General features: G+C 35.7%; 2 protein-coding genes and 1 pseudogene across 2 annotated transcripts; 1 reads left to right on the top strand and 2 right to left on the bottom strand.

Annotated features, from left to right (window-relative positions):
* Positions 1 to 44,961: 44,961 nt before the first annotated feature.
* Positions 44,962 to 47,800, bottom strand: LOC111878554 (tRNA-specific adenosine deaminase TAD2-like; annotated as a pseudogene).
* Positions 47,801 to 67,359: 19,559 nt separating this feature from the next.
* On the top strand, positions 67,360 to 68,146 carry LOC111878384 (uncharacterized). The gene has a single exon (XM_023874885.3). The coding sequence runs from the start codon at positions 67,360 to 67,362 to the stop codon at positions 68,056 to 68,058; it is 699 nt and encodes a 232-aa protein (XP_023730653.2). The 3' UTR covers positions 68,059 to 68,146.
* Positions 68,147 to 68,254: 108 nt separating this feature from the next.
* Positions 68,255 to 70,118, bottom strand: LOC111877034 (methylthioribose kinase). The gene is made up of 6 exons (XM_023873586.2): positions 69,832 to 70,118; positions 69,370 to 69,679; positions 69,094 to 69,268; positions 68,791 to 68,992; positions 68,502 to 68,716; positions 68,255 to 68,437 (listed from the first exon to the last, which is right to left on the bottom strand). The coding sequence occupies exons 1-6, from the start codon at positions 70,021 to 70,023 to the stop codon at positions 68,281 to 68,283; spliced, it is 1,251 nt and encodes a 416-aa protein (XP_023729354.1). The 5' UTR covers positions 70,024 to 70,118; the 3' UTR covers positions 68,255 to 68,280.
* Positions 70,119 to 72,089: the final 1,971 nt, after the last annotated feature.

Below are 72,089 nucleotides of genomic sequence, written 5' to 3'. Positions count from 1 at the left end.
AAAACCCTAATTCGATCTTGAGTGTTTTTAGTGATCTTGTGTGCATTTGTGAAGGCTTGAAGAAGGAGAAGAAGAAAGGAGCAAGGAGAAGGATTGTAGAGCAGAGATTCAAGGGAAAGCAAGAGCTCTTTGAGGTATTCTTCAGATTCCCTTCCCTTTTATGCTTTAAAACCCCTTTTTAGATCTAGTTGATGCTTTTCTCAAGCCTTATGTTGATATGGAAGCCCTATTATGCCGAGATATCTTTAGATCTGTTTATTTAGGAGTTGTAGAGCCCAGATCTATTGCCTTTATGGAGCTATTTTGCGTATTAACCCTAGATCTACCCCTTTTAATCATCTTTTAGCCTTTATTCCCTTGTTCATGTGTTTGTACACGTAAAGTTGGAAACTTTACGTGGTAAACCAGCTTATTGGACTCAGATCTATCATTTGTATGTTTTGGATTCGAGCAGAATCGAGTGTAGAATAGTTGCATGGCGGTGACTCGGCGAGTCGGAAGAACGACTCGGCGAGTCGAGTCACGAGTCCCCGATTTCTTCCTTTTGAGCGGTGTCTGTCGAGTGGGACCAGTGAGTAGTGGGGTGGACTCAGCGAGTTTGAGGGTAGACTCAGTAATGGAGGGACTCGGCGAGTTGTTCATACAACTCGGCGAGTCCAAGGCAATCTTCTTAAGCTCAAGAACAACTCGTCGAGTTGTTCATATGACTCGGCAAGTCGTATGAAGATTGTCTGAGTTCTTGGATCGAGAGGGTACTCGTCGAGTCGATGCCATACTCGACGAGTAGCAGCGAGTAGGGTCGAGGAGTGAGAACAGGGACTCGGCGAGTTGGCGGCCCAACTCGGCGAGTCAGGTCAATCGAGAGTTGACTTTGACCGAGAGTTGACCTTGACCGAGAGTTGACTTTGACCAAGGGTAAAAGAGTCATTTTACCCAGTGCAGTGCTTAGTTTTTGATTGAGTGTGTTTATGGACTTATAGCCGGGGAGATACCGGAGCAGCAGCAGTTAGCTTCCAGAGCCATATACACAGCAGCCAGTTCACGAGGTGAGTTTCCTTCCAGTAGGAACGGGTCTACGGCCACAATGCCGGCCCGTTTAATTGTCAATAGTTCCGGACTTTGGTCTGATACAGTAGTTAGAGTGCTTGATGTCTTTGTGATACAAGCATGTTTGTGTTATGTGTTCCGGACTCTGTTCCGATGCAGTATGCAGTATATGTGATTATGATAGTTGTTATGTTTTATGCTATGCCATGATCGGTCAGTTCCGGACTTCGGTCCGATGCAGTCAGTTCCGGATTTCGGTCCGATGCAGTCAGTTCCGGACTTCGGTCCGATGCAGTCAGTTCCGAACTTCGGTCCGATGCAGTCAGTTCCGGATTTCGGTCCGATGCAGTTAGTTCCGGACTCTGGTCCGATGCAGGGGACAAGGTCCCAGTCAGTTCCGGACTTCGGTCCGATGCAGCTAGTTCCAGACTTCGGTCTGATGCAGTGGGCAAGACCCAGTATGTGCTTTATTTATATATTGTATGGTATGTGGTAGTTTGGGGGAGCTCACTAAGCTTCGTGCTTACAGTTTCAGTTTTGGTTTCAGGTACTTCCGCAAGCAGAGGGAAGAGCTCGGGATGATAGCATCGCACACACCACAGCTTCAGCTTTTATCCTGGGAGTTGATTTAGTTTGATTTGATTTGACATAGTATGATATAGTTTTCTGCACAGTGTTTTTATTATGTTTGGGATACATCACGTATGGTTTTATGATATGACACTCAGATTATGGTTTTGGTTATATTGAAAAACGAAATTTTTGGGTCGTATTTTCGGGTCGTTTCAAAAAAACCTTCGATTTCACTAAGAACCGGAACCCTAGTTCCAACAATAGTCGATTTTTGGTATTTGATTGAGAGAGAGAGAGAGAGAGAGAGAGAAGAACGATTGAAAGAAGGTAGAGGAGAGCATGGGGGGGGGGGGGTTTAATTTTTTCAGAATTTCATTTCCCCCTTCCCCCACTATTAAAGGATGGAACGCGCGTTCCATTAAAAAATATAAAGCGACATCCTTAGACGACGTGCATTTTATTATAGGTGCCCTCCGTGTTTTTTTTAGACACTAATTTAAGGGCGCGCAATAATGCGTGTCTTCTATCCTTAAATTTTTTGAAGAGATGACATTTTTCTAATGTCACTCTCCTTTGCGTAACATAGATCAATGAGCGTCGTATTTTGCGCGTCGTAAAAGGCATTTTTTCTAGTATTGTGATATAGGTGGAAGACTCGTGGAAAGTTAGATCCTTGACTGACGCTTTAGTTTTCCATATTAAACGACCTAAATACAAATATTGCTAAGCCTTAGTATTTGATCGTATTTATAAAGTTTAATCGTTATAATGTTTTCTCAAATTTATCAATAGTCCCAAAAGAATATTGACATATAGTTGTTAAGGAACAACCAGTTAAGATCATATCGGAGGTCAGATCCGTTTGGTATATAGAGATACGGTGTTTGGAAAATCTAATTTAAACACCTCACAAATTTAGCTTAGATATCACTCCCATAAGTAAATTCATAAGTACAACGACTGATATTACTTTTAAATCTTATTTATAAGTTTATAATAATGATTACAAACATAAATATGCGGTGTACTTAAAGTACGGTAAACATAACTCAACTTACAGGTTATTTAATGAAAAACTTGGAAAGTCACACACAAAACTTATATACCGAACATTTTTTTCTTTCGGCTTTCCATCGCTGCAGCACTTCATCACGATACTTCGGGACTCTGAAAAGTCAGATTTTTAAAGAGAGAAAAATTGTCTAACCTAAAACATGAATGAGAAAGGAATGAGGGAGGCTTGACTCGCTATTTATAGACTTCTAGATATTGGGTGCGTCTAAAGAGTAAGGACTAAATTTTGCTCATACCTTTCGCATACAGAATCCATTTTCTTATGTTCTCTATATCCATGGCTTTGTATCGACGATTAGTACAACTTTCATTTAGACTCTGTCGACTAATTCTCATTCAATTTTAAGTTTACAAATTTATACTGATTTTGTCGCACCTGAAGAGTAAGGACCAAGTTTCGCTCATGTATTTTGCACACATGCTCCGTTTTTGACGTTCTTTATATTCATGACTTTGTATTGACAAGTAATACAACTTTCATTTAGACTTCGTCGACTAATTCTCATTCTATTTCAAATTTACAAATATATACAGATTTCGTCGTACCTAAAGAATAGGGACCTGTTTCACTGATATCATTCACATACGAGATTTGTTCTTGATGTTCTCTGTATCAACGGATTCATAATTTCAAAGACATCGACTTTTGTGCACAATCTCGTATTCATGAGGACTTCGACTTTCCTTTACATTACTTTAGCTAAAAAACAACATATCTCCGGTTCACTTTTTATGACGCACATTTTCCTGTTGGGTTGAACGTGAAACTTAGGTAAATCATAACTTTCCCATACGAAGTTTGATTTTGGTGTTCCTTATATCCACCTACTCATGATTACGGTCTCTACGACTTCCGTTTAGATTATTTATCATAAATAATTTTTATATTTACACTTTATTTTATTGCTTAACGATAAATTTTATATTAAAAGTTTTTACAAATATTATATAATCTTAATATTTGTTCATATAATGTGTATACAATAAATATTTATTAGCTATAAATGCTTATGAAGAACAATTACTCTATTCAATGATTTTACTTTTTCGATAATATATATAATTATTATTATTATACCTTAAACGTCTAGCTCAAATATGTGAGTGTTACAATACAATTTTGGTGTCTTCATCCGAGTTTGGATCTTGTATTTTCATCTGGGGTAAATTCACATCAAAATATATGTGGATAAGAAGAGTCCAAGTCGTTTAGGAAACCTCACTTTTTCAACCGGTAAACTTATAGTAAATGACCTCATGCCCATATTTCAAATGTCTAAATGGAGTTTAGGTACTTATAATGCACAAAAATAACTACAAATGACCTTTTAAAACGATTTGTAGAAGTTAGTTAGGATACAATTATGGATGGGCATCTAGACCAGGACCAACCTGTACCAGCACTAAACGGGTATTGGTTTTATAGTCGGGCTAGTTATCAATTCTTGGATTGTCACTTTTCCAATTTCGGGTTTGGACCAGAATTTAGGAGTTATTTTCTGTGTAATTATAAAAAAAATGTCATAGCTTATTCATTTGAAGTCGTATTAACATGATATCTTTCCTAACATGTACTTTAGAGTTTATAATTCACAATTTTTTGTTCCATATTTATTGAATTAGACGGGATATCAAATTAGCTATTATATGTTTTGTTTATTGCAATACTAGATTATAACCCGCGTTAAACGCGGGGAACATAAATTAAATACATATCATCTTAATATGTGACTTTGTTTTAGGTTGAATTTTAATAACAAAATGTTAGATTCATATTTAGACTTTTTTTAACCAAACTTATTAGATAAAAATATTTAATATTTATATTAGAGCAATTTGGTTTTTTAATATAGTAATTTTTAACATAAATGATCTATGTGATCTTTGTTTTATTACAACATAATGCTGACTTCTTGATTAAATCATGTTGTGTAGTAGTTTTATGAATTGACTTTGTTCGGTGTATCAACCTTCATTGAGGCTCATATGACTCTTTTCATATTAGCTCTCTAAAACCAAAAGCAACACTAAGTTGTTACATGTACCAGCAACATTAAATTCTTCAAAGAAATTCAATAAACATTACAAATAAAGTGAATTGTCATAACCATAAACAGCAAATTCAAATATTGTAATTTGGTCGATTTCAAAGTATTTTTTTCCTTATAAAAATTAAAATATGATTTTTCAGGCTACACTCAATCATATATACATATCTTCCGATCAAATAAATTATTACAAAAAAAACATGTTATGAACAAAAATATAATATTAATTTCATAATTTGCTAAAGGTTAACACTAATAAATGATAATGAACTTTCACAAATCTTGCATTTTGGACACTACATCCAACTAACAAATGAAATTCGGTTTAGATGATTGATTCAAGAAGTGCATCCATGACTTCATGTAGCTGAATTTTAGAAAATGTTAAGACCTACTAAGATATGAGGGAATGGTCTGCGAGGCTACTGTTGGTTTCTATAGGGCAATGTAAATTCAAAATCGTTAGCACATATCTTTCCTATCTGCTTCAATTATCAAATTTAGATCAAACTTGTCAAAATAAAAATTTTCATTGAAATAAATATCATAAATCTACAATTTACACTTTATATATTATTCTTAAATTATATATTACCTTTTCATCTTTAATGGTCACTAACCTCTTTCTGTCTTATTGTTGTGCCACATATCTATATCAAAAATAAGAGAAATAATTATAGAGAAGAATGTTGACATAGTGATACTTCATTGAAAACGCAGCAAAATTCTTCATAAAGCCGCTAAGATTCTTCTATAGACCGCTAGAAGGTCTATATAGTGACAATCGGTGTGACATCCATAAGAACGCACCATTTAAAATAACAGTTTTGATTAATGTAATTGAAAAAATCATTTAGAATGCTTACCAGTTGTGACTGTTTCCACTTGGATTTGAACATTAACATTCTTATAGAGAAATGGAACTTCAAATGAACCCTACATAGTCAAATCAGCAAACATGACAACACAAAAAGAAGCATAACAAAATTTCCAACAAATTTCAAAATTTTAAGGTTCAGCTGAACAATTTTTTCAATTTATCAAAATTTTATTTTATTAAAACCTTATATGAGTAATCAAGAATCTAAATCAAGTGAAAGAAGTAATTGTTCATTTAAATCCAGTAAAAAAATTACAATATTGTGAAATTGCATATAATTTACATGTTTGCTTATTATCTTGGAGGTACCCGACAACTTGGATATGTACTATTATTTGATTAATTAGTGCATAAATTACATTATAGTATATGAAATTTAAACGATTGCTCAAATTCATTTATACTTGATTTAACAATAGAAAATGGACAAATTTAACGATTGCTCAAATTCAATGGAAAATGTTTACTAATAAATTTATCAATAAATTCACAAGAAACTATAAATAATTGTTTTAGAACGGTTAAAAGATTTATAAAAGTTTATAATTTCATAAAAAGTTGTAGTTTGCTAATATTTATATTGAAGTTGTAATGAATAACATTGTAACAATGCTGACAAATTCACATTCAAACAGAATAATAGAGTAAAAAAATATTAAAATTCTAAATTCATATGAGTTTAAACCCAAAAGACAAATAGATGAATAATTCAACAATTCATAAAACCCAAAAATGTATTTTTATGATCAAAATTCTAATCCAAAAAACGAATAGTATGAAACAAAGTAATCAAAAACCAAACCCAAATACCAAATAGTATCTAAACATAATATCAAATCAACCGTACTCAAATCACCCAAATACTCATATAAAATCATGAAAATCATATATTATTTTTCTTTCTTTGGAATTAACAGTTTTGGTTTGCCTTTTCCAGAAGTACGATCTGTCATTGATGTTAATGATCGTTTGGTTGAGGACATTGTTTCCAGATTATCAAAATCGTAAACATCTTCCAAGTTGTATTTTAATTCTTCATGTCTTAACACTTTTTTAAAGGATGTCCACTTAGTTAGTGGACTTGTTGCAATACTTTTATCAAGATTCGAAGCGGGTGTGACGTTTTCACCAGTAAACGAAACTGCATCCTAAATATAAAAAATTAATTCATATGTCAATCTAAAAGTTAATAATATTTTAAAGTATTTAAAATATTAGATTTAGTTATATTGTATTTAAAACCTTTAAATTTAATGTGTCTTGACATCCGAATTTTGCCGATAAAACGTTAAACGAATCAGATTACGGCTCCTATATTTGTAGTACATATAAATATGTTAGTTGATCAACTAACATATAAAAAACGAATCTAATAAGTGTAGTGTTTGTAGTATGTTTCGTAAAATAATGTTATTTGTTCGATGTTAATTTTTTTTTTCCAATTCAATAGTGATTTTATTATCAACATTGAAGTTTGAGATTCATAACCATCAACATTGTTCTTTAAATTATAATGAGAAATTTGAATTTTTAACGCCAACTTTTTATCCAAAAGTAATTTCAAAGCAGACGAATAAATCTTCATATTACCCTCCTAAAAATGAAAAAATTTACGGTTATAAAAATAGTCAAACAAAAAGTAAAAATTAGTTTTATGTAAATGAAGTTATGTAACATCCCGGAATAGCAAGAGTAAAGTTGAAGGGCTAAACGAGTAAAATGGGAAAGAGCGACTCGGCGAGTCCACGAGTGGACTCAGCGAGTAGGGTCGCGACTTGGTCGCGTGTTAAGTGGCCGACTCGGCGAGTCAGCGGATGGACTCGGCGAGTAGGCGCTGAGTGGGGGAAACACTAAATCTGGGGGATGAGCCCTATATAAAGAACATTATGCCCTTTCCCCAGCCTCTTTACCCTCTGTAGAAGTCCAGAAAGCTCTAAGACGTGATTGTGAGGGATTAGAGTGCATTTGGAGCTTGGAGAGGTGATTGTTGAAGAAATCTTGAAGGAGAAGAGACTTGGATCAAAGGGCTTTGCAAGGATCCGGATTAATCTTCTCTTGGAGCTTCCTTTTGAGGTATTATTTCATTGTTTGAGCTGCTATTGTCTAGATTCATCATTTTGGGGGTGTTAGAGATCATATCTTTTGGTGTATTGGAGTTTAGAGGTTAGATCTGAGGTTGCTACCTCAGATCTGGAATGGAGAAGGGCTAGAATGCATAAAAGTGCCAGTTTATGAGTAATTGAAGGAGCTATCTTGTCCCAAGCCCAAACCCTAGAGTGAAAATGCCTAGATCTCTTTGGATTCACGTAAAGTTTGCCACTTTATGTGATGGATGGCCTTAGGGAGGGTAGATCTATGGTTTGGATCATCTGCATGGCTTGGAAAGCCTCTGTATGGATTCAGACCCGGTGGTACTCGGCGAGTCACATGGGTGGACTCGGCGAGTTGGTTGAAGATGGGCTGGAACTCGACGAGTTGGAAGAAGAACTCGGCGAGTTGGATCAAGATGGCCTGGAACTCGACGAGTTGGAAGAACAACTCGGCGAGTAGGTTGAAGATAGCCTTAGACTCGACGAGTCTGTTCTTGGACTCGACGAGTCTTGTCGAAGAGTCCCAATCTTTCTTGGTTGAGTCATGAATCGGTGAGTCAAGGGATGACTCGGTGAGTTGTGTGTGAGTGGACTCAGAGTTGTTGGACTCGGCGAGTCTCGGGGTGACTCGGCGAGTTGAGTCGCGGATTGGGGAATTCTGAGCATGGGGACTCGGCGAGTCATCGGGTTGACTCGGCGAGTAGAGTCAGTCAGGGGTTAACTTTGACTTTGACTTTGACCAAGGGTTGACCAGTGATTTCCAGGGGCATCTTGGTAATTGTTAGATATTGTTTTGAGTTAAGTGCCTTGGTGGTTGTCCAGCGGTGGAGATCGTATCAGTGATCGGAGCAGCTTGGGTTATCTGTTCAATCGACAGTTTCGAGGTGAGTTATCCTCACTATATCAACAGGGTCTAAGGCACCAAGGCCGGCCCTTTATCGGATTGAGATCCGGGTGTTTGTTGTATGTTATTGCTTTGATATGTTTGCATCCTGGTAGCTAGGATGGTATATGTTAGAGACCTAGTTGAGATCGGTATCCCGAGATGTAGGGTGATGCTATGCTAGTGACCGGTTAGGTCGGTATCCTGGTTAGGATGATGATATGTTATGTGACCTGTTTGATCAGTTTGTTGACTGTGAATTGTTATATGATTGTATGTTTATGTGCACATGGTTGTTGGACTGGAGTTGGGTTGAGGCGGGTCCTACTTTGTGCTGTAGGCCAAGATACCTAGGGCGGACCGGTTGTCCCGAAGGCCCAGCGAGCGGTCCGGATAGGCTGTAGGCCCCAAGAGGGCGGACCAGACGTGCCGAGGCTCAGAGAGTGGACCAAGCCGACTGAAGGCCCGGTGCGGGCGGACCAGTCATACTGTAGACTTAGAGAGTGGACCAGGTGGATTGAAGGCCCGGTGCGGGCGGACCAATCACACTGCAGACTCGATGTATATGGTTAGATTCGGAGAGTGGACCAGGTGGATTGAAGGCCCGGTGCGGGCGGACCAATCACACTGCAGACTCGAGTATATGGCTAGACTCGGAGGGTGGACCAGGTGGACTGTTGGCCGGTGCGGCGGACCAGTCACACAGTAGACCCGAAGTGCATGGTTGTTCTGTGTTCGGATATGTTATGGCATGTTATGCGTGTATGGTTTATGTGGTTGGTATTTTGGGGATATCTTACTAAGCTTTCGGGCTTACAGTTGTGGTTTAATGTTTTTCAGGTTCTTCAAGAGACCGTGGCAAGGCGAAGGCATGATCGTACCGCTCCTCGCGTTTATGTTGTGATGAAATTCTGGGAATACTTTAAATAAATTGTATTGAAAACCTTTTTGTAATAACTTTAATGGAATCGGGTTGTTTTTGAAAATTTTAAATTGGTTGGAATTTTTCGGTCGTTACAAGTTAATATCGATAACCTCATTAAACTTTTGAAGCAACTCTTGTGTGTTTTTTCCCAGAAGTTTCTTTGCGTCACGATCAAATAACGTAAGTGACACCACACCGGTAAAGTCTTATACTATAATGGTGATTGTGAAACTAAAACCATTGATATAAACAAATTCAATGATACAAAATTAGAAAATTTTAATCGAAGATTATAATAATATGTATAAAAAAGTTATTGAAAACCTTGGAACAAAAGATACGTCTTTGTTCATGCAAGTTGAAGTGTAACAATAAAAAACTTCTTCATCCTGCTTTTGGTCTGTGCCACTAGCTTTGTCATCATGCATTAAAATGACTTTTATGGCTTTTTCTTGACAAACATAGGTCAACACATTAAAAAATCGATATAAAGGGTATGATTTTGTTTCTGTAACTAAATGAATAAAACTAATATGTTTAAAGTAGATTGATTAATTTTTTTCATGACCTCTCAACAAGAACACAATAATAACAAATAATAAGAACATAGTAAATGCAAGAAATTGAAGAAGAATAAGGAGAACAGAGTAAAGTAAGAGCTAGGAAAAAAGAATTAGAGAAGAAGATTGTTCAAGAAGAACACTGTAAATCATAGGACTCAATCCAAAATCGTAATAATAACCACTTCAGTGTAATCGTATATATAAAGTGTTTTTTAATAAGGAAATCATTATCTTCTAAAAAGTTTGGGATCCTAAGATATCATCTTAGAGATTTTCAGCTATTCATCTGGAAAAAAAAAAAAAAAAGATATCAGCTATATTAATTCAAAACTTCAAGTTAATTGATTTTCTTATTTAATCAGTTTTAAAATTCAAACAATTATCTCAAATTGATTCATTTTATGTGAGATATACTGGAAGATAAATTATGAATAATATTGATTTTAATTTTTACTCTTAAATATTTTGTTGATTTAGTGGGATTAAATTAGATTTTATAGGTTAATAACTTAATTATTGATATGTTTGTTTAATAAGTTTTTTTAAATAAATAAAAAATAAAATATAAACGGGTTTGAATTTTGAAATCAAAAGCTATAAATAAGGTAGTTAAATTATGAACAATATTAATTAGAAAAACCGATATCATGTATATAAATAAAATGATATGTTTCAATTGATAAAATAATTACCGAATTTAAAGATTCTATAATTATTATAGATTTTATAATTAAATGTAATTATATTTCAATTTTATTTGTGGAAAATGATGTCAGCAATTTGATCTAAGGGTGGAAAACATATGATTAAAACATAATCAAGGGCTCTGATTGTTTCATTGATGAATTAAAAGTTCTCTTTTAATAATATTTAGAGATGCCTTAATCCCAAATACATATTTGTTTTTTATCCTTGTATACTATTCTTCTCAGAAAATTAAGTTTAACATCAAAAATTAACTCTAGCTACTCCTTTATCTATTTTATGTTATGGCAATCTCCATTCTCCATCTTTTATTCCTCTATATTTCAACCTTTCAAACTATATTATATTCTTCCCCAGATTTCATCACTTTTAATTTTTTAAATAAAAATTAATAAAAGTTATTGTAAACATACTTATCTTACACAAAAAATTATATACCTTAAATTAATCCAAAAATATAAAAACTATATAATAATAATATCACCTGATCACAATATTTTTTTTGCTACTCAGCCCTTCGTCTACACTTGAGTTGCTCAAAGTGTGTTTTTCGTTAGATAACCAACATTCGTCATTAAAATTTTAATACCATTATACTTTTGCACCTTATTTTTACACGTAAATTTTTTTCCATGTGTTTATTCCTTGATGACCCATAAAGCATAAAAAAATTATGCATTGATTCGAAAAATTCCAAAACTATTGTTAGGCTAATGTGTCATTTTTTCTATAAGATTTTATTGACGGTACCGGTACCACTTACTTCCGTGGAAAGAAGTTTTTTGAAATTGAAGATATTGAAATCATATATTCGAAGTATGATGACTCAAGAAAGATTAAACGGATTAACAATTTTGAGTATCGGAAGTCACTTTCTACAAAATCTTGATCATCACAAAATAAGAGATGTTTTTTGTTTGAAAAATGCACGGATACATCGTTTAGATGAATTTTCGTATGTTTTGTTTGTATAACCTTGATTTAGTTTGACTATAAAATTTATTTCACTTTTGCTATATAATTTTTTTATTTATACGGCTATTCATTTAGTATCTCTCCTCGTGCATTGAGAGTCAACCGATTAGTCCTAGTTGAATTAGAACTAGAATTATAACCAAAGAAGAGACAAAACAAGATAGATGATGGTGAGAAATTAGGGTTCTTAACGGATGGATCTAATAGAGAGGGGGAGATGACATGTAAAATGACTAAAATATCTCACATGAGGAGCACGTGGTTTGTGTTAATGGATAAGAAATTACGGAGAGTTATATTTGAAGACCAAAAACCACAACGAAACATGATTTATAATCCTATAAACCACGATTGTAACCATAAAAATCAGCAACAAAAAAAACATAAAAAACAAATTTACAGTTTTTTCTGCGAGGTTTTCGTAGTAACTAGTTTTAGACGCGTCTGGTGGACGGTTGATCGATGTTATAAAAAAATATTGATTTTACGTTGTTCTATATAGCAATTCACTTTCATTGATCGTTCTTGTAATCAGCCCAAATACGGTAGTTTTCATAAAATCTTTTCAATTTTATTCACTATTATATTTTTCAGCCCCTTTTTGCAAGTTTTAATCTGCACGAGTAGACCATAAACCAAACTTTCAACTCATAAAAGTATATATGGCAGTACACACACAACATGAAATAGCATTGTACCTTTGTTTCGTTGATAATATTAGCATCCTACTTTGCTATCTTTTAAAATAAATAACAGTAAAAGTATATTGGTATTTAGGTACACAAAAAACATAAAGTACATAAAAGTTCACACACAACAATTTTAAAGGACATACAAAGTTCATTGTCATTGGTGGTTTCCCTCCAAATAACTTGTTTAGAGATTGGACCATTTTACCCTTGGCACTGTTCCTTACCTGCTATGAGGTTTTGATCTATATGGATATTGTCTTTTGGTGTTGGCTTCATTGTTTTGTAGATTTTCCATGTACTTCCCAGGCACCTTGTTGTTTCTTTTCATTTTATGACCTCTTTTCCCCTGACGTTGATACAAAGGTTATATGGGACTAGTCGTTTCATTGTTGCTATTCCCTTTGGAGCTTTGTTGGTGTGACCATATACAATGAATTTTTTGTTGAAAAAGGACTTATAAACTTTGTATCCAACAGTTGATAAGTAAGATCTTTATGATCAAGAGTTATAATCACCAATGTTAGAAGAAGCACACATAACTAACTCAAAGAGTATACTTCACGTAAAAATAGCCATACACTTCACATAATATAAATTAAGTATTATTTATGTGTTATTTAAACTATTTTATTTTTAGTTTAAATATTTTCTGGTGTGAACATAGTGTTAGACCTGTCCGGTGGACAGTTTACCAGTGTAATTAAAAAAAAAAATCGTGATCCAATTTCCCCATGAAGTAATTCTTCACATTTCCCGATGACTTTTGACAGCTATGGTCTAATTCTAAAGCCATTTCCTCCTTCTGGAATCAACATTTTGGTATTTATATTTTTTTCCTGCATATGAATTTCAGGAAAAATATGTAGTTAAAGTAAAAAAAAAATCTTGAATCTACAATTTACCAATGTCTATATTCGCCATGAAGTATGGACCCATTTCCTTTTTTTTTTTAAATGAAGCCTCACTGAATGACCTATTAACATCTTGTTATTTGGTTTTAGAGCCTATAAAAAATATAGTCATTAGTTTGATGATATGGCATGAAACTACATGACATATTTTAGCACTGAACCTATTCAGCCGGTTATGTGGTGGGAAATTGAAACTTGTCCATAACCTGCAAATGAATCGACTCTAATGACAAAGCAAACTCTAATAATTTTACAAGTATATTTGAAGAAACTCTTGCTATGAAAACAACTTTTGTTAGAAATGATGTATATGTGATAAAACCGAAGAAATATTATTTTCTAAAAGCACATACACTCCATCTCTTCAACCGAGAAGCTTAAATTGTCTATAAACAATGTTTTGGATCCTATGGCTTGAGGTGTAATTGGGGTTTTGCCTTTGGTATGTAGTTTTTAGCATGTATTAATGAAATGAAAGGGTTGTCTGGTAATAATGTCATACAAAGAGAAAATGAATATATAGAACTAACCATTTTCTTCGATGATGGAGCATCATCCACATATGTGTCCTACAATTACCAAAATTGCTCAAAGAGTACATGAACATGCAAAATAATTCCACAATGACTTTTCACTATTATAGAAATCTTAAAAGTACTTTCACTTTTTGGTGTAATTTTTGTTACTAATATATGTATTGGAATCCAAAGGTTGCAGTTCACATTATAGAAGAAAAAGATTGTTAAGTTGGTTATATTTATCTATACTTCATAGATGGATAATGATTTATATTATACAGCCAATTTATGTTCATTTAATTTATAGGCCACTCAATAAATCATATATAAAGGAAAAAGCAATTAAGATAACAATTTTCAATTCAAAGAAAATTAACAAAGTATAAAACTTGATGGATTTTCCATGATATTACCTGAATGCTTTTATTTCAAACACTATCGATTAGGTGAAAGTGTTAGGGAAGAAATTAACAATATTTGATAACAATATTCCTGTACAGAGATAAAAATGTTTCAAGACCAATTTAGTATCATTAGATAACAAAATTAAACTCATTAATCATCTTTAAAATTTTCAAAATGATTATTCATTAATCTTACTCAAAGCCAAGAACTTCATCACACTGGATTTTGAAATTTTTAGCTTTTTAGATGAGTATAAACTTCATCAAACAGGAACATTTGGTGCACATATAAAAACCAACAAAATCATTAAAAAAATATGCACATAAATGAAACTGACATAAAAGAACAATGAAGGGCATCTATATAGTCACAAACCTGGGCAAGTGCAGTATTATGTACTCCATTTGGCTTTTGATTCCAAACCAAGCTTCAATCATGGTAAGAATAGCGGTAATGTGACATCCCCATTTCACGGCCATAAAAGACCGATTTTGTTTATACTTTATAAAAATCAGAGTATCTCTTTTAGTAAAAACGTTGCGGAATTTGTTCCCAGTAAAACATGATAAATAAGTTATCAAAGCATTTCCGAGGAAAAGTATTTTTATTCATTTTACATTCATTATCGCTAGTGATTTACATCTTCTTAATCTCTCAGTGTAATGTGACATCATAACAACACATGTGATATAAATAAACTGAGTGGGTCAGGTTGGGAAACCTGGTGAGTACATAGGGTTTTCAACCCACAATAATATAATTATTATGTTTAAACAATTAAGCAATAACCCCAATTACCATCCCAATTATCTTCTTTATTCTTAAGGATCTACCCTAAGAATCAGCTATTTCTCATTCACTCATTCCTAAGGATCATCCTAAGGAATCGGCACAAAGTCAATCGTTGCCACTGTTTACACAACGGGCACTAAGTCTGCCTAGTCGCTAGGGTTTAGGCATCAAGTCTGCATGATCACCAAGGTTTAGGTTTCAAGTCTGCATGACCACCAAGGTTTAGGCATCAAGTCTGCATGATCACCAGGGTTTAGGCATCAAGTTTGCATGATCACCTAGGTTTAGAGTACATCGGGTGAACAAATCGTTCACAACACCTACAGGTTGCGAGCCTGCTAGTGTTCCACTGGACTGTCTAGAATAGTCCGTGGTTGTCATTCATACTCTGCTGAATGACGGGGCCATCGTTTGGGAAAAGGCTTCTCACATCCTCCGCCTCTCACCCTCACCTCGTGGTCTATAACACCTCTCAACTCATCATCCAACTCATATTCCATCTATTACATCTACCCATGTTTTACCCCAACAGTATCCTAGATATAAAATACATATATACAGTTTAAATCATTTAAAACATGTATAAAATCGTTCATCCAGCATAGACAGCAAGTATTCAGATAATATGAACACATAGCACGTAATTTATATAAAATACTTCATATCTATGTGTAAGATGAAAGTAACTATGCACTCACTTGATTAGGTGGTGATTCCGAACTCAGACAGCACTTCGTTATCTCAAAACAATTTTCCTCGACAAAACCTAGTATCAATACCACTAGGGTTTAGGTTTTAACGTTAACCGCGACTCATTAATAGTCTAGCTATTATTACTATTATATAAGCGTTAAATAACACTCAATATAACTCATAATAATAGCCCAAATAATTATTTTAAGGTCCTAATAATGTTACTATAAGTAAATAAAATATATATTAAATATAGTATAGGCGTAGCTCACTTACAGCGGGTTTTTATTAAAAACCGGGCTTCGCTGGAGCAGCGTTTCCGAGCCAAAAGCTTTTCTTCTCGGAGCCGTCGGGCGCTCCGGGGCTTTCTTCTCGTGCTAGGGAGGTTCCCTAGACTTGGGAGGGGTTTAGGGAGGTTATAGAGAAGTTAGAGAGAGAAAGAAATGCTTATGGTGTGAAGAAATAATGAAGGGCTCAACCTTTATTTATAGGGATTTTATAGTAAAGTAGCCGCTAAGTTTCGTCCGTATCTTCCGCGTACGAGCTCTGTTTTCTACGTTCTTTATATCCACGCGTTAGTATTTACGAGGACTACAATTTTCATTTAGACCTCGTTGGCTAATTCTCCTTCTATCTCAGATTTACAAAAACTGTATCGTATTTATCGCGCTCGAAGAGTAGCGACTAAGCTTCGTCCATATCTTTCGCATAGGAGCTCCGTTTCCGACTTTATTTATATCCACGCGTTGGTATTTACGAGTACTACAACTTTCATTTAGACCCCGTTGGCTAATTCCTATTAACGATATCTTCATTTCTTGTTTAGATTATTTTGGCTGAAAATTGACCGATCTAAAATTCGAATTTTCGGGCTGTGCACTACTATGTTAAATCTTAGAAAAATCATAACTTCCTCATACGAAGTCAGATTTGGACGTTCTTTTTATGGACACTCTCGGTTTAACATTTTCTATGAATTTTTTTAGATCCTTAAGGCTAAAAGTCGCTCTATCGTAAATTCACTATTTACACTTCCCGGTGCCGTGCCGATTCCGTCGCGAAACTTCGACGGGTCATAACTTCTTCGTTATAACTCGGATTTCGGCGCTCTTTATATGTACGGAAACCTTGTAACATATACTACAACTTGGTTAAGATTATTTATTCTAAATAATCATTTGCTGAAAAGTCGTTTTCGACCCCTATTATCTCTAAATTGACTAGCCCGGATCTATGGGCGTTACAATTATCTCCCCCTTAGGATGATTACGTCCCGGAATCATCAACGAAATAGGGCGGTATAATGACTCCATACGTTATCTATTCATCCAAGGTAATAATCGTAATTTCCTTGTTTCTTCGAATGAGTATCTAATTCTTGGACTCCTTGATTATGGGCGGTGCTCGATCTTGCACTTGCTCCCTATCTCACGTTAGACTCCAGATTATGACCTTCAAGTCACAATCTCGATCCTCACTGGATACGAACTTAAGATAAGTTCTTTTATTACTACAATGGAACGATGTGTTATATTCTAATGACCTATTATCGTATGTTGCAATGCTTAGACTCAGGTATCTTAGAGTCTTCTAGAACATATTATACCTTCCTTCTTGTTCTAATGTGATATAATCACATCTTAAAAGGTAGCATTTCTAGCTACAACCAACTATCATGATACCTCTAATGATCGCTTTGATTATCTTTTATTTCAATCTTCCGGCTTAAGTCAGATGTTACATCGAACTTGGTTCTCTGAACCACGTATCATACTCATCGTATTCAGACTCAATTTGATATGACCACTAGGGTCAGAATTACAACAATCTTCTTAGTCATTACCGAAACGATGGTAACGACATGCTTGAATAAAGCAGACTCAATTATTGGCTTCTTGGTAACCTTGTGACTTTCCCTGATCCAAGCGTGAGTCCTGTGCTTCCGGTAGTATATGCATCTACTACCTTTCACACCTACTCATACTCGTCCCAAGTACTGTCTCGCAGTCCCCAAGTCCTAAAATCACAAAACAATTTAACACATACGAGTGTGTCTAAATAATCATAAAAATTTCCCTAGACTCTACTAGGAATTCTTCCATGCGTATCTTCAATCATCAATTCTGCTTCAACTCGGTTGGTGATGGAAATTCCAGATGATAGGAAAACTTTAGGAATTACACAAATCGTTCTATCATCCCGCTAATCAAATGTGTACATTCAGATGTACCGTACTTCTCTAGACGTACTGCTATTTTATCAGACGTATTCTAAAGGCAGGATACCTCTCTTATGATATCTTCCGATAGGTATCATTTACTATCGTAAGCCATCTCATTTCCTCTATTTTCTCAGTCTATCATGGTACGCATCACTTCCTGAACTTCTACCATTATGATAGGTTCGGGTGCAGGCGCAACGACCGATACATGACCTATCACATTCTTAGGCTCAGGTTGTCATCTTCCTCGGATATTTCCTAGTGTGTCTTCACCATGACATTTTGTACACCCAAGCAGACGTTCGGTGTACTGAGGCGAGAATTTGAAGATAGGAAAGATTTTATTTACGATAGATGTATAGATCTCCTTGTCACACCTAAAAGTTATATGTCAGTTCTAATACCGGAATCAAACGTTTAGAAATCTGAACACATAAAATTTCCAGATCCGGTCGGCAACAGACCATAGATCCGAACAAATAATAGCATATAAGGCATCTTTATAGCTATAACATAAAACATTTAGCACATAAAACATTTTAGGCATCTTTCCTAAAATAAACGAGTGCTTGTGTCTAAAATATAGCAAACACTCATCTCACAATCATCGCTTAGCATTCTAAGTTTAAGTCTAGAAATTTCCTAGAAATTCCTAGTTTGCTTCAACTAATGCTTTGATACCAACTGTGACATCCCCATTTCACGGCCATAAAAGACCGATTTTGTTTATGCTTTATAAAAATCAGAGTATCTCTTTTAGTAAAAACGTTGCGGAATTTGTTCCCAGTAAAACATGATAAATAAGTTATCAAAGCATTTCCGAGAAAAAATATTTTTATTCATTTTAAAACATTTGGGATGTCATCGTCAATACAGAAACATAAGCATAAACAGAACTTACATTTCATTATCGCTAGTGATTTACATCTCCTTAATCTCTCAGTGTAATGTGACATCATAACAACACCTGTGATATAAATAAACTGAGTGGGTCAGGTTGGAAAACCTGGTGAGTACATCGGGTTTTCAACCCACAATAATATAATTATTATGTTTAAACAATTAATCAATAAACCCAATTACCATCCCAATTATCTTCTTTATTCTTAAGGATCTACCCTAAGAATCAACTATTTTTCGTTCACTCATTCCTAAGGATCATCCTAAGCAATCGACCCACAGTCCATCGTTGCCACTGTTTACACAATGGGCACTAAGTCTGCATAGTCGCTAGGATTTAGGCATCAAGTCTGCATGATCACCAAGGTTTATGTATCAAGTATGCATGATCACCAGGGTTTAGGCATCAAGTCTGCATGATCACCAGGGTTTAGGCATCAAGTCTGCATGATCACCTAGGTTTAGAGTACACCAGGTGAACACATCGTCACAACACGTACAGGTTGCGAGCCTACTAATGTTCCATTGGAATGTCTAGAATAGTTCGTGGTTGTCATCCATACTATGCTAAATGACGGGGCCATCGTTTGGGAAAAGGCTTCTCACATCCTCCGCCTCTCACCCTCACCTCGTGGTCTATAACACCTCTCAACTCATCATCCAACTCATATTCCATCTATTACATCTACCCATGTTTTACCCCAACATTATCCTAGATATAAAATACATATATATAGTTTAAATCATTTAAAACATGTATAAAATCGTTCATCCAGCATAGACAGCAAGTATTCAGATAATATGAACACATAGCACGTAATTTATATAAAATACTTCATATCTATGTGTAAGATGAAAGTAACTATGCACTCACTTGATTAGGTGGTGATTCCGAACTCAGACAGCACTTCGTTATCTCAAAACAATTTTCCTCGACAAAACCTAGTATCAATACCACTAGGGTTTAGTTTTTAACGTTAACCGCAACTAATTAATAGTCTAGCTATTATTAATATTATATAAGCGTTAAATAACACTCAATATAACTCATAATAATAGCCCAAATAATTATTTTAAGGTCCTAATAATGTTACTATAATTAAATAAAATCTATATTAAATATAGTATAGGCGTAGCTCACTTACAATGGGTTTTTATTAAACACCATGGTGTTACTAATGATATGGCTAATCTAGTTCTTGGAGCATAGATCATGTGTTGTTACATATGAGTTCTACATAAATTCATTAACTCTTTCAAAGAGACATATACACAAACATCTGGTATACTCAAATGTTTTGGTAACAAAAACTTATCATATATTGTAACACCCAAAACATGGTCCCAAAAATTTTGTTTTTAATAAGAGATAAATTAGTGATTCCAATAACATCCAATCATCTCAAATAAAAACCAATGTATTAATTGTCATAAAATCAAAGTAAAACAGGGAGCGCAGAATCCAATGGTTTGTGCGATGCAGTCATCTCGAGGTCTTCCCTCTTGAACCAGAAGTACCTGAAACATAAACTGAAAACTGTAAGCTTGAAGCTTAGTGAGTTCCCCCAAAATACCACATACCAATTAAACAATCAGTAATTAGTGGGCCTTGCCCGTCATCGGGCCCCGTTTAGCATCAGGCCCCGCCCGGCATCGGGACCCACCCGGCATCGAGCTGAGCTCGGTAAAACAGGCCCCGCTCAACATACAATAACATATATCAAAATAAACACATAAACATGCAATAATCACAGAGACATATAGCATATAGATATATCCATCGGGCCCTGCCGGTATCGAGCCTTGACCCGAAAAAACATATAAACACAACACATGCAAGAGTCACGAAGACAACTAGCATACTAACAACATAATATAAACATGGACCGACCTTGGTGCCTTCAACCCACTAAACCCGGTAAGGAAACTCACCTGGAATGCTGAAAGATAACTGTATAAATCTACAGCCCCGAAAATAGCTCTACTCAACCCCTAAATAGAAACAATTCCTTAGATACCGATCAATATTTCAAAACCCCTTAAAGGTCAAACTTGGCCAAAGTCAACGCTCTCAGTTGACTCAACTCGTCGAGTTTCCATTAAACACATAATCGCGATATTTCAATCGAAATCTTTGAGTTTCCCTTTAATTCGTTGAGTTCCTCCTTTTTCAACAGAAACGGGACAATCCCAACCTAGCTCGCTGAGTTCCCTTAAGAACTCGTCGAGTTCTTTAATCAGCCAACCCACTTAATGCATTAAGCCACTATTCTTCAAATCGAAGCCCTATCTTCCAAATCTAGACTAATAATACGTCTAAAAGGGTAAATTTTCCAACTTTACCCATTAAGAACCACCCCAAAGGCATTAAGCTCAAACCCTAATCCTAAAAGGCTTATGACTTAATCCAAAAACCACCATATCTTCAAGATAGAGCTCATGAACACAGATCTGGACCTTAAAGGCTAAAAGGTCACCTAAAGTCTGCAAATTTACTCACATACATGGCCAAATGAAGCTTAAAAGGCCAAAGCAAAGGCTTAAAGGATTCATGGAGCTCTTAGGACCGTGAATTTGGCACCTTTATGCCATTACAGCTCAAGAGGACCATAGATCTGTAGAGATAGCACTTGGGACAACCGTCAACCGCACCAATCACCCAAACATGGCTAAAAGCCTCAAAACAAACCCAAAAAAGAGATTCAATCAAATATTAAGAAAGGTTAGAACTTTATACCAGAAAACTGTCGAAAATGAAGCAAGGATTCGAGATCTAGCAGCTCCTTCTTGTATCACCAAGTTTCCCTTCCTTCCAATGGCTTCAAACACACACAAAAGCATTCAAAATAGCTCACAAACACTCAAAAGTGCCTTAGGTTTTCATGGTTAGGGTTTAGGACAATGGAGGATGGAAATGAGGCCAACATGTGGGGTTTAAGTTGTTTAAATAGGGTGCAAAACCCCAGAAAGGTTTCATTTCTTCCAGCCAACTTATCGAGTTGAGACTTGCTAGCTCGTCGAGTTGGTCACTTAAAATACGCAGTCCATATCATTTCAACACCACGAGTTCGGGGCCACCAACTCGTCGAGTTGCTCTATAAAATTGAATAAATTATAAGTTTAAATACATACCAAGAACCAGGCGTTACATATATGAAGTAAACCAAAAAATCAAAGAACTAAAGAAGCAAAACTTGTAACTTTCACTCGAAGATCTAGAAACTATTTCATCTCATTAGATGGATCTCTCTTTTAGGAGTCTGGCACTGATGCCTCTTCGGAAATATGAACACATGTGGAAACAAAAATCAACACAGAATTCATGAAATATTAAGATACGTTATTGGTGTTGTTGGGTTGTAACATTCACATTTGAAATCACGAATCAAATATCAGAAGACACACAATTGAATTCGTGAAATATGAGAAACATAAATAAAAAAAAATCATAAGACACAATCGAAAGCTAGACTTAATGAACATAAATAACTTACCTATTTTGATAGTCTGATGATGGTGGGGTTGTAATGCCGCGATAGTCCTATTAGGGATCTGAATTGTCCATCGTACAAAATTTCCCTAATTTCACTCATTTTCGTCTTGCATTTTAAATCAGACATGCAACTTTTTGTATACTGAAACTTATAAAAGAACTACAACTTTGAAAACATAAGAAACAAATGACACCTAGCTATTGAGTAAATTACCTTTCATGGCTGTTGTAGGTGTTTATCCACAACAAGAATTTTCGTCGGCCATGTCTGGTCCATTCCTTTTTGCAGAAGGAATTAAACTACAATTTTGAAAAGAGAGGAATTAATGTCTGGTCCATTCTTATATAGCTTTGCGTAGTTGATAGCTTAATTTTATTTAATTCGTCTTGCATTTTAAATCAGACAGGCAACTTTTTATATACTGAAACTTATAAAAGAACTACAACTTTGAAAACATAAGAAGAAAATGACACCTAGCTATTGAGTAAATTACCTTTCATGGCTGTTGTAGGTGTTTATCCACAACAAGAATTTTCGTCGGCCATGTCTGGTCCATTCCTTTTTGCAGAAGGAATTAAACTACAATTTTGAAAAGAGAGGAATTGATGTCTGGTCCATTCTTATATACCTTCGCGTAGTTGATAGATTAATTTTATTTAATTCTTCTTATAGTTTATTTTATCACATTTCATTCGCATTTTAGTTAATTTCCATGCATATTTTTTTTGTTATTTTATGACCATTTCGAGTACTTTCTAGTTTTCTGAGCATAATTGAATATTTTTTGGAGACTAACGGCGCAGAATCTTTAGGAGGCAATTGGACTTGGAAGACAACGAGGATTTTGGGCTTGATGGCTATGGAAGTGATCATGGAGTGGGCTTATCAATTACTTGAAGGCTTGGAAGAATTGAACTTTAAATTTGCAAGGTGCGAGAGAATTTTCGAGTGTGCGGAGATCGATGATCGGGCGTTTGCGGAAGCTATGAGTGATTTGGAGAAGGCAAATTGGGCTCAAATTGAAGACATCTTGAAGAAAAATGGGCTAGAAACTGATCGGGCTCAAACTGGGCCAATGGTTAAGCTGTGGAGGCCCAAGACTTGAAGAAAGCCAAAATCCCGTCACACTCACGCAGCCCGCATAAGGTTTCCACGCGGCCCGCATGGATTCCTGCAGGGGCATTTTTGGGATTTTGTTTGGAGCTCTATATTGGGAAGGTTGGTGTGCCACTTTAGCCTTATCTTGGACATCCGATTTTGGGACATTCTCTCTAGAGTTTAGAAGACTTTTGAAGGCTAAGAACACCTCAAGAACATCATCTTTTCATCTCTTGATTCTTGTAAAATGTTGGGTACAATCTTTACTAACTTTGTTTTCTTAAGTTTAGCCATGCTTGGATAGACAATTTTTAGTTGACTTTGGTGAATCCTTTGACTTTTTGGTTGAATGTTGAAGACTCCACGAACTTGTGTTTGAATCTTTATGAGAATGTTTTGTGTTTTAACATCTTATCACTACTTGTATGTTTTTATTCATGAGTTTACATGTGTTTGTGGTAATTAGTTGGCTAATTTCTTGATTAAGTAAAAGATCTTCAAATTAGCAAGCAACAAGTGATTTTTGTGTTAGTTTTACTTCACACAATCATAAAAACATTTTCTCCAACATATTAGTGAAAGCATTTGACTCCTCTTGGGTTTGGTAACTTTTTGGTTCTTAATGCTAGTTGACTTTCACTAATTACATGCTTAATGGGAATTGTGATTTTGACTAAGGAAATTGTTATGAGCTTCTCTAACCATTTCAATAACTAAGAAAAGTCTAGGTAATCTCAAGCTTCTTGGATTACTATAGCCAAATTAAGGATTTAAAACAAGTATTGCATCATTGGATTCTGATAATATGTTCATCAAAAGTCAAAGTGGAAAAACCTTAAGTTAACCATCTTTCCCTTATTGATTTTACATCAAAATCTTGTTTTTGTTAAATTGTCCATTTAAATCTTAGTTTAGTTTTAGTTTATCTCAAGTATTTTCAAAAGACCAAAATCCTCATTTTTACTTTTATTGTTATTTTACAAGTATTATTATAAAGAGATTTTTCATATAGTTATAAAATTGAACCAATCTTCGTGGATACGATCCATTTACCACTATACACTATTTTAGTATAAAAGATTTAGGGTTATTAATTTTGTTGGCCTCAACAACCACCGGTAGTGATTGCGATAATGGGTCGTTCGTTGGGAGAAGAAGCGGGGGGAAGTTAGGGTTCATGGGCAGCAAATCATGGAGTGAAGAAGCCGCAACGGGGAGAAGAAGAAATCGCTAGAAAACTATAAATGCCGAGTTATTGCAGTCAGTATCGCATCGGAAGAAAAGCAAGGGGTTGAAATTCATGAAGCGGTTATACATTTCCTAACGTTAGTAATATTAGTATAAAGAATCCTTCGGTTTTAAGCAACCTTAGTGTTTATAGGTGAGAAGAATCGTGGAGTGGAGATCCTGTGAAGTAGTGGAGAGCAAACCGGAGAGATCGAAGTGACATGGGAAGTTACATAATTGTGAAGAGGTTGAAGACGAAGTCGTGCGCATTTGGGAGGAAACTGGAAAAAAAACTGTAAATTAAAGGAGTTTATGCGGATAAGATTGAAAGTTCAGGGAGTTTGAATAGCCGAGATTTGGACGACGGTTTTAAACTCATCATCGTCCTCTGTAGTATAAAGAATATATTTTGTATAAATTAATTGTTAATTTAATTTGGTATATCAAATTTTAATAAATAATTTATAATAAATGTATAAATATATTGAGGTAAATTATAATTTATGTGAGTGGTAGGTGGTGGAAATCGCAATGTAGTCTGCGGAGGTTCAACTCCAATCCCGATGGTATTCTTCCCCAAGAAATCTCTCCTTTATAAATACGCCTAAACCTGCCCTCCCAATAAACCACCATTCGACCTCATTCGTTCCAATGGACCACAGCCACAGACAGTCGTCGTTCATCTCAAAGTTGCCGGTAATCATGGCGACGATCGGAGAGAAGAAAACAGAGCTCGCCAGCAAGAAGCAAGAGCTATTGGAAGCAAAGCGTTTGGGAAGAGATGCAGAGTTGACGAAACAACTTGAAATCGAATGGGCGGGTCTGGAATCGGATATCGATCTGTTGGAGCACACGGCTAATGTTATGAGAATGGGTCTGATCCAGCAGGGGTTGTTGGTGGAGGAGGAGATGAAATTGGGCGGAGTAACACAAGATATGATTCTTGTCAACGCGAAAGTTTAGGTGGGTGAAGATCTTCCGTGAAAAGATTGTGAAACTGAGAGGAATAAAGACTGAGTAAGAAGCTTGTCAAACTTCTTCAATCTGTAAAGAATTTTCTAAGTTGTTTTCGTTTCTGTTTCATCTTGAATCAATCGATGGTGTTTGTCTTTGTTTCATATAGTTACAAAAATCCCAAGTTTCAGTTTAACATGTTAAATTTGTATATTAACTTATTTTAAATAAATTAAACACCGATGATTTCATTGAGATGAAAGACAAGTTATATCGATAAATGTATGAAAAATCATGGTGAACAAATTGAGAAGCCTTCTTCAATACACTTGAAGCTAAGAAAAGGGCAATTGTTAAATCTAGATCTTGTTTTCTTAATATTTATTGGTAAATAATGAGTAAAATATTGTTATAGTTGATTGAAATTTGTTTTGTACTTCCTCTTTGCGTGGTGTTGATGATGTGAAGTATTTCTTTTAATATATATTTGTCGTTTAAAAAAAATTGAAATAAATTTCGTATTTTATATATAATTCATTAATATTTTGATCTTTTTATTAATTAATTAATTCTTTAAATAATAAAGTCAAATATTCAAATAATGATAATCTTAATTTTGTTTTGGAAACGACGGGAATCAATAAAACCCTAGCCTATCAAGCCACAAGGCAAGCCAGAAAAAAAAAACAATACAAGATAAATAATTTTTACAGGGGAACAACATCAATCCACCCAATTACAAACCCCATAATTATGTTTAACCCATTTAAACACAATGGTAATAATGTTATCCATTAGTTTTGTGGAAGAAGAGCAAATCTTATTGAAGATCAATAAGATTTTATCGTTCTGAGCCCTCCACATGCACCAAAGATAACCATATACAATACAACCAAAATCTTTCGTCTCTTTAGACAGTTCTCCTAACTAGCCGTAAAAGTGATCGGTTGACAGTTTGCTAACCATGGAGAAATATTGAAATGAAATATTACAACCGTTCAAAATCTTCTCAAGAGTGTCAATAGCAAACTGATAACACGCGAGGATGTGATCCGACCCATCAATACCCGTCGAGCAGCTAGTACAAGAGATGAAAGGGTGTAACACCCGCATATTTGGGCTAGTCAATTAAAATATAACAAGCGTTAAAAATGAGTTTTTAATATAAGGTTATTTAGGATAAATAATTTTAACCAAAGTTATGTTGGATTAGTGTCTAAGCCTGTAACTATATTTGGTATGTACTTGACCCGGTTGTGCATATTCCTTTTGGGTTGCCTTCACCAAAGCAACATGATAGGATGATTTATGAGGAGAGAGGTTATTATGGTTCATTAAAATATTATATGAATAATATATTAAAGGAGAAATCATATACTTTAATTAATATTAGACAAGAATTAATTAAGAATTAATTTTGTGGCTAAAAGACATTAATTAAATAAAGGGAACTTAAACTTTCAAATGTATGATAGTTGAGTATTGGGCTGAGAAGGCTTGTGGACTAGGCTTGGACGAAATTAAGGATGTGTCCATCCTAATTTCGGCCATAGAGGCCCTATTCCAGAAGCTTCCTTGGACTGCTTAATGCCTAAGTTATCCGTTAGGGTTTTGAATGAAACCCTAGCAGCACCAGTATAAATAGGACCCTAGGAATTCCAATTTTCGGCCACTTGAAACCCTAGGAGTCTTCATAGCCGAAATTGTGCCATCCCCTCTCTCTCAATTAGCATCCTCTTGCTTGTGATGTTTGTAAGCCATTAGATGAGTAACACTTGTGACTCTAAGCTCCAAGACAAGAAGATTCAATCCATTGAAGAAGAGGTAATCATCTAGATCTGTTTTCATATGTTAATTTCGAAATATGTATGCTAGATCTAGGGTTTATAAGTCTTGGATGAATTGCATGTACAATAGAGAAACCTATATCCAAGCATTAGGGTTTGCATGAGCACATAACATGTTCTTTTGGCTCAAACCCGTCAAGTTATAGTATAGGTGACATGGATTCCGTGCATATAAATGATGAAATCTGACTTTGTACGAAGAAGTTATGCTTCTTCAAAGTTTTGCGATTAAACCGGCACGACTCTGCATATCATAATAATTGAATTTTTGATAAATTACTTTTTAGCCTAAGCAATCTAAATGAAAGTCATAGTATTTGTTAAACCGAGAGCGTGCACATAGAGAATGTCCAAATCTGACTTCGTAAGATGAAGTTATGATTCTTCAAAGTTTCAGTGCATCAGTGCGGGTACGAAAATCGAAATTCTAATCGATTGATTGTTAGCCGAAACAATCTAAACGAGAATTGAAGATCTCATGAACATGAACCCGTCGATAAAAAGACAGTCGAGAACAGAGTTCGTATGAAGAAGTTATAAATTTCACATGGAATTTAACAGTCTAACCGGTTTAAATTTGAATTTTGTTAGAGCAAGAATTAGATGTTGAGACCTTAATGGAAGTTTTGGAGCTCTTCGAGAGGATTCCGGGGATATAAAGAACATCCAAAACAGAGCTCATATGCGAAAGTTATGGCAATCCGAAGATTTCAGGAAAAGACCTAATGCGATGACATGGCAACACCAGAGTGTGCCACATGGCAAGGGGCGACTCTCCAACAACGACGAGGAGATGTGGCACCTTAAATTCGGACGCGTGGCACAACGAGAGTGTGACATGTGGCTGCTTCTAGAAGGAGGTGAGGTGAGCTTCTACGACGATGACACATGTCATCAGCTAAGAGGAGCCATTCATGCTCAAGGGCACGGTGTGCCTCTTGTCTATGCACGGCGCACACACCTGGCCTTATATACACTCCTTCCGTTTTTCACTTCATTCCACACCAAATCTTCCCTAAAAAACTCTTCAACCTCCATATTACTTTAGATCCTACTTTTGGGGTTTCCCTAGGGTATTCAGCAAGGTTTTGAGGGGCCTAGGAGTCCGTCAAATAGAAGCTTTCGGTTTCAAAGTTCTGTAACGTGCATTTTCCCAGTTTTTGCTAAAACCTCTTTAAGTTAAGCTACACTCTTTTGCTTTCAGTGTAACTTATATTTATGGTCATAATTCGTTATTATGAACCTATATATAAGATTTATAAGTGATTCCAAGTCAGAATACATATTGATCTACTTATAGGAGAGGTATCTATACTGGTCACGTTGGCTTAGTTGTTGGATTTTAGAAAGGTTATAAGTCGAAATAGTCCTCCCTCCCAACTTTCCTGCATGTGTGATCCTTACTTGATAGAACTCTTAGTATACATTGGGATTAGTGAGGAATTCAGACTATCATTAGTCACCATGATCATTAGACTAAGACACAGTATTAATCGTACTTAGGTCACATCAGAGGAAAAGTTAAAGTACCAAGGCAAGGTTCTGCCCAAATTCTGAGGCATCCACTTTTATCAAGTGAGTGCATATTACTTTCAACTTATACATAGATATAAGTATTCTAAATGCTTAAATGTTATGCGATGTTTTTGTCGTGTCTAATATATTTGTACAATATGAGACAATTGTTACTTGATCTAATCGTATGTCATACTTAATAATATGGTTGGGTAGTAATAGGCTGTGTAAAATAATAAATGAGAGGTTGTGATAGGGTTGTGTAAGATGACGGTTGTGATAGGTTAGTGAGAACTATGCGAAACAATAAGTCGAGACTTGTCGTGTTTATCCAAAAGTACTATCATACTGTCATGCCTGTCCAAAGTGTCAGTATACTACCATGCTTATCTAAAAGTGCAATTTGTACTACCATGCCATGACTAAAGTATTGTTATACTGTTGTGCCTAATCATTTAGGGAAATATAAATGACTACTATCAAAGATCCTTTAGAAAAGATCTCGTACTCATCAATCTAGGATTAAGAAGAGAGAATGACGGGAATGAGGTAACTAGGACATTTAAATGCTGAAGATTATATAATGATAAGAATATAATATTGTGGGTTGAAAACGTTAGGTGCGGACCAAGGTTCCCAACCTGACCCGCTTAGTTTCTTTGTATCATAGGTTGTAATGTGAAAGCACTAATATATAATGAAATTATATGTTGAGAGATTTAAGGAGTTCGTAGACTGCTAAATATTAATGTAATAATCAATGAAAAACATTTTCTTCGGAAATAGTTTTAATGAGACAAATTATGCATTTATAAAGATCACTCAGATTTAAAATAAGCATAAATAAAAAGTTTTAAAATAACTGTAAATTTGAAGATGTCACAAAGGGGTATTAACACTCCGCTAATACAAGAGGTGGAAGGGATATGAACACCCAGACGAGAGAGGACCATAGCAGACAGAATACGATCCATGCACGTACACCAAGTAAAACAAATGATATTTAAAGTAACAAGGTTGATTTACACCGTTGGGCTTACCGAAATTATGATTTTGGAATTGATCATAATCCTAAATATAATAAACTAGAAATTACTTTCTTATTGATTTAAATAAAGGAGATTTATTTTTGTTAAGTTGTTTCATTATTATAAGTATAAGGTAATTTTGGTAAACAATAAAAAAACATTCCGAATAAAATAATTCAAACATTTAGAAAAAATAAAAATTAAAATAAAAAAAACCTCTTGTTTTGGTATCAGATAAATTGTTAACCATTTTTACAAAATAACATAAGGTAAATTAAATATCCTTCTACTTTTCCTCCTAATTATATTTTTACCTATGTTAAATGATGATAAGTGTTTTAAAATAGGAGCAGTTAAATATTCTCCTATCTTTTCTTCCTATTTATCTTTCTACCCACATGAAATTGTAACATGTGTCCTATTTAGAAAAAACTAATAATATTTTCGAACACTTGTCATCATTTTAAATGGGTAGGAAGATAATTAGGAAGATAAGTAGGAGGATATCCAATTTCTCTTAAAATAAATGTTAAATTTGTATATTTTTCATCATCTTAAATAGGTAGGAAGAAAAGTAGGAATAAAAGGGAGGATGATGTTTAATTTCTCTTTAAAATATTATAATTTTTTATCAAAATGAGACACTTGTCAGCATTTCATATGCAATGGCGCAACTTATCACGGGCCAGGAGGGGTTGTCCCCCCCCCCCCCCCTTGATGTTTTTGTTAGGAGTGTAAATAACCGATTTTTTATGCAAATTAGGCTAGATATTTAAGATGTGGGTTGTGGCTCCCTGTGTAACATCCAAAAATTTTAAGCCAAATTTAAACTTTTTCAACCATAAAACCATATAGTGTTTTACAAAATGTTTTCAAAATATTATTCATCACAGTGTCTGAATAACAAAATCATAAGGATGTGGAGTGGTACGGTCACACCTTCGCCTTGCCATGATCTCCTGAAGTACCTGAAAAAATAAACTGAAAACTATAAGCCTGAGGGCTTAGTGAGCTACCCCCAAAATACCAATATCACACCGATAATACCATATCAGTAACAAATAATCAACAACATGCATACTGGGCCTTCGGCCTGACTGGACTGCCCTGTAGGGCCTACAGTCTAACTGAGTCTATCCCGAGCCTTCGACATGACTGGACCGCCCTCCTCAGGTCTACAGTCTCTCCGGACCGCTCGTAGGGTATGTTGGCCTTCAACACAAAGCAGGACTGCCTCAACCCAACCATCAAGCAAATAATCAAGTGCGCATAACTAACATATACTGGCATACACAGGTATCAAACATAACTATCTCACTGATCATCAATACTAGCAATCCCTCATAATCCGAGCACCGACCTAGCAGGTCACTAACATACCAATCCCTACGGATCACAAGAGCATAATAACATACCGTCTATCCTGATACCGAACTATCAGATCATAACCACATATAGCATACCATAACCAAGATAACAACTAAAGGGCTGGCCTTGGTGCCTTAGACCCTATTGATATAGTGAGGATAACTCACCTTGCAAATGTCGGCTCGGTAACTAAACTCCAATTCTCAGATCACGACCACAAACCACCACCTATTATCATAATAGAATCGTACTCGTAAGTTCTCAACCTCCCAAGGTACCCCATAAGTCAACTAGTCAACCCCCTGGTCAATGCCAAAGTCAACAGTCCATGTTGATCCTTACTCGTCGAGTACCCTCGGCTACTCGCCGAGTTCCTCGAGATACTCGTCCACTCGCTGAGTCCCTGGAGTGACTCGTCGAGTCCCTATGGTTCGCGATCGAAACCCTAAGGCCACTCGTCGAGTTTTCCTTCTTGCAACTCGACAGGTTCACACGCATTCATCAATTTGGGGAAACATTAACCGACTCGCCGAGTTGTTCATCCAACTCGTCGAGTCTACGACAATCTTCATCGGACTCACCGAGTTGTTCATCCAACTCGTCGATTTCAATACCTATCTTCATATGACTCGCCGAGTCGACTATGCGACTCGCCGAGTCCCTTCAGCCCTTTAGCCATGCAGTCACTTTTTAAGCCATGCCAAGGCCCCAAATTGCATATCCTACTTCCTTAGGCATGCTTATCACATAAAGTTGCAAACTTTACGTGCATGCAAGGCTTTAAGACCCTAAAATGGAACAACTAAGCTTGCAATGAGGTCACATCCTTGAGAGAAGGCTCATACTAGACAAGGCTGATGGCTTTATAAATCTAGAAGCCAAGGGGGGTCCAGATCTGAAGTTACAAATTCAGATTTTGGCTTAAACACAAGAACCCTTTCCTTAACTCATGCACAAAAGGGTTTAGGAGAAAATGAGCCAAGGGAAAAACGATCTAATACCTTCAATTCAAGAGAGCCCTTTCTGATGCAGAAATTGAAACCCACAAGCTCTTGCTTCAACTAGCTTGCTTCCAAAGTGATTCCTTCACCAAAACTTCCCTCCAAGCTAAAACCTCCAAAGAATACACACACACTCGAGTTAGGGCCTTTCTGGATTCTCAATGGACTGTAAAGAGGCCAAAGGAGGCTTGTGCTTCTTTAAAGAGGGTGAAAAATCCCGGGATTTAGGGTTTCATCTGCCAGCTCCTACTCGTCGAGTCTCTTCTTGGACTCAGCGAGTAGGTCACTATAACACGTGGACCAACCCGCTGCTACTCGACGAGAAGGGCAACCAACCCATCGAGTAGACCTAAATACCAAAAAGATTCAACATAATTCAATACCTGAGAATCAGAGCGTTACACCCTCTTCTCTCCATGAGTCTGAATCAAAGTCCAGAACTCCAAACGAGCATCATCGACTCATCGTTGACGCCCTACCCTTGTCAGTCCTTACTGATTAGTGTTAAACACGCTTGTCATTTGTCGTTGATTAGTGAATCAATGATCAACTGATCATTGCTCCTCTCGGCTCTCCCCGTTGGAATCAATCAACAATCAGGTATGTTCTCATTTCTCAAAATCTCAATTCTCTACGTTTCTCCTACTTTTGTTCCTATATATCCTCCTACCCATATGAAATAATGACAAATATCTTGAAATGTTACTAATTGTATCAAAATATGATACTTGTCACAATTTCATATAGTCAGGAGGATAAATAAGAACAAAAGGTATGAGCATATTTATATAAACAACCCTAAACACCCTCTATAAACTCATTAGAAAGTATATTGGATGGCATTTTTTTTATAATTAATTATCTAATTGTAATTATTTATTTAAAGTAATATATATATATATATTATGTTTCTCCATGGATGTCGGTTTCTTCCCTTTACATTGCCTCGATGGTTGTGAGTCAAGATTAATCGCTTATGTGTCGTTTAATTCAAGTGAAAATTGTATATCCAAAGAGGTTGTGTAGGCGTTGTAATAAAATGTTTTAGTCCTTTTGGATGAATGAGAAGGGGAATTTTCATCGTTTTTTTGGCGTACAATCATATCTCCAACTAGCCAGACTCTTCGTCTTTTGGTTAAATATTGCATTAAAATTGTTACATTTTTTGTAGATCCTTCCATTTGGAGTTCATTTGATTCCTTGAATGATTTGAACCTTCAACTTGCTCATTAAAATGCTCCAGAACTCACTGTCAAAAACCTACGACATTAGTTGATTGTCGCGTTGCTTATCTTTGAATACGTCGATATAAGCCGTTGATAAAAAGCATTCGACGATCAATTCAGGTTCTTCGCTTAATTCCTCATTTTAGGTTTGATGGGTGGGTGCGGGAAGTGAAGTTTTGAGCATCATAGAATTGTGATGCTTCGGGAGGAGAATTTGGTATCGAGTTTCTGGAATATGTTGTGAAAAATGGGGATACATATTATAACTGAATTTTTCGGGAGGAAGACAAAATTGGTTGTAGGATTGTTGCTCGGGAGTAAGTTTTATTGTTGTTGATAGTGTTGGTATCGTTGTGCCTGTTATTACGCTTTGGCAAGAACTAAGTTTTTATATTTGCCATGAGAATGCTATAGAATGGAAAATATTTTCTTATTTGATTTCCTTTCTTATGTTCCTAGATTAGTGTCTTTCCTTTCTTATGTTTTTCCTATTTAGGCCTTTGTTTTCCAATTGTCAATGATGAGAAAATACAAAACAAAGTTTATATAGTATCATAGCGGGTTATACGAGCCGCTCACCCAAAAACCCTAAAATCAAAGAACGTCATGATGGTGATAAATAGACAATCGATCAAATGGGGCAATGTGAGGTTCGTGGAAAACATGGTCACATAAGTGATAATTGATTCAAAATCATAGGTTATCCAGAGTGGTGGTAAGGAAGGGGAAGACAACAAGAAAAGACAGAGGTCAAGGCGACTGATGTGTAAACCGAAAGAAGTCCTATACCGGGATTGAACAACGAACAATATCAATAATTTCTGAATATTTTTTCACAAAATAACAGTTCGGTTGAAGAATGTGTACCAATAATTCCCAACACGATAAGGAAGGCCAATCATTGTAATGATTGCATCATAGACTCGGGCACAACCGAGCACATCACCCACAGAGCCGACTGGTTTGAACGAAAAATAGAGACCACGCATGAGTTACCAATTACTATACCAAATGGTGCCTCCATACCTGTTGAAGGAAAGGATGTTTGAAACTTGCCTAACGGGTTGCGAATCAAGGGCCCCCTACATGTTCCAAAGTTTACATGTAATTTGTTTTCATTTTTTCGATTGGCAAAGGATCTTCGGTGTGCAGTAACTTTCTTCCCGGATTTTGTGTTATGCAAAACATGCATACAAAGCAGCTAACTGGAGTAGGCAAATGCATAAAGGGGCTTTATCGAATGGAGATTATATGAAGCGAGATGATGGCTATGATGACCACCGTTGATGTGTGGAAAAACGATTAGGCCATGCCTCGCACGACAAGCATTCTCATCTATATTTTGTCAAAAATGCTCCTTCAGATACAAACAATATTTTATGTGATTCTTGTGTTAAGGCAAAATCCAGGTTACTGTTTCCAATTAGTTCCATTAAAACAAAAGATTGCTTTGAGCTTTTACATTGTGACATTTGGGGAAAATACCGAACTCCATCCCTCACACGAGGAAACTATTTCTTAACCATTATGGACGACTTCAGTCGGTCTGTATGGGTGTTTCTTTTAAAACATAAATCAAAAGCCAATGATTTCTTAATTTCTTTCCATGGGATGATCAAGACTCAATTTAACAAAATTGTCAAAAGGTTCAGTGTGATAATGGTGGAGAGTTTACATCAAACCGAATGGTCAATTTCTATACCGAGCAATGAAATTTTACTTGAGACCACTTGCCCACATACACCACAACAAAATGATGTGGTTTAACGAAAGCACCGTCACTGTAACATCCCCATTTTCACGGCCAAAAAAGACCGATTTAGTTTATGCTTTATAAAAATCAGAGTACTTTTTTTAATAAAAATGTTGCAGAATTTGTTCCCAGAAAAACATGATAAATACGTTATCAAATCATTTCCCAAGAAATGTATTTTTATTCATTTTAAAACATTTGGGATGTCATCGTTAATACATAAACATAAGCATAAAAAGAACTCACATTCATTTACACTAGTGATCTACACCTCTTTAATCTCTTAGTGTAATGTAACTTCGTATCGTCACCTGTGATACAAATAAGCTGGAGTGGGTCAGGTTGGGAAACCTGGTGAGTACATAGGGTTTTCAATCCACAATAATATAATTATTATGTTTAAACATCGAACAATCAACCCAATTACCCATCCACATTATCTTCTCTACTCTTAAGGATCTACCCTAAGAATCAGTTATTCATCGTTCATTTATTCCTAAGGATTATCCTAAGGAATAAGCACGAAATCCATCGTTGCCAGAGTTTAATCAACAGGCACTAAATCCATAGATGCCAGGGTTCACTCATCAGACACTAAATCCACAGTTTCCATGGTTTGAGCACTAAGTTTGCATAGTCGTCGGGGTTTATCTCGTTTATTGACAATATCGTTTCGAGAGTCCACTCGCAATACATGTCAATGGGTTTTTAGAGTACACCGGTGAACACATCGTTCACAATACCAACAGGTTGCGAGCCTACTAGTGTTCCACTGGACTGTCTAGAATATTCCGTGGTTGTTATCCATACTCTTCTAAATGACGGGGCCATCGCTTAGGTCATCATTTGGCTCATCGTTTGGATCATCGTTTTGGCTCATTGCTTTGGCTCATCGCTTAGGTCATCGCTTCTCACCATATTTTACCACTTATATATCATCGCTCATCATTCATCTCATCTCTCATCTCTCATCATTTATCTCATCTTTAATCTACCCATGTTCTACCCAACATATTTTGTAGATATAAAATACGTATACAGTTTAAATCATTTAAAACATTTATAAAACAGTTCATCCAGCATAGACAACAAGTATTCAAGTAATATACACACATAGCACATAGTTTATATACAATACGTCATATCTATGTGTAAGATGAAAGTAACTATGCACTCACTTGTTAAAGTGACGACTCGAAATTCAAGCAGCGCTTCGCTTTTTAACAATATGATTTCCTTCGACGAAACCAAGTACTATTACCACTAGATTTTAGTCTAATATTTATTGTGACTAATTATTAGTCTAGATTCGTCATTAACTCAAAGTCTACTTCATGATCTATCAAGTAAGGAACAACCAGGTAGGATCATATTGGAGGTAGGGTCCGTTTGGTATACGAAGTATACTGTTTGGAAATTCCACTTTAAACACCTCACTAAATCACAGTCTAGACATCATTCCCGTAAGTAGATCAATCAGTATAACAACTTTGAATCACTGATAAATCTTATTTATAGGTTCATAATAACGATATTATATTTAAACATAAGCTATACTTAAAATAGGGTAGGCGTATCTTACTTATAACGGGTTTTTATTAAAACCGGGCTTTGCTGGGGCAGCGTTTACGAGCCGAAAAGCTCTTTTTCTCGGAGCCGTCGGGAGCTCCGGGGCTTCCTTCTCGTGCTAGGGGGTCCTTAGGCTTTTTGGGGGTTTTAGGGGGTATTAGAGAGTGTATAGAGTGAAGGAAGAAAGGGTAAGGTGTGAGGAATGAAGAGGGCTTGCATTTCTATTTATAGGCTGCCAGGATCCCTCTCACATCGTGAGAAAGTAGTGCTCACGTCTTGAGCTAGCTTGGGCACCAAGGCAAAGTCTGGTGCTGACACGTGGCATCGCACATAGGGGGTAAAACAGTCGATTTTCAAAAATTCATAACTTTCACATACGAGCTCCGTTTTCGACGTTCTTTATATCTACGTGTAGGTAAAAATAAGATCTACAACTTTCCTTTTTACTCTGTCGTCTAATTCTCGACCGATCTTAAATTTAACAGTATGAGGAGATTATATTGTTAAACAACAGCGAAAAATTCGTAACTTCTACATACGGACTCCGTTTTCTTCTGTCTTTTTATCGTGAACTCTTATTAATGAGATCTTCAATTCTCATTTAGGTCGCATTGGCCAAAAACCGATCGATCTAATATTCGAGTTTTGGACTGTGCACTGCTAAACCAAATCTTAGAAAAATCATAATTTCCTCATACAAAGTCAGATTTGGGCGTTCTTTTTATGCACGCTCTCGATTTGACATATACTACGAATTTTGTTTAGATTGCTAAGGCTAAAAAGTCCTCTATCGTAAATTCACTATTTACGTCGCGCAATGTCGTGTCAGTTTTGTCGCGAAACTTCGACGGATCATACCTTCTTCGTTATAACTCGGATTTCGACGTTTTTTATATGTACGGAACCCTTGTAACATATACTACAACTTGGTTAAGATTACTCATTCTAAATAATCTTCAATCAAAAAGTCATTGTTGATGCTCATTGTCTCTAAATTGACTAGCCCGAATCTGCGGGCATTACATTCACCTTCTCGAAACCGTTAGGGCGCTCAAGTCTGAAGCAAAATTACCCTCAAAATTTTCGGGAGAGTGTGTCATGTCAGCGACACACATTATTAGACTTCCTTCCAAAACCATTGGAAATAAGGCATCGTATGAGATTATTTATAATCAAAGACCTGATTATAAATTTTTGAAGGTTTTTGGTTGCCTTACCTATTATCATGGTAGTGAAACAGGAGGTGATAAGTTCAAGGAAAGGGGGAGACTAGGAGTGTTTTTGGGTTACCCCCAGGGTACGAAAGGCTACAAAGTTTATAATGTGAAGCATGACAAAATAGTTTTGTCAAGGAATGTTAGGTTCTTTGAAAATACTTTTCCATACAACACCGATACATCCCATGACAAAGATAACAAATCCAAGAATTTTGACTTCCCAGCATGGTATCACGATGATCATGCTGACAAAACCATAAAAAAGAAGGATATAGAGGGTACCAACTCTTGAAGTGATGTGGTAGAAAATATACATGAAGATGAAATACCCATGGAAGTTGACACTGATTATGATGAAGGCCAAGAACACAACACAGGACAACCCACTATAGCTGATCCTATCATCCAATCAGAAGACACAAGTGTGGTGAATGATGAATCATTTAGAGAAAAGAGAATTAGAAGGCAACCTGAGAATAAGTATCCCCCATCAACTTCTTCGTCTATAACTTTTTTTAATTTGTAACATTATATTTCTAGTGATTTTACTAAATAAAATGATATTAACTTAAACAGTTAAACTTTTAATTTATTATTTAAATCAACTAATTTACATTCATGTTTGTAAAATAATTCATAAAAACTTTTTATCTAATTTTGTATTTTTTAAGCATACGTAATATTATAAATTAAAAAAAATACATAATAATAACTTTAAATAAATAAATATATTACAATACACCAAAATTAAAATAAATACTATTAACTCTAATGCATATTTTATTTTTATCTCGCCATACAATATTATAAAAGTAGAAAAAACAATAAAAATATAAAACGACCATTACGATTTACGGATGTACAATATTTTATATTAAAGACTAAAATAAAAAGTAATATCAAAATAACTTTTTAACGTGTATTTAAAGAAAATAATAAAAAAATTATTTTTGGTAAAAATAACCACAAAATCCGGAATGGGCACATTTCGGATTTCGAACTAAAATTTCAGAGGTTGAAAAAAAAAATCTAGAATTTCAAGAACAAATTCGAAATTCGATTAATAATTCCGGAATTACGAGAAAAAATATATTTTAGTTAAATATAAAAAAAAAAAAGTTTAACAAACTTAATAAATATGAACTATATACAATGTTTGGGCATAAAAAATTGAAATAAACACTTCAAACGTAAATAAAAAGATTTCTCCAGAAAAAAAAATAAACCAAAAAATGAACTTCAAAAGATCAAATTCGGAACAAGGCACTCCGGAGTAAGTAACAATTTTTCAAAACTGAAAAAAAAACTGGTTATTTAGAAATAAACTCATTATAATTGTTAGTTATTCAATTCCCCTTATATATACTTATTGAAAAAAATAATAATTGTAAAAACAATAAAAAAAAGTTATAAATTTAATATAGGTTATTATATTGACTATAAAAATACAACAACTCACTATCATGATTAAAAAAAGAATTACAAATTTTAAAGTATGAGTATTAATATTCGACGACTAAAAAACCACTTCAATGCTTTTATATGTAATTAATTTTTGAATTATCCTACACACATTTGGTATGACGGCATTAATAGAATTCTTGTGCTTCTAGTGCTGCTTTCTAGGCGTGCGAAGACGATGCTAATTGTTGAGCGAATAAAACAATAATTTTTCAATGAATTATTTCAAAGGATTGGACTTCTTTTATTTTGAATTATTTGTTAAAAATTATTTGAGGAGATTCCTTTTAAACAGTACTTATTATTTTAAGCAATCATTACTTTTTAATATTATTTATATTATCTTATTCAAAATTGTTAAAAAAAAATTATAAAATTGATTATATTCATTAAAGTTGTTTTCTTAATTCTTTTCTCTTGAGTTGTTTTAGCCTTTTAGGTATTTGATTTTCACTAGCGTTATTCATTACAGATATTTGACTAAAAACTAAACATTATGCAACCAAATAGAGAAATTAAAATATATATATATATATATATATATATATATATATATATATATATATATATATATATATATATATATATATATATATATATATATATATATAACATAATTTTATCAAAAAAAAAATTATAAACGGATATTGTATTGGTCAAAACCTTATTGATGATGCAAACAAAATATAGTTATGTTGTTCTACAAATATATTCACTTTTGGGATAAAATAAAATACAACAATTACAAAAAGTCCACCAATTCTTATTTAACAACAGAACTTTGACGACTAATTTGACTATGAATTAAGTATAACTAATCAAAAACATTTTTTTATTGATTTTTTAATAGATAAAATTATATCAAAATTTGGCATTAGTTCTGAATCTTAAATAGGAAAAACACTTTTTAGAAGAATTAAAAATCACACGAGGTGGCCTTTCATCAACTAATCCTAGTCAAATTAGATGTGCTCATAATTGAAGTTTTATTGGTTTTAAATATATTTTATTAAAAATATTTATTAATCATATGTTTATACTTTATAGTTTATAGACACAAGCTCTATTATTATTGTTTTAATTTAAATGAACTATAATATAAACATTAATCAATAACAGTTATAATGTAAATTAATCATCTTCTCCTACATGATACAAATAATTGATCGAGTCTTGGTTGATACAAATAAACCCAAGAAAAATGAATAGAAATAAAAATATAAAAGACTATGCGATCCGATTTTAGAATGTTACTGTAGGATATAGTTTTGACAATTTCTTTTGTTTGGTTTTGATGTTCTCTATCATTTCCTGTCTTTTTCTTTTGTACCTTCTAGCCCTTGGGTAGTTTTGTTTTGATTTATTAATTCCAGCTTGTCGTTCAAAAAAGACCCTTCACATCTTGTATTCTATTTTTGCTACTGTTGGGAAAGATTTGCTTTTGAAATTGTGATAGAAAAATATAATTAAGATAACCTTAGTTTATTGCTACACTTTGGAGAAACAAATGTTTTTGAATCACCAGTGACACAAAAGAAATTAGTAAGAAGCTATAAATACAAAACATTCAAAAAATAAAGGAAAGACATTATTACATAGCAACTTACAAACAAGAAATGGAAACAAAGATGCAATCCGAGCACGAACAATTCAATTTATAATCTTCCCTTTCTTCTTCCACCCATTCTGAGATAGGGCTTGAATCTCTTTTGCGAGCACCGAATGAGATTTGAGGTCATTTGAATAAACTTTGATGTTGTGTAGCTCCAAACTATCCACACAAATAATCAATTGTGTAGTCGTTCAACAAAATTCTCAATTTGTTTTTTGGTGTGGTATTCTTACCCGGAAGCAATTCATCCATAAAGGATATTGAAGCGGGAAGAAGTCGCAACCACCACAAAACCAATTTTTGCCCATAATGTTACTCCTATAGTGTGGAGGGAATATTTTAAAAATACATTTTCGGTTTATGAAATAAACTAATGTGTCATAGACAATTTCAAATGCAAACACATACAAGTAATAGTGCGAAAAGTAAAGTGTAAGGTAAAAGAAACAAACTTCGTTACCAGATGACCATGTTTACTATATAACATTTTTTATTTGCAATAGAACTCACACCTTGTTAGAATTGATATTTTCTTCACTTTAGCACGAGACAATTATATCATCCACACAATTCTTGTTGGAAAAAAATGAATTTATTCGGTTAGAAAATATAACATGTGTACATATGAATACTTAACATTGTCATTGTCCTTGAAGAGATTATCGTAATGATATATTATACATCCAAGTTTGAGTATCACCACAAGAATGGTGTGCTAGTTGTCTTGCTAGATAGATTTAGTAGTCGAAGTAGCATAAAGTTACTACCTTTCTATAACTTATCTCCTAGTTCGTGTGATATATGTTTGCTAGTTCGATCCATCAATTTGGCCCTCCATGGCTATTTTTTTCTACAACTTGAACTAGCATTGGGATGTTGTTTGGTTGATTTAAAGCAATATTGGATCATTTTTTACCTAGTTTGTGGTCTTTATCATATTTAGCCATTTATTTGAAGGATAAGGGTTTTGTAAATTCATTTTGGTTACTTGTAAGTGATTTTTAACCTATTTTTGATTGTTGATTAATAATACAAGTTGTAGGTTTCTCTTCATGGATACACACCATCTTTATGATTGTGGTTAAATGGGTGTGTTTTGTAATTTATTTGCTTTCCATTTACATTTTCAATATCATGGTGTGTGTTACTCTCATTATTGATCCAAAATCTTGTATTTTTCCCATCTCCCAAAACTTTGCACACTAATAAAGCAAAGATAATCCCACTATCATATAACTAACTAATGGAACCAATAATGCTAGACCAGACTCTGTAACCAGCTTGAGGATGAACACTAGCACCGAACCCACTATCACTACCATAAAAGCTTTAATGAGACTAACCAATAACAAAACTAAGCAAAGTTAGACAACCACCCATAAAAAAGATCTTGACCTTCCACGTAGATAATCGTTTCTTAAACTTGTCAGTAAACACCTTCCATCCTTTCAGACGAGCCATATTCTTCCCTCTTGGAAGCCCCAAGTACATAAAAGGAAATGATGTTGTACTACACCCCATGAAAGAAGCAATATCATGAACCGATGTTGAGTCAACTCCAACACCTAACGGATTTGATTAAAAAGATTAATCTTTATAGCGTAGCCGCTAGATAAAAACACCCAAGGTCCAAGGATACGAATAAGACTCTAGACATTGCCCTCATCCCATTCTCGCTTGAACAAATCATTTATGTTTTAATTGTATTTAATTGATCACTAACCTTTTTTTTGTGTTCTCATACACTATTATTGTACATTTCACACATGTAATTCTGTTATACAAGATGTCACAGCTGATACAATCTCAACATCATATATACCTAAATAAACAAATTATGTCATATTGAATGTACAGTAGACCACACGTAAGATTCATTATGAGTTTATCCGGTTGCAATCCACCTTAATAATATATTTAGAACCTCAAAAAAACTTAATGACATGTCAAATACAATTAAAAATAAATGACCTAATAAAACAAATTAAAATTAGTTATTATTGATTGTTATTTTATTACATTAATAATGTTTTATTAATCTAGAAACCTTTTTAATTTGTGATGAATCAGTTGCAAAGTTCTAGAAAACATGTGGTGGGATGCTTCATGCCTTTTGCTTCCGGAAATTTATTGATTATTTTATCTCATATAATTTTTGAAGTTCTGTTGCTTAAGATGTTTCCATATGTGTTTTCTTGATTGTACAAGATAATATCTTGAGGCTTAATATCTTTCTTGTTTCATAGGTTTAGTATGTATCATTTTTTCTCGATTTTCGATTAAATTATTTTAATTGTTTCAATTATTTAGAATTTTAGTACCAATGAAATATGAAATTTCATTATAACTTATACAAAACCTCTGGTTATCCCAACGGACAGATATCAACCCATTTGAAACTATATTTTAAAGATGAAGACGACAACAACCTATCAAAAATACAACATGAAAGCAAATAAAAGATTGATTAAATCCAACAAATGGAAATAAGACAAATGTGTAAGTTGGATGACGACTAATTTGAATACGAATAGTTTACATTAATTATATTGCCCAAACATATAGTAAAATTACTATATTTTGATTTTTTACGGCTTAAGCAATATATTTTATCTAGCTAAATTTTTGTCACATCTTTTTTAAAGAAATTTCAACTGTAACTATTATTACTCCCAAAAACCGGTTTAACATGTATTGAACTAACATTCTTTCTCATTACCTACATGACATCAGATTACTTTATGAAATAAATGTTGTTTTTTTAAAAAATTTCTTATTTACTGATTTAATAGGTTATACACATATCATATATGCATATAAGAAATTCATATGGTATTTTAGAAAATGTGCATGATGCCATTTAGGTTAATGAAAAATCCTACAAACTTTAACATTTTGTTAAACCGGAAATAACAAATCACAATGGAAATTTCTTTAAACTATGGTTGGCTTTTAAATATATTGCCCTAATTATATTTATGAAATTGTAATCATTGCGTTAACAACAATTTATTTAATCGAAATACAATACTTGTATAAAATAAAAAGTCATTAACCAAAAGGGTTCAAAAAAAAAAAAAAAAATTCATAACTCAGATGTAGTTTAACAAAATGATTGTTATTAACATTTTATAACAAAAGTCAAAACATCATAATTGTTATTTTTCTTGGTTAACATTTTATGTCGTTGTCTTGAAAGTCAAAACCGGAGTGTTCTAGTTTGGAATGTCCAATAATCTCATTACCTCCTTTTTTTTCAGCCCACTTTCATGCCGCCCAAACGTTTTCTTTTATAACTTTTATGACATTACATTTAATATAATTGTATTACATTTTTTTTTATTGTATAAGCAAAAAGAACACCAAATATGACTTCTAAAGATTCTCCAACGCCGCATTGAACTTGTCTGCCCAATACATAATCAAAAGTAACCACTAGAAAACAAGACAATTTTATTATATATCTCAAACTTTTGCTAACTTAACCACTCAACTTTCAATTTTTTCCTCTGTCTTTTTGTTCAATCTTTGCAATTTTGAATTCAATGATGACTTGTTGCTGACGTGATAAATTATTGTAACAATTTTGATTAAATAACAACCAGACAGAAGTTACAAGATGCAAGAAACATGCATTTATTAAGGTGATGTTTGTTTTGTAAGTGGTTAAATGTCTTTTGTCTTTTCCCATGTTTGCGGAAGAAGACGTGCATTTGAAAAACGTCTACCCGCCAGAAAAAAAAAATACTCAAAAAGTTCTTTTTGTAGAAAAACAAACAAGGACACCATTCAAATGTCATGTTGAATCGGCTGACAAACAAGGGCTATACAAAACAAAAGGGGAAACTTTATTTGATAAAGAAACAACACGATTCAAAAGGTAAATGTGTAATTTAATACATATGTACATACCATTAGAGTTTCCAAGCTCATAAAAGTTTCTAAAAAGAGAAACAGCTTCTTCACCCATTATCCCACCCGTACATTTGTAACTTTTCCTCCCAACATCTTCACCACTACACCATTATCCCACCCGTGTATTTGTAACTTTTCCTCCCAACATCTTCACCACTATTTAATGTAGTTGTATTTGTATGCAAGGATAATATCGATCCACATCCTCCAAATTAATCATTCGCACAACCATAGTACACCTCTTTTATACCTACATCCAGTGTTGTAAATCTTGCAGAGTTGGCCGATTACTCTTCCGAGTACTCGCTACTCGGCCTCATACCGAGGCAAGTTACAGAATCCCGAGTACTCCCCGATTGGCCCCTTACTGAACTGTACAGTGCTATAAAACCTGGTCAACTCGGTGATTAATATGTATAATGTATTTAACAATTTATTATTTAACACAAACACGTGTGATATTACTACATATATATCTTAAATTTTAAGTAATTATTTACGAAGTAAGACCATTATGTGTTTTTCAGTTTTTCTGTTTTCATATGTATCTAATTTTGTTATATATTTCAATCAACTTAAGATTTTAACTTACAATATTGACATATATATTATTTCCTTAAAAATATTTCTATGTGAATTATCGAATCTGAGTACTCCCCAAGTACTCCTGAATACTCGCTACTCGGTAGTCAGACGAACAGGTACCGAGTAACGAGTTCTACAACCTTACCTACATCCATGTGTAGTCTAAAAAAGGGCACCATGTTTATATATCAAATTAAAATTTATCATTAAGATTGTGTTTGTTACACAGGACATGATTAGATTGAACAAGTTTTCTATGACTATTTTTTATAGACATTGGTCCTGGTCTTTGCCTCAACTTTTTGTGTGGGATAAAAAGTAGAAACTTTTGTCTTATTGACATCACTCACCATCTTTGTCCAACCTTTTTGGGAGAGAGAAAAAAGTAGTTTTTTTTTTTTTTTTTTTCTTTCAGTTTTAGTCTAATGCATGCCAAATACACTAAGAGTACCAATAAATGATGTGTTAGTTTGGGTAAGAGTACCAATAAATGATAAGGCAGATGCACACATTATACATGGTTCACATGTAACATAAAGAGAGCAATTTGAGAACATCTTGACAACTTCATGTTTTGTAAGTTCCTTTTCTTTCCACTCCTTGAGCAGAACATCAATAGCTTCCATTTCAGCGTGTCTTGTAGCCTTCATTTTAGAAGCTAATTTGTTGGTGTTAACATAATTATGAGTTAAACAGAGTTACAAACAGAAAATAGAAAATTGTTATAAAAAAATGTACGTTTCTTGTTTCATTAGTCTGATTTCTTCCACATGATATGACCTTCCCATCCATAACAATAACACATCTGTTGCATGAAAAAGAATTTTGTTTATATATATGTCAAATGATGGTTAAAATACCAAAGAATTTGATAACCAGAGAACAAAGACAAAAAGAGATATACATACCCCACAGGCACCTCAAGATTGTCAAATGCAATTTTAGGGTTCCTTTTGATAACAAGATAATAAGACTAATTTGTAGCTTAAAATCTATACCATCAATATTTTAGAAAAAATTATGACACACTGGGAAATGGTACCAAAACAGATTGCAAATTTATAGGACAAAAAGTGAAAGTTGCAAGTGAAATGCATACCTGTAGTAATGCCAGCTTCATAAATGCAACAATTTCTGGCATTTCTTCTCCCATCTTGATATGGACTGAAACAAAATTACAGGCCAAATTGAATAAAGGGAAAAGATAACTCCTTGAAGTAATAACAAACAGTAAGATTACAAATATCTAAGGCTCTCATGGAATTTGAGCCTATAATAAGTTACGATCAACAATTTATGATCCTCATTTGTAATAAATTCATAAGCGGTAAACATCCACGAAACAGCAAAATTTTATTCATATGACAAGTGGCAAGAATGTGAGTGCATATGTCCTTTGTTACACATACATTGCAAGCAAATGATGGTATCAATTACCGAAACGAAATGAACTCATGTATTTTATTCATACCTGACGCAAACTTCTAATATTGATGCTGAAGTTCACTTAGACATATCATCGAGCATCTAGAGTGCACAACTACAGACGTGAGTTTCAGAACGCTGAAAACAAGAATACACACATTCAACAAGCTGCAATGGCCTGAGAGGAGGAGGAGGAGAGAGATGCGGAAGTGAATCGCCCTTTCTTCTATAGTTCTATTGAGCGCAAATCCTGGCTTCTCGTCTCTCCATTCGAGCGGACAAACCGACAAACTGTAATGGACTGGTTTATTTTTTGTTTTGTTCATCTGATATTCGATTTTGACCCGGAACTCATCCAAACAACTAGAACAAAGCCTGATCTGATGAGGCCCGTCCGAGTTCCAACCGTTTTTTTCCGGCCCAACTGGTTGATATAGTTAAATTAGATAAAAATATAAAATCATAATATAGCAATATATCATGGTAACCACCAGTCTTGAATTCATAACATCTGATCATAGATCTAAGTATAATCATAGAGATTCAATACCCATGTAACCAAAATCCATTAGCATCCATATGAGTTTATGTAATAAAAACTTAAATATAATTCCAAGATGTTGGTTCAATGAATAAAGTAACACAGGTGTAAAGAATCACATATAATGGATATCTAACATATTATAATTATTATTTATATTTTATAGGCTATTCTCTTGTTGAAAATCTGAAATTTGTTTTGTCCAAAAAAAACAAAGCTTTACGTGAACTTTATCTATTAATTAGCTAAAATATGTTTTAAATTATTTGGCGAAGACTCGATCAAAAACCTAGAAATAAGTTGTCGTCGGTCGAACAAAAAATCATTATATAAAAGTGAAACACACGAGCACACACACACACACACAATATTAATGGATGACGACAAATCCGTCTTGCACGTTGGGGAGTAATAAGTAGGGTGACGGTGGAAAACCAGATTCTTGATGGATCGTGTAAGTTTACTTTCCGAACTAATATTTCTATCTTATGTCTGAGAATCCAATCTAGAATAATCCACAAGGACACATATGTATCTAAGTACATAAACACAAGCCAAATCGTCAGAGAGTTCTGAGTTTTGTTCAAGAAGAAGAAGAGCTGAGAAGGATTCTGTATGGCTAAAAAGAGCAATCGTATATATGCATGAAAAATTAGGGATTTTATCTTTTATATTAGTTAGGAGAATCACGAATTTAATGGTTTAATCAATGGCTTTGCCCCTTGGACCCTGCTAAGGGTGCTGCCCCTAGGACCCTGCAAGGAGGCACAGCCCCCTTAACCCCCGTCATTCTATTGTATTAACTTATAATTCGATCTTATATATGTCCGTACTCCGGATTCACTAAACATATAATATAGAGTACAAGTAATAACCCTCTTAGCTCACATGTTAGATCCAATTACACAAAATGTCAGTTGACACTAAAATCACCCTCATTACAACCTATCGGAGCCGTACATGGATGGTTGGTTAAAATCTGGTCAGCATCAATCTAAAAAAGTCTTATTTAAGGCTAGAGTTTCGAAATGTTTGAATACTAGTATGTATTGGTTTAGGCTTTAATTAAAAGTCAAACAAGTGACTTCTTCATATCACTCGTTCTGATTGAAAATATTGCATTAGAAAAAGATATAAAGTAACTTATGAAGATTGAAAGAGAGCCAATCCCAATTCAATATTGGTCTTGTTGTACTTTTTTAGTTAATGAGAGTGCGTTAGGAATTGTCTGGCATGTTAGGGAGAAAGAGCATCATAGAATATCATTTTTGTTAGCCTAATAAGATTTTGGGCTTTATTTTGTATTAGGTTTTATGATTGGGCCTTTTCGTTAGGAAACCCTAATTAGCTTGTCTATATATTATGTCTTTCCTTTTCATTGTATTTGTACTTCTCTTTGATAATAATATGAAACCCTAACCGTTATATGTATTTCACTTGTTAGTTTACATGGTATCAGAGCTCGTTTGATTATCTGTAGTTTTTCGTTTTTTAGGGCGAGTACTGTTCATCGGCGATTACTGTTCATCGGAGTATTGTTCACCGCGATTACTGTTCATCGGAGTTACTTTTTCATCGATTACTGTTCATCGGTGTTACAGTTCACTGACGATACTGTTCATCGGTGTTACTATTCACTCGACGATTACTATTCATCGACGTTACTGTTCATCACGAGTACTGTTCATCAAGACAACTGTTCATGGTTACTGTTCATCGCACTATTCATCAGTACTGTTCACGTGCACTGTTCATTGTCACCATTTGCAATTTTGGGTTATGCCTTTTTTGCTCGTTTCTGTATTTGGTTTGGTTTGATTTGTTTGTTTGTCGGTTTTGAGGGTTTCATTTTCGTCTAGCTTTGTTGATTTCGAGATCTTGATCATTTTTTTGCTGCTACTCGTATTTACTATTTGATTGATATTGAAATATGGCCCCAAGAGATGATTCTCTTCAGTCCATTAGTATTCAACTTGATGGCAAAAACTATGCCTATTGGAGTTATGTTATGAAAAATTTCTTGCAGGGCAAGAGTATGTGGGGGATTGTTACAGGTGACAAGAAAAAACCAACAGACGAGAAGGTCGCTAATTATGAAACCTTATTGGATTCATGGGAGACTGATAACTCCAAGATCATTACTTGGATTAATAATTCTGTCATCCAGTCTATTGGTACTCATTTGGAAAAGTATAACACGACAAAGGAGGTTTGGGATCACTTGGCTAGGTTGTATACTCAGTCTAACTTTGCAAAGCAGTATCAGTTAGAGTTTGATATTCGATCCCTCCAACAGAACAATCTCAGTGTTGAGGAATTTTATGCAGCTATGTCGGATTTGTGGGATCAGTTAGCTCTTACAGATGTTGATGTGTTGAAGGCTTTTAAGCCTTATATTGATAGAAGGGAAGAGCAATGTTTGGTTCAGTTCTTGATGGCATTACGTTCAGATTTTGAAGGTTTGCGTGGATCAATCTTGCATCGTACACCTCTTCCCACTGTTGATTCAGTTGTTCACGAGTTGATTGCTGAAGAAACTCGTATTAAGTCCCATGCTGACAAAGCTCCCAAGACAGCCACTCCTGTTGTCTTTGCTATTTCACAATGACCCCAATCTTCAAACCAAAATCGTCCCAGAGTTTCATTTGATGAGTGTGCTTTCTGTAAGAAGAAGAACCATTGGAAGGCAAATTGTCCTTTGCTGACAAGCAAGGGAAATTAGCAGCAACAACAAACAAGATCACCAGCACACTCTCAGTCTTCATAGCAAAAAAAGTCTTCTGGACAGTCACGTCCCTCTTTTTCATCTTTTAGGCCACCATAGTACGCTGCTGCTACACCTTCGGTTGAGAATGAAATAGATGTCACACCACCATCAGCCTTGGATCCACAGATTGTTGAGCAGATCAGACAGTTCTTAGCTACCAATCCAACTGCCATGTGAGCTTCCATGTCTCATTCAGGTCTGTCTTCATCCAACACGTCAGGTATTCCTTCATCCTTGTGGATATTGGATTTTGGTGCATCTCATCACATGTCACCACATTTTTCATCTTTTGCTTCATTATCTTCTCATACCCCTGTCTCTGTTACGTCTGCTAGTGCTACACCCATGTCAGTAGAGGGTGTTGGTTCTATTGTCACTCCTTATATATCTTTAACAGATGTGTATTACATTCCTACACTTGCTTTGAATCTTACATCGGTCAGTCAGTTATGTAAATCTGGTTGTTGGGTCTTCTTTTCTGATTCATTCTGCTGTGTACAGGACATTCGGTCTCGGAGGGTGATTGGGATAGGCCGTAGACTTGGGGAGCTTTATGTCTTGGAGCAGCTACATGTTGCTGATGTTGTTGCATCTAGTGTCGATTTGTCGTCTTTTCATTTAAACCCTTCATCGTCTCCTTTTTTTTATCTTTGGCATTCTCGTTTGGGACATGTTTCAGCGTCTCATTTACAGTTTTTGGTTTCCACTGGTGTGTTAGGCTCTTTGAAATTTGATGATATTTCTGATTGTTGTGGTTGTAAACTGGGAAAATTTCTGCTTTACCGTTTAATAAAAGTGTCACTCGTTCCGTTACTCCCTTTGATATTGTGCATTCTGATGTGTGGGGTCCCTCTCCGATAACCTCCAAGTCAGGACCTAACTATTATGTTTCATTCATTGATGATTACACTCGTTATACGTAGGTTTAATTTATGCAGCGCAGGTCTGACTTTTTCACCATATATAGTGAATTCAGAGCTATTGTCAAGACTCAACACTCTGCTATCATAAATGTTTTCGGTGTGATTTAGGAGGAAAATTTACCTCCATTGACTTTAAACAATTATTGGCATCTGATGGCACTATACATCAATCATCTTGTACAGACACTGTGACATCCCCAAAATCTCGGCCAGAAAAGACCGATTTTCATTTATGCTTTTAAAATAATTTCAGAGTAAATCCTTTTGATTGGAAAGAGTTGCGGAATTTGTTCCCAAAAACAAAACGTGATAAAAGAATGTTTACCAAAGCATTTCATAAAAGAAATGTATTTTCATTATATAATCAAAACTCGGGATGTTATGTTCCGATACAGACCATAAAGCATAAACGATAACATTACACGTCATTCAACAAATATATACATATACAGACTTGTAAACAAAACAACTTGATGGTTCATCCATCTTATGCCCTTGCGCCACTTCCTGTAATACAAATAAAACTGAGTGGGTCAGGCTTGGGAGCCTGGTGATCATATAGGGTTTTCAACCCACAATAAATAATTATATTAAATTCCACCAACCAACAATAACCCAATTACCCATTCCCGTTATTCTCACTTTACATCCCTAAGACAACTAACATAAGGGACCTAGTCTAAGAATATTTCATCGGGGCGACAACACATGCTTCGGGGGTTCCTCAGCAATATAAGTCAAATAAGGCAACCATGAGGGGGATGGAGTACCGCGAATGAACACCCAAGTTCATTAACACCTACAGGTGGCGAGCCTGCTAGTGTTCCACGTGACTGTCTAGAAAAGTCTGTGGTCGTCATCTAAACTCCGCTAGATGACTGAATCAAAACAACAACGAGGCCTCTCATCTGTTTATTACACACCAACTATCTACCCATGTTCTACCCAACATATTAGTAGATAAAAATATACATTTTTATACATAGTTTAAAAACCTGTATAGCATGCTTTAATCAATACATATTCCACATAACAGATGAGGCACACACACATAACACGTATTTCATAGAAAACAAATCAGATCCATGAGATAGAAGAGAGTGAATATACATTCACACATATAACACAAAATATACACATAACACGTATTTCGTATAAAAAACTTTATAATTATGTGTTAGAAGAAAGTAACCACACACTCACATATATAAACAACAATATATATATACACATAGCACGTATTTTATAAAATACTTCATATCTATGTGTAAGATGAAAGTGACTGTACACTCACTTGATCAGAAGATGATCGGATAGCACTACGGCTTACAGTAGTAGTAATCCTCATCAGATCTGGAAGATCTTCACAAAAATCGAACTTCTCGCGGGTAGAGCTTCGGTTCGGAAACTCTTTTCTTCTCGGGATCTTCAGGTTTCAGAACATGCTTCGGGTCTCGGGGTTGATACCGGGGCTTCGGGGGGTTAAAATAGGGCTTAGAGAGTGTATCGGGAGTGGGAGAGAAGGGATGAAGCAACCATAGTTGGCTGGCCCTTCAAATCTATTTATAGGGAAAATTTGGCCCTTGCCACGTCGTGGGCTTGGTCGTCATTGCAAGTTGCATCTGGGGGACTCCCGGAGGTGTCAGGAGACTTGCCACGTCGTGGTCTCTGACAGTTTTGGGGTTTCGCGCCCCGAACTTCAGAAATTCATAACTTTCGCATACGAACTCCGTTTTCGACGTTTTTTATATCGACGCGAAGGTGAGATTATGCTCTACAACTCTCGTTTGAACTCCATTGGCTAATTTTGACTTTATTTTTAATATATTATAATTATATTACTTATATATTATTTTTAGTAGGCCGGGATAGAAAAACTCTGTTTGAAATTCATAACTCCTTCATTTGAACTTCGTTTTCGTCCGTCTTTCCGTCGTTGTACTACTATCGATGAGATCTTCAATTCTCATTTAGATCACTAAGGATAGATATCTATCTACCTTAAATTCACTATTTACGTCGCGCTGGGTTGTGCTGGTTTTGTCGCGAAACTTCGACAGGTCATAACTTTTTCGTTATAACTCGGATTTCGGCATTCTTTATATATTCGGAAACCTTGTTTCAACCACTACAACATTATACATAGATATCGGCTTTATCTAACATTTCATTTTGACGCTTATTTTTTATTCTTAATTAAATTAAGTCACACAATTAAGCACATAACACATAATACTTAAAAATTTCATCATTAATACTTCAAAAAGAGTTACAAGGGTTAACCTAGACTATTACATCAATGATAATGCCTAGCCTGGAAACGTGGGCGTTACAATTCTCTCCCCCTTACGATGATTCCGTCCCCGGAATCACACGTCAACAAACAAATGCGGATAACGACTCAAGATGTCACTCTCTGTTTCCCAAGCGAGATTTGACCCATTCGTATGTTTCCAACGGACAAGCACTAATTCGACCATCTTGCGTCAAAGCTTCTTAGTCTTTCGGTCAACAATTGCCTCTGGTTCTTCAATTAACCTCTTGTTTTCATCAATTCTCAATTCAGAAATTGGAATTATTTCGGGAACTTCTCCCGTGAACTTCCTCAAATAACACACATGAAAAGTGTTATGAATTCCATTCAGTTCTTCGGGTAATTCGAGCTTGTAAGCTTGGTTCCCAATTCTCTGAAGAACTTTAAACGGTCCAATAAACCTTGGACTCAAATTTCCCCTTTTACCAAATCTTATAAGTCCCTTCCACGGCGATACTTTAAGCAAAACCGAATCTCCAACCTCAAAAGTCATCGGTCTTCGCTTCTTGTCAGCATAGCTCTTTTGACGATCCTGAGCTACTAACATTCTTTCTCTAATTATTTTTAACTTTTCAACGGTTTGATGGACCATCTCGGGACCCATAAACTGTTTTTCCCCATCCTCAAGCCAACAAGACGGCGTACGACACTGTTGTCCGTACAAAGCTTGATAAGGTGTCATCTTTATGCTCGAGTGGAAACTATTATTGTAGGAAAATTCTACTAAAGGTAAGTGTTCATCCCAGTTACCTAGGAATTCCAGGGTACATGCTCTCAGCATATCTTCAAGTGTTTGTATTGCTCTTTCACTCTGACCATCAGTCTGTGGATGGTAAGCTGTACTTAAACATAACTTGGTACCCATTTCCTCTTGTAAACTTTTCCAAAACCATGAGGTGAAACGACTATCACAATCCGATACAATCGTTAACAGAACACCGTGAAGCCTCACAATTTCCTTCACATAAGAATCCGCGAGCTTTTCCATGGACCATTTCTCATTGGCTACTATGAAATGCGCACTCTTAGTGAATCGATCAACGACCACCCAAATCATGTCGTGACCATTCTTTGTTCTGGGTAGTTTAGTGACAAAATCCATCGCAATGTCTTCCCATTTACCCATAGGCACAGGTAAAGGTTCTAAACTCCTATATGGTTTCTGATGTTGTGTCTTGACTCTCGCACAAGTCACACACTCGGCCACATACTTTGCAACATCAAGCTTCATCGTCGGCACCAATAGTAGGGTTTCAGGTCCCTATACATTTTAGTGCTACCAGGATGAATCGAGTACATGGTTTTGTGAGCTTCTTCCATCAGAAGATCCCTAATTCCTCCTGACTTAGGTACCCAAATACGATCTTGGAATACCTTCAATCCATGACCATTTGTACCAAACACCAACGTTTTGCCCAAACGTTCCTCCTTCCGGTCATTCTTCTCAGAAGCTTCCTCTTGAGCTTTCTTTATACTCTCCACAATTTCCGAGACAACTTCTATTCTCAACGCTCTTGGCCTTTTTCTCTCAGCATTGACTTTCCGACTGAGAGCATTAGATTTACCGAGGTGGTAAAGTATCTCATAGTCGTAGTCCTTGAGTAACTTTAGCCAGCGTGGTTGCCTCATATTTAACTCTTTCTGATTAAAGAGATATTGGAGACTCTTATGATCAGTGAAAAGTTTGCACTTCGTGCCATAGAGGTAATGCCTCCATATTTTCAGAGCGAAAACTACCGCTGCCAACTCCAAATCATGAGTCGGGTAATTCTTTTCATGCTCCTTCAGCTGTCGAGACGCATATGCTATCACCTTCTCTCTTTGGGTCAAAACACAACCCAATCCAACCCCAGACGCATCGCTATAGACAGCGAAGTCTTCAACTCCATCAGGTAGAGAAAGTATCGGTGCCTCGCATAGCTTCTTCTTTAGCTTCTCGAATGCTTCTTTATGCTTATCACTCCAAGCATAAGTAGCTCCTTTGTGGGTCAAAGCTGTTAATGGACTAGCGATCGAAGAAAAGCCTTGGATAAACCTTCAGTAATATCCGACTAATCCTAAAAAACTTCGGATCTCCGTGGGACTTTTTGGTTGTTCCCACTTTATTACAGCCTCAATCTTTGCTGGATCGACCATTATCCCTTCTTGGTTGACCACGTGACCCAAGAATTGGACTTCACGAATCCAAAAATCACATTTGGAGAACTTTGCATACAGCTTCTCCTTCTTCAAAACTTGTAACACTTCTCGCAAGTGTCTGCCATGCTCCTCTTGGCTTTTCGAGTAAATCAGAATGTCATCTATGAACACTATCACGGATTTATCAAGGAATGGATTACAAACCCTATTCATTAAATCCATGAATGCTGCTGGAGCATTGGTTAGTCCAAACGGCATAACCAAGAACTCGTAGTGTCCATATCTAGTTCTGAATGCAGTCTTCTCAATATCTTGCTCTCTTACTTTTAGCTGATGATATCCTGACCTAAGATCGATCTTCAAGAAATAGCTCGAACCTTGCAATTGATCAAATAGGTTATCAATCCTTGGCAACGGGTATCTATTCTTTATTGTTGCCTTATTCAGCTCTCTATAATCAATGCACATTCTCATGCTTCCATCTTTCTTCTTTACGAATAACACCGGAGCTCCCCAGGGTGATGAATTAGGTCTAATGAAACCTTTGTCCAATAACTCCTAAAGTTGCATCATCAGCTCTTTCATCTCCGTCGGTGCTAATCGATAAGGTGCTTTTGCTATTGGCGTGGTTCCTGGTAACAAGTCTATTCTGAACTCCACTTGTCTATCAGGTGGTAATCCAGGAAGATTTTCGGGAAATACTTGCGGATAATCGCACACCACTGGAATACTCTGCATCACCTTCTTTTCCTTCTTAGCATCAATCACGAATGCTAAGTATGATGTACATCCCTTGGTCAAACACTTTCTGGCTTTCATTAGAGAAATGATTCCAGAATTTACTCTGCGTTTGTCCCCATACACCATAAATGAATCTTTCCCAGGCGGGTTTACTTTAACTATCTTATTCTTGCACAATATCTCGGCGTCATTGGCGCTAAGCCAATCCATTCCCAACACGATGTCGAAACCATTAAGTTCGATAGGTAATAATTCCTCGTGAAACTTATTCCCATTAAGGTCGATTAAGATGTTTTTCATACGATGGCTAACAGGTACAAACTTGCCACTAGCAACTTCGACTAATAAAGCATTATCTAGTCTATAAATAGGCAAAGCTAGTTTTCTACCAAACTCAGGCGAAATAAAGGAGTAGTTGGCTCCAGAATCAAATAAAATTTGAGCAGGTAATTCGTTTACGAGAAAGGTACTTGAAGCGACATCAGCTTCATCTTTCGCAGCCTCAAGTGTCATCTGGAAGGCTCTCGCCTTCGGCTTTGGTGGAATGTTAGGCTTAGCTACCTCCTTCTTCTACGAACAGTCTCTCAAAATGTGCCCCTCTTCATTACAACCAAAACACATCCTTTTGTTGTTCGGACACTCATTGGCAAAATGCCCAATTTTTCCATACTTGTAGCAGGTTACATCCTCACTACACTTCCCAAAGTGCTTTTTCTTACACTTATCACACCATTTCGCTTCGCCTCCTTTTCCTCCACCAAACTTTTTCGAATCAGATTTCGAAAATTTGCTTTTCTTACCGGAAACAAATGTTCCCTCAAACTTTCTCTTCTCACCAACCTCAACCTTGTTGGTGGTTCTCCCCTTAATCATGTTCTCAACAGACTTGGCAGCCCAGATAGCTGCCTCTAGAGTATGTGTCTGACGTACCGACACCTCGTACTCCCATGGGAGTCCTTTTGCGTATCGGTCAACCTTTGTCAGCTCATCTGGCACGATGCGCAAAGCAAACTCCATCTTATCGGTGAAAGCGTTTGTGTATTCATCAACTGACATGCTGCCTTCCGTCAATGCCAAAAACTTATTCTCCAACTCCAACAGATTTTGAGCCGAGCAGAACTTGCGTTTGAACTGCGCCAAGAACTCTGCCCATGACAATTGCAGTGGCTCATTAGGGCTTAAAGTCTTCCCTAGAGTGTTCCACCAACGAACAGCTCCACCTCGGAACTGACGCGCTGCATAGATAGTCTGCAACTTGCCTCTACAGCCACAAGTCATGAAGGCTAACTCCATTTCGGAGATCCAATCCATAACTCCAATCGGATCCTCCTTTCCATTGAAGGTCGATGGTTTGCAAGTTAGAAAGTCCTTGTACTTGCATCCCATTCCATCATTCCTTCCATCATGGTTGTTTTTCCTAACTATCGGTGGGTTGGCTTGACCAACAGACCCACTGAAGTTTCCACCTTCCTAGTGCCCTTCATTTAATTCAGGCTCTTCCACACGAATTGACACTTCTTCACGATTCTGTTGAAGCAACCGCCTAGTCTCCTCCATTTGACGATCCAACATTGTTTGAATAATCATTTGTACACCAGCCATTGTTATCGGCTCAGGTGCTGCTGCTACGACAGGTATTTGCTCAATCACTGGTGGTTGATTCCTGTTTTCATCAGCATTTCCAACTCCACTTCTTGTTCTCACCATTTTTGATCTACACGCCGAATATGGTGAAATTAGATCCTCATTCATGATAGATATTCAAATCATCCTTATCACTCCGAAACGTTTACATGCTAGTTCTAAATTCGTAGATGTATGCTTAGAATCCAACACACGTAAGGTTTCCAGATCCGGTCGGCAACAGACCATAGATCCGAACAAATAATATCATATATGGCAACATATAACATTTAGCACATAAAAGCATTTTAGGCCATTTTCCTAAAATAAACTAGTGCTCATGTCTAAAATATAACATACACACATCTCAAAATTCCACTTAGCATTCTAAGTTTAAGTCTAGAAATCCTACAAATTCCTAGTTCGCTTAAACTAATGCTCTGATACCAACTGTGACATCCCCAAAATCTCGGCCAGAAAAGACCAATTTTCATTTATGTTTTTAAAATAATTTCAGAGTAAATCCTTTTGATTGGAAAGAGTTGCGGAATTTGTTCCCATAAACAAAACGTGATAAAAGAATGTTTACCAAAGCATTTCATAAACGAAATGTATTTTCATTATATAATCAAAACTCGGGATGTCATGTTCCGATACAGACCATAAAACATAAACGATAACATTACAAGTCATTCAACAAATATATACATATACAGACTTGTAAACAAAACAACTTGATGGTTCATCCATCTTATGCCCTTGCGCCACTTCCTGTAATACAAATAAAACTGAGTGGGTCAGGCTTGGGAGCCTGGTGATCATATAGGGTTTTCAACCCACAATAAATAATTATATTTAATTCCACCAACCAACAATAACCCAATTACCCATTCCCGTTATTCTCACTTTACATCCCTTAGACAACTAACATAAGGGACCTAGTCTAAGAATATTTCATCGGGGCGACAACACATGCTTCGGGGGTTCCTCAGCAATATAAGTCAAATAAGGCAACTATGAGGGGGATGGAGTACAGCGAATGAACACCCAAGTTCATTAACACCTACAGGTGGCGAGCCTGCTAGTGTTCCACGTGACTGTCTAGAAAAGTCTGTGGTCGTCATCTAAACTCCGCTAGATGACTGAATCAAAACAACAACGAGGCCTCTCATCTGTTTATTACACACCAACTATCTACCCATGTTCTACCCAACATATTAGTAGATAAAAATATACATTTTTATACATAGTTTAAAAACGTGTATAGCATGCTTTAATCAATACATATTCCACATAACAGATGAGGCACACACACATAACACGTATTTCATAGAAAACAAATCAGATCCATGAGTTAGAAGAGAGTGAATATACATTCACACATATAACACAAAATATACACACAACACGTATTTCGTATAAAATACTTTATAATTATGCGTTAGAAGAAAGTAACCACACACTCACACATATAAACAACAATATATATACACATAACACGTATTTTATAAAATACTTCATATCTATGTGTTAGATGAAAGTGACTATACACTCACTTGATCAGAAGATGATCGGACAACACTACGGCTTACAGTAGTAGTAATCCTCAGCAGATCTGGAAGATCTTCACAAAAATCGATCTTCTCGCGGGCAGAGCTTCGGCTCGGAAACTCTTTTCTTCTCGGGATCTTCGGGTTTCAGAACTTGCTTCGGGTCTCGGGGTGGATACCGGGGCTTCGGGGGGTTAAAATAGGGCTTAGGGGGTGTATCGGGAGTGGGAGAGAAGGGATGGAGCAACCATAGTTGGCTGGCCCTTCAAATCTATTTATAGGGCAAATTTGGCCCTTGCCACGTCGTGGGATCCTTTTTCCACGTCGTGGGCTTGGTCGTCATTGCATACGTCATTGCAAGTTGCATTTGGGGGACTCCCGGAGGTGTCAGGAGACTTGCCACGTCGTGGCACTGCTTTCCACGTCGTGGTCTCTGATAGTTTTGGGCTTTCGCGCATCGAACTTCAGAAATTCATAACTTTCGCATACGAACTCCGTTTTCGACGTTCTTTATATCGACGTGAATGTGAGATTATGCTCTACAATTCTCGTTTAGACTACATTGGCTAATTTTGACTTTATTTTTAATATATTATAATTATATTACTTATATATTATTTTTAGTAGGCCGGGACAGGAAAACTCCGTTCGAAATTAATAACTCCTTCATTTGAACTTCGTTTTCGTCCGTCTTTCCGTCGTTGTACTAATATCGATGAGATCTTCAATTCTCATTTAGATCACTAAGGATAGATATCTATCTACCTTAAATTCACTATTTAAGTCGCGCTGGGTTGTGCCGGTTCTGTCGCGAAACTTCGACATGTCATAACTTTTTCGTTATAACTCGGATTTCGGCATTCTTTATATATTTGGAAACCTCGCTTCAACCACTACAACATTATCCATAGATATCGGCTTTATCTAACATTTCATTTTGACACTTATTTTTCATTCTTAATTAAATTAAGTCACACAAGTAAGCACATAACACATAATACTTAAATATTTCATCATTAATACTTCAAAAAGAGTTACAAGGGTTAACCTAGACTATTACATCAATGATAATGCCTAGCCTGGAAAAGCGGGCGTTACAGACACTCCTCAGCAGAATGGTGTTGTGGAAAGAAAACATCGACATCTCCTAGAAACTGCTAGATCCTTACTACTCTCTGCTCAAGTTCTGTCACACCCCAAAACCGGAACGGCGGAAACGTTCTAGGGTGGATGACGTCATGTCAAGTATCACAACATATGCAGTATAGTAATCAAAGTACAACAACCATTTGATTAATAGTAATAGTTTTACATAAGTTACATTTAATAGGGACATCAAAGTAATATAGAAAGTAATATAGTTGCAGCTCGGTACTAAACTGTCTTCACCAAAAGCTCCTGGGATGTACCTGTCTATTGGTGACCTGAGAATACAAGTTATTTTGAAAGCGAGTATCAGCATTTTTATAAATGCTGGTGAGTTCATAAGTAATTTAGTGTCATTTGTGTAAGTAAGTATTTTATTCAAAATAACTTTATGAAAAGTAGTAGTTTAGAATCTATGGTGTATTAGTGCCTTTTTCCAGAAAATCCTATATTTTCTAATTAAAAGTAGTCTTCTACCAAGACTTGACAGTGTTATGTTTTAAAGAGAAGCTTTCCCTGAAATACTATCATTACCAAAATACGGTATTTGACTTTAAAGAAAGTAGGAGAATATCACTAGTAAAAACATTAGGGAAAATAACATATGCCTCAGCAGAAAATACTGCTGACTAAGGCAAAAGAAATCATATACTCCAGGAGAGTATCGAATGAATGATACGCCTGGCTCAGTCTAACAAAAGGAAACACATACCCCAGACGGTATCAAATGTACGATACGGCTAGCAAGGTCTAAAACAAAGAAACACAGACCCCAGACAGTATCAAATGAAAGATACAACTAGCAAGGTCTAAAATAAAGAAACACAGACCCCAGACAATATCAAATGAAAGATACAGCTAGCAAGGTCTAAAACCAAGAAACACAGACCCAAGACAATATCAAATGAAAGATACAGCTAGCAAGGTCTAAAACCAAGAAACACAGACCCCATACAGTATCAAATGAAAGATACAGCTAGCAAGGTCTAAAACAAAGGGAAAATCCTAAGTGGGTTGTTTCAAGAATACAATGTTAGATTCTCGTTACCTTAAGGCCATGAATTATAAGGTAAACATGGAGATACTCGTAACCATATTGATTGACACTAGAGTACTTGACGCCCTGCAAGCGTCGGAATAAATATGACATTTGTCACCCCTTGGCTTGGTAGGCCGTGGACTGTAGCTAGCAGTCAGGGTGCGGGAGTGTCAATCACGTATAGATCTATACAAACAATGCCCGCCCTCCCTACAAAAGACTCTGGTTACCAACTCGACGACGGGGAGATCCGTGTCTTGAAGATGCATCTCGTATTCTGAATTCTATTAGAGGCGCTGGAGAAATGATATAGACTCGCGTATGAACTAACTCCTGTGGAATTCTCATACTAGAAAGAGTGAATAGAACCTCCTAACTATTCCTATAATAGTTACTAGTGTCTCTGATCTATAAATGATGAATGGAAGGATGCCCTTGCTACCCAAGGGAAATGAACTGGCCGATGTAAACCTTTATGTCTATACGTGTATACATGATATATAATTAATGTTTAAACGACCTTCGGACGGATATCCGATACCCACCAGACCACATCCCAACGAGGAAAAGGAAATAGGGCGAACTAGCCTTCCTAAGTCTTTTAAACATTATTTATATAACTATACAAGTACAGGCATGCATTTAACGAAACAAAAGTATAGAAGTATAGAAGAAAACTTTGGAAAACCTTTTGGAAAACCTTTAAAATAAGAATTTACGACTTGATATAGTTATGTGAAACAAGCATTGAAAACAGGGTTTTCGTAAACACGTTTTGAATATAATTTGATAACACAATATAAGTAAAGAAAACCTTTGTTTAAAACACTGTTGTAACTGGTTTAGAAGTAAAACATACAGCACGAGAGATAATTTGAGAAAAGATTTAAACAAGTAAAAACGTTTTGGAAAAAAAACATCTATGGTATTATACTTGGTAAAACAACTGAAAGTGTGATAAATCCTTGTGCATGTTGGTTATTAATCACATATGATTGATATTATAACTAGCATGTTTTAACCTGTATTCCCCCCATAAAAGCATGTAAAAACATTTAAAAGGTTAATTCAAGGATATGAACTCACCTGTTGTAAGTGGATCGAACGAAAGTGCCGGTTGGGTGCTCGGTGTCAAGTAAAGACTTGAACACACTTAGTGACCTATTAACATATGATGACATATGTTTACATACAATTAGTAAATATAATACTAATTAAACATGTATACGCATCCTAAAGTGCGGAAAACACTTTGGTTAAGTGCTAAGGGTGTCCCGGGTAGTATCTAAGGGTGTGTATGGCCTAGTTAGGGAGTTTACTCTTCAAGAGTAAACTCTTTATAGAGTTTACGGCCCTAAGACCATATCCACATGATTTTACAGCCGTAAACTCATGGGTGGTGTGCTCTTGGATGCTAAAAGGTCTTATATCACTTGTGGAATTATGCTAGGTCCAATTATATGGCATATAAAGGGGTTTAAGGCTCTAAATGGACCATTTGAGGAGTTTACGGACCTAAACAAGGAGTTTACGGCCGTAAGCTCTTATATGCTCATTCCTTTGGTGTATTAAGGTCTTAAATGGTAGAGAATAAAGTTCTATGCATTTTTCCAAGCCATATAGGGGAGTTAGGGCATCATTTGGCCACTTTTTGGAAGTTTACAGCCCATGGACCAATACTAGGGAGGTTTACGGTCGTAAACTCCTATGTCCAATGTTTCTTTAATGTTTAAAGCCCCTATATCAATTGTAGTTGATTCTAGACATTTTCCCAGGCCATAGGAGGTGTTTAAGGGCAATTCTAACACCTTAAAGGGTGTTCACGGCCTATGAAGAGGGGTTTACAGTCCAAGAGTATTCTTGGGCTGTAAACTCATGTTTACTCTCCAAAATGCAAGGTTTTGGTGTTCTAAGCTCGAAGGTGTAAGTCCACAAGTCATATCTAAGCCCTAGGGGTAGTTTAGAGGGGTTTTGGGGCTTCAAAACCCCACTTATGGGTGTTCACGGTCCAAGAGTGTTCTTGGGCCGTAAACACATGAATTTGCCCCTATTTGATGTCTTAAACACGAATTTGCATGTTAACTAAGCTACACAACAAGTTAGGATAGATTACTTACTAGTTTGGGGCTCGAAACGGGCGTTTTTGGATCGAAAACAAGTTGTAGAGAGAGAGTGTAGAGAGAGAGAGAGAGTGGAAAGTCTCAAATGGACTCCACTCACCCTTATATACGGGTTTGAGTTGGGGCTCAGTGGAAATCTACCCGATACTGACGTTAAACGGGGCTTTTGGTCGCACCCGATTAAATGGTCGTATTTTGACTTGGTTGAAACTAAAACCTTTCAAGGGATTTATGAGGGTGTTTCTAATTTGTTTCAACCCTTACTAAGTCAATATATAAGTCCCAAATTAATTAACCAATCCAAAAGGTTAACGGACAGTTTAATAAAGTGAGGCTTATTAACGGAATGAGGGGTTAAAAATGATGGAATAAATTTCGGGTTGTCACAAGTTCCCAATATGTTTTGGGGAGAAGCTGTCCATACCGCTACTTATGTTATTAATCGCATTCCTAATGCATACACTTCGGGGAAGTCTCGTTATGAAATGTTGTTTGGACAACTCCTAGATTATTCTTCATTATGAGTGTTTGGGTGTACATTTTTTGTCTTGAAGCCTCATGTAGAGAGAGATAAGTTGTCTTCAAAATTAGCTTTTTGTGTTTTTCTGGGATATGGTATTGGTCAGAAAGGTTATTGGTGTTATGATCCTTCAAATCAGAAACTGTATGTATCTTGCAATGTCACCTTTTTGGAGCATATTCCATTCTATAGCATTCCTGTTCAGTCACATGATGCAACCCGAGAGGAGCTCCGTACTATTGATCCGTTTAACATTGACATTGATGATCCACCACATGTCACTGATCCACGACTTGCTGCTGATCCACCACATGTGGCTGATCCAGCACCTATCGTTGATCCTTTGCCTGCAAATCATCAAGACCCCCCTCCATCGAGACCTTATCGTAATAAGAAGTCCACAAAGCTTCCTGAATTTGTCTATTCCTCTTACTCATCGGCTTTTGCCTCTTTTTTTGCTAATGTACATTGTCTCTCTGAGCCAACATCCTATAAAGAGGCCATTTATGATCCCCTTTGGCAGACCACTATGGCTGAGGAACTTGCAGCTCTTTATCAAACTCATACTTGGGATCTAGTTCCGCTTCCACCTGGAAAACACACGATTGGTTGTCATTGGGTTTATAAAATCAAAAAAAGTATGATGGATCCGTTGAGCGTTATAAAGCCAGACTTGTTGCGAAAGGGTACGCACAAAAGTATGGTATGGATTATGAGGAGACGTTTGCTCCTGTTGCAAAAATGACGACTGTTCGCACCTTGATTGCAGTTTCTTCCATTCGCCAATGGAAGATTTATCAAATGGATGTCAAGAATGCTTTCTTGAATGGTGATCTTCATGAAGAAGTATACATGTCTCCTCCCCCTGGTATTGCTCACCGACCAGGTGAAGTTTGTCGACTTCGGAAGGCTCTATATGGCCTCAAACAATCCCCTCGTGCTTGGTTTGAGAAATTTTCTACGGTGATTACTTCTCTTGGTTTTCAACCAAGTAACCTTGATTCGGTTCTATTTATTCGATGTACGAATGTAGGTCGGATTATTCTTTCCTTATATGTCGATAACATGATTATTACTGGTGATGATCATGATGGTATAGAGTCTTTAAAGCGTGATTTGGCTCACTGTTTTGCTATGAAAGACTTGGGATTACTTCGTTATTTCTTGGGGATTGAAGTTGCTCAATCTCTAAAGGGTTATCTTTTATCTCAAACGAAGTATATTTCAGATTTGTTTGAACGTGCACGACTCACGGATAATCGAACAGTTGATACGCCTATAGAGAGTAATGCAAAGTACTCTCCAACTGATGGTATCTCATTATCAGATACAAGTCTTTATCGTACCATTGTTGGGAGTTTGGTTTACCTGACTGTCACTAGACCGGATATTGCTCATGCAGTTCATGTGGTTAGCCAGTTTGTCACTGCTCCTACTACTATTCATTGGGGAGCTGTTCTTCGTATTTTGAGATATTTATGTGGTACTCAGTTCCGCACTCTTATGTTTCCTTCTTCATCATCTCTTGAGTTACGTGCCTATAGTGATGCAAATTGGGATAGTGATATTTATGATCGTAAGTCCACTACTGGGTATTGTGTTTTTCTTGGAGATTCATTGATATTATGGAAAAGCAAGAAACAAGATGTTGTTTCTCAATCTTCTACAGAATCTGAGTATCGAGCCATGGCTATCGTCACTTGTGAGATTGTTTGGTTGAGATGGCTTCTTCTAGATATGGGCGTTCACATCTCTCAACCTACCCCTTTGTATTGTGATAACGAGAGTGTGATAATGATTGCCAAGAATTCAGTGTTTCATGAGTGCACAAAGCACATTGAGATTGACTGTCATTTCACACGTCATCATCTCCAAAAGGGCACTATCTCCCTTCCTTATGTTCCTTCCTCTTTGCATATGCTGATATTCTTACGAAGCCGTTGACTGCTCCTCGTTTCCATTTTCTATCTGACAAACTCTCAATGCTTATTGTTGTTGTATTGTGAGTTTGAAGAGAGGGGGGGGGGGGGGGGGGGGGTGTTAGCCTAATAAGATTTTGGGCTTTATTTTGTATTGGGTTTTATGATTGGGCCTTTTCGCTAAGAAACCCTAATTAGCTTGTCTATATATTATGTCTTTCCTTTTCATTGTATTTGTAATTCGCTTTGATAACAATATGAAACCTAGCCATTATATATATTTCACTTAGTTTACAATTTCTTGATTGAGAAAATAGGCTAAGTACATTAGTTTGCCACTTTTGACTAGGTGGATTTTGTCTTGTAGTTGATTTCGGGGATACCCTAGTTAGAGCAGAGCAGGGAAACTTTAAGACAAGAGATGATAGCCATCTATCTAGTCTAGTGTATGATGGGACAACATTTTTTTAAGATAAACGTTACTAATATTTAAAGAGTTATATACAATTTATTACCAAAGGCATCTCCAGCCTAATAACAAATCCCAATTTTAATGGGCTTAAGACAGCCGGCTGGCCGGCTGATTTAAGAAAGATCGACCATTTTTGATTTAGTGTCCAGGCTTCACCTTAATTTGGCTTGTTCCACATGGAACGATAGATACACACAGACACATCTATACAAAAATAAACGGGTAATTTATAACAAAATTTCTTTTCTTATTATGTAGCTGTAGAAATATTAATTATATAGCCATGAATGTGACTACTGTGAGCTACCAATTATATAAACAAGCACAACATGATTCAATAGCGATACCTCTAAAAATGTCTAAAAACATCATTCTGTTCATATCATTGCTTTTAATTCTATCAATCCTCCCAAGAACCCATGCAACAGTGAAATACAGCATCACAAACACAGCTACACAAACCCCAGGTGGGATCAGATACGAGACCCAAATCGGGTTCAAACACAGTAAACACATCTTAAAGTCCTCAAATTTGTTCATATGGAGGCTCTTCCAACAAAGAATCAAAGCAGAAAGAGCAAACGTGACACACGTGCACTTACTCATCGATGACATGGACGGTGTCGCCTACTGTGAAAACAACGAGATCCACGTCAGCGCAAGGTATATTGCAAATTACAAAGCTGATGATATTGATGATGATGTTAAGAGAGAATTCAATGGGGTGATGTATCATGAGATGACCCATGTATGGCAATGGTCTGGAAATGGTTCGACCCCTGGAGGATTGATTGAAGGGATTGCTGATTTTGTGAGGCTAAAGGCTGGCTACATACCTAGCCATTGGGTTCAACCAGGGGAAGGTGACACGTGGGACCAGGGCTATGATGTTACAGCTAGGTTTCTTGATTATTGTGAAGGTCTTAGAAATGGGTTTGTGGGTGAACTTAATAAGAAGATGAGGTATGGTTATAGCGTTGACTATTTTGTTGACTTGGTTGGGAAGTCAGTTGATCAGTTGTGGAGTGAGTACAAGGCTGCATATCATTTATAATTTGTACATTAAATTTTATGACAAACTTTATTTTGAACATTAATATTTGTATGTGTCATCTACAATGCATATATATATATATATATATATATATATATATATATATATATATATATATATATATATATATATATATATATATATATATATATATATATATATATATATATATATATATATATATATATATATATATATATATATATATATATGGAGTTGTTACTAAGCCACAGAGATAACATCAATAATGGTGTTGAAATTTCTTCGTTTCTTCATAAGATTTTTGGCAAAGTCAAGAGCCCTTCGTTCACAATCTGATCTTTTCACAAGATCACTAATCGACTCAAAATCCTCCACATGAGCCACCCCAACAATTCGCCTGCAAATCAAAGGGCAATTTAGACATTTCACAAACAATCAAACAGCTCAAAAAATTACATTACCTTATCATTTTGGCAGCAGCAAATCCAAGAGAATCATGGAACAAATCCATCATGTATTTCTGTTTCACAAGCTCCCGAAGCTCCAAATCGTTATAAATTTCATGAAGGTATGCCTCACCAGGTCCCTCTTTGTGTATATCCCAAAGAGATGTAAACTTTTTATAAAAAAGATTCCAAGTGTTTGCTATCGTATCCAGTATCCATGCTTTATATGCCTGCGTTCACAATAATTTTATAAAAAAATCCAACTTCTCATATGAAGCAATTAAAAGTCAAATAATATACATACTTTTCGGTCATTCTCATGATCCACATGTCCATCTTGTGCAAAATAAGCCAAAAATAAGTTTCCAATAAAAGCACCAATGTCAAACCCCATTGGTCCATAGAAAGCAAATTCTGGATCGATTACTTGGGTTGAATCTTTAGTAACCATAACAGAACTAGTATGAAGATCACCATGTATTAAAGCTTGTGTTTTTTCACAAAACCTGCGCAATATATATAGGCATCAATCTGCATACAGAAATCTAACAAAACATCAAAAAGAAAACGTAAAAGAACATAGGTATTTGAGTCTGTATGTATATACTTAGACTTTAGCTCAGCAACCTCAAGCTTCAAAATTTTATCATTCCGAATAGCTTCAACATCAGTATCAAGAAAAGGTGATGTCCAACGATTAAATTCTGAAATCTTGTAAGGGTCTGAAAACACCACTTGCTCTGTCAGCCTACATATCTCCACATTTGCACAAAATTCAGCCACTGCAATAAAACATTGAATAAACGCATGAGTTATGTTCATATATTCATGGAAAACATAATGAGAATTATAATGCTTCTTATAAACAGGAGTAAAGGATCACCTGCACTTTTGTGTTGTGTGGTTGTGAGATAAAGAAGGGAGGTGTAAAACAGAGTGTTGGCCATAAATTCTGACATATGTTCAGCTAATAATGGATACTCAACTCCAGCGATCAGTCCTTTCCTCAAGATTATATGTGGAGGCTCTATGTATCGCATACCAATCAATGACATGGTTTTATCAAAGTGATAAACTTCTGGGACATGTTCAGGGGATAAATCATGTTGACGTTTAAGAGCTGTGGCTTCAAAATACGATCTTTCTTTGGTCATCGGCCATGATTCACCGATTAAACGGATATAAGGCACAGCCTAAGATCAAAAGCAACTACAATAAGTATTTCCAGATGAAGAAATCAAGTTAATAGCCAGTGATCTTCCTGATTGATGATTACACTAGTTAGCTTAAAAGTCACAAACAAGTGTGAGATTATGAATTTTGGAAGTGTCAATTGGGGAAAAACCTGTTTAATGACAAGCGAACCAGATGGAGAGATGATGATGTAGACGAAATTGAGATTGCCATCCCCAACTTCTTTGATGTCCAAGTTATCAAGTTCATGAGTCCCCAGCTTCGAAGCCAAAGATGGCGTGGCTTTGATATATTCCCTCAATGACTTCTCGTCCAGTACCCGGAACCCCTCCGCCGTCGTCATTTCTTCCGATTGGTCTCCGTTGAGGTTGGAAATTCTTTTTTAAAAAAGGCATGAAACTGCGTTAGAAATAGAAACCAAAAGAAGCATAGTAGTAGAAATTGTCTGCGTGGCACGCAGGCTTTGGAAAAATAATTATACATTGAACCTGGACGGTATTTGTTTTCATTCATGTTGTAACTTTTTTCTCTGAATCGTATTTTTGTCGGATATTGACTAAAATGCCTTGAAATGTCAATCGGAAGTTTAAAAAGTAAATCAAGATTGGAAATTATACAAGGGGCTAAATGTAACTTGGAAAGAAACTGGGTACCTGTTTTGCCAATATATAAAAAACCTTTAGAAGTTCTGCTCAAATACAAAAAATCTGATAATAATCCTAATATATTTCTAGTATGGCTAATGCACTCCCTCGGTGATAGAGGTGTTGAAAAGGTAATTTTTTTCAGATTTTGGGTAATTCAGGTCGGGTAATTCGAGTTTTTCATGTTAGAAAAATTACCCGTTACCCTACCCAAACTAAATTCGGGTAATTCGGGTATCGGGTCGGGTTTGAGTAATTTGGGTATAACCCGAAATATATGATTTTTTTTTTTGAATTTCACCTAAAAATAATATATACGTCGTGCTTTATTAATCTTGTTTATACAAACAAACGAGATATAAACGAAGTTACTCAAGCTTTGAACATTAAGATTTTCTAGTCAATAATACATGAGATATCAAGTAATTTTTTAACAACTTAATCTAATCTAATAAGATTTTAAAAAAACAAATACCTAAAGATCTTAATTTAAAAGTTTAAAATGTTTAAGATAAATATAGCCATAAGTTTTGCCATGTTCTAAAGTTTCGTCAAGATAATGAGTTTGTTAGTTTTAATAAAAACTATAATCTAGAAAACAATTAAGTTTTAAAGAACGTGATGATAAATAAAAATTACTTTTAATATTGTTAGTGTCGTATTGTCATAATAAATATATTTATGTTTTACAATAATGATAGTTAGTTTAAGCGTGATCAAATACCTGCTATATAGTACAAGCTCTACAAAAAAAAAAGGAATTTTTAAAATAATTTGGGTAATTCGGGTATACCCGAAACCCAAAAAATGTACCCTTTACCCGACCCGAAAAAAATCGGGTAACCCGATTACCCCGAAAATTTTACCCGATACCCGAAAAAATCGGGCGGGTAATTCGGGTATCAGGTATTTTCGACAGGGCTACTCGGTGAGGAGGACCGATGTGTCCTTTAGCTACCCGCTTCGGAACAAAATTCAAAATGGATATCAATTTCTATGTGATTTGTCATTTGATGCTGAACGAGATTGTTGAATAGATATATGGTACTAATATTGTGAACGTACGTAGTGCATAATACGCTTAAGAGTACTCATGTGTGTCCTATGGGCATGCATGTAAACACTTGTTGTGATATATTAGTGGAGATGTGTTGGCGTGTGAAAGTAAGGTAGTGGAGTACCTAAACGAAACTGCGGTAGAGTGTGGGATCTTCATACTATTCCACTTGTTTTGTTATTGATATCAATGAGAGTAAGGTGTTGTTTGTTTTGGAAGTGGTTAAAGGTCTTTTGTCTTTTTCCAAGTTTACAGAAGAAGAAGTGCACTTGCGAAACGTCTACCCGCCAAAAGGAAAAAGTGCTCAAAAAGTACTTTTGTAAAAAAACAAACGAGACCTAAGTGTTGGCTTATAAGTGTTCATCGTGACACACTCTAAAAGTTCAATGGCATATTTCTTTGGGGAAAGAAAAAGACCATGATGATCATGGTTGAGGATGTGAATGTAGGTCTGTCCCAGAGGATGTGTGATAGGGACGATCGTCTAGGGATCCAAATTTTTTATGAACTTTATTAATGATATGTTAGACAAGATTGATCTTGAAGATATCATTATTAATTTTGCATCTCAAAAAGCTAGAAGAAATATTTTTCTTTAAATATATTGATTTTTGTAATAAAAATGTTATATTTAAAAGTTAGTATAAATTATTTTCTTTCGGTTATTGAGTTATTATAAAAAGATAATGAAATTTGTATATTTTAAGG

The sequence above is a fragment of the Lactuca sativa genome, chromosome 5 (genome assembly GCF_002870075.4).
Source record: "Lactuca sativa cultivar Salinas chromosome 5, Lsat_Salinas_v11, whole genome shotgun sequence".
Taxonomy (NCBI): Eukaryota; Viridiplantae; Streptophyta; class Magnoliopsida; order Asterales; family Asteraceae; genus Lactuca; species Lactuca sativa.
The sequence above is the reverse complement of the archived record's forward strand: the minus strand, read 5'-3'. Positions and strand labels throughout refer to the sequence as shown.

Bases quoted from the DNA above. Each gene is read 5' to 3' on its own strand.
- LOC111878384 (XM_023874885.3), top strand. From the start codon at position 67,360: ATGTCTAAAAACATCATTCTGTTCATATCATTGCTTTTAATTCTATCA.
- LOC111877034 (XM_023873586.2), bottom strand. From the start codon at position 70,023: ATGACGACGGCGGAGGGGTTCCGGGTACTGGACGAGAAGTCATTGAGG. The intron at 69,269-69,369 runs GTGATCCTTTAC...GTTTTATTGCAG, and splicing joins CACACAACACAAAAGTGCAG to TGGCTGAATTTTGTGCAAAT. The intron at 68,993-69,093 runs GTATATACATAC...TATATTGCGCAG, and splicing joins GTTGCTGAGCTAAAGTCTAA to GTTTTGTGAAAAAACACAAG.